Here is a 72,089-nt window from a genome sequence, read left to right as displayed (position 1 = left end):
GGCGAGAGAGCTTGAAGACTGGAGAGAAGCGCTACGGATCGGAGGACTAAAGATCAGCAGAACAGAGACTGAGTACCTGTGTATGAATAAGCAAGTAGAAAGCGCAGGATTGACCTTAGGAGGAGGAGATGTCTCAGAAGTTAACGTATTCAAGTACTTAGGCTTGACAATACAGACAGAAGGCGGTGGAAAGAAGGAAGTCGAGAAAAGGACACAATCTGGGTGGAATTCACGGAGAAATGTAGCTGGAGTGCTTTGTGACAAAAGAATGCCATTGAGGGTAAAGGGTGAAGTATGCAAATCAATGGTCAGGCCTGCCATGCTCTATGGTATGGAAGCAGTGACAACAACAGAGAGGCTAGAATCTATTACAGGTAGCAGAAATGAACATGCTGCGTTGGTCCTTGGGAGTGACTAGAAAAGACCGGAAGAGAAATGAAGAAGCGAGAGCTACGTTCAAGATCAGAGGAATGGATGAGAAGGTGAAAGAGACAAGACTGAGATGGTTTGGACATGTACAGAGAGGAGGCATAGACTATATAGCAAAGAAGGCATTGGACCTGGAAATACCAGGCAAAAGAAAAAGAGGAAGACCAAGGAAAAGATGGAGAGACCAGATAGAGGAGGACACGAGGAGGGTTGGACTGCAGGTGAGGGATGCGTCAGACAGAAAGCTATGGAGCCAAAATCCACTGTGGCGACCCCTGAGAAACAGGGAACAAGCCGAAAGAATAATAATAATAGAACCAACATGATTTCAATATGGCTCTGTCTTTCTCTTCAGCGTTGTTCTATATATCTAAAATTGAGTGATTATTATTCAGAATTGTTGAATGATAACTTTGTATGCGGCACGGTGGCGCAGTGGTTAGCACAATTGCCTCACAGCAAGAAGGTCCTGGGTTTGAGCCCCGGGGTAGTCCAACCTTGGGGGTCGTCCCAGGTCGTCCTCTGTGTGGAGTTGGCATGTTCTCCCCGTGTCTGCATGGTGGGTTTCTTCTCACAGTCCAAAGACATGTAGGTCAGGTGAATCGGCCATACCAAATTTCCCCTAGGTATGAATGTGTGTGTGTGTGTGTGTGAGCCCTGTGTGATGGCCTGGCGGCCTGTCCAGGGTGTCTCCCCACCTGCTGCCCAATGACTGCTAGGATAGGTTCCAGCATCCCCATGACCCCGAGAGCAGGATAAGCGGTTCGGATAATGGAAGGATGGATAACTTTGTATTGGTTATCGTAGCCCATAAATGTATGTAGAAATGCAGGAAATAGGATTCAAATTGCAATTTCTTTCCGGAGGGGAACCCCCAGACCCCCTGTTTTAGTGTGCCCCCCATTCCACACTTCTCGAACCAGATTTATGCCCTTGGCTGTACACCTGTGGAATATTGATGAAGTAAATATTAATTTACTTGTTTACTTTTAGCATCATTTTAGGGTGTTGCTCATTGGCGGCGCTATTAACAGGCTCAATTATCACTAAAAAAGTTAACATAAATCCTAAAAATCCTATCTATCAATCTAGCTAGCTAGCTAGCTAGCTATCCATCTGTGATTAAAAGAATCATCCAACACATGAATGGACCACTGACGTGCTCATGCAGTCAGTTATCTTTTTATGTCTATTTTTATTTGGATTTCTTTTGTAGTGATCGTGACAGTCATTTAACTTCCTTAACATTCCAGTTCAGTTTAACTAACATTTTACACTGAGCAATATAAAGGAATGAAGTATGTAAGAGTGATGCCATGGAATTTTTTTTATATATATATACAAATCAAATAAATCGGGGTCAAAGGAGTAAAAAGTCAATCGAGCTGAAGTTGTACACTGACCTAAATTGACTTTGGCTGTAGTAGGTGTATTGTTGTTCCTGACTCCCCAAATTACATTAATCAGGCATCAAATATTATCAGAGGCAAATCTATTAGAAATGAACCCGACTTGGTCAGGGTTTATTAGAGTGGCTATAACTCTATTGAGGCGATATGCAAGGATTTTGGGAAGTATTTTATTATCTAATGATATCAGAGAGATTGGACGATAACTTTTGCATTCAATGGGTTCTTTAGCTCTTTTTTCTTTCAGGATTAGAGCCTGGGATAAAGGGGGAGGGCAACTTTCCTATTTTGAATGACTCATTATACATTTGCAGCAGAAGAGGAGTGAATTCATCTGAAAAACACTTGAAAAATTCAGCCATAAGTCTGTCAGGCCCAGTGCTTTGTTAGACCGCAAAGTTCTAATTACCTCTATTATTTCTTTGGCCGCGATTGGGGCATCAAGGGTCTCGCACTTGATCTACATTCAAAGTAGGGAGGTCTAACCCTTCCAGAAATGAAAGAATTTCATCCTTTGTGAGACTTTAAGCAAAGTCTTGCACAAAGTCGAAGACATAGTACACAGCTCTATATAAAATCTTCTAAATGTATCATTTATGTCTATTGACTTTGTCACGGGAACCCACCCCTGAGACTCAAGGCTGAATTCGTACCCCCAGGGGCCCCTGGGCACTGAAGGTCATACCCCCCACCCACCCCACACACACACGCCCACACCATGCCCCAGCCATTAAACCCCACCTTAATTATTTTGAGCTTCCAGTCAAGCTGGCATGTCAGATCCACCAGACCATGATCACACACCTATTGGTCAAGGGCTCAACCAGTCCAGCTGAGCAGGTATGCCTATGGCAGTACTTGGTTCAATGGACCCAAGTACTGCCATTTCACTCACAAATCACAAGACAAGGCAACAATGGATTAAATCATCCCAAGGCAGTGTATCACTCTGGGCTGTGGCGATATTTGTGTTTGTGGAAAACCATCCAAGCAGACAGCACACCAGTTACCACTGATACATAATAATGTGACGGAGTAGGAACAGGCTTACAACAATGCCATCCTAAGGTGATCACACAGCACAGCTGAATGCGGGTTTCAAAATAAGGCTCACTGAGTGAGCTAGGCAACTTCACACAGAACTGCAAAAAAACAACTTAAAATGAACTTGACAAACTGACTCCTATACAATATAGCAGCATCACACCACAGCGATGCAATACACTTTATGCAAACAGCATATCAAATAAACTCATCCACAAAATATACAGCAACACACAATCACAACAGATAATCCTGCTCAATGCACAGACAACATAATCAAATGGCTCTTACCTTTAGAAGTTCTTCTTTCTTGACTTTTTCTTTGCAAACTCTGTGATCAAGTCCTCAAAATCCGGCTCCCTCGCAAGCTCAGACGCAATGGCCATCAAAGAGAGCGCTGAAAGCCTTTTCTGGCCCATGGTTGTTCTGAGTTCATTTTTTATCCGTTTCAGTTGTGAAAATGTTCTTTCTCCCTCACAGTTGGATACAGGCAGTGTGAGAAAAAGCCTGAGCGCAACAAAAATGTTGGGGAAGGCTGTCTGGAGTCGATTCCTCAGCACAACTTGCAATAGGTTTGCAGGAGTCTTATCTTGCTCGGTGCCGACAAAAGACCTAAATTGGCTCAGCTCATCAGCTAAGGCCTTGTCCAAGTCATCACAGTCCATGTCAAATAGGATACCAAAGCGAAATTTATGTCTCTGTATGCATCCAGCCGTTTGTTCAGCAGACTGTCAGCAATCACACTGAATGTCTCAACTGGGAACTTTTTACTCCCACCGAGAACAACTTCTTTGTCGACTGCCTCATCATGGGAGGCTCTTCTTTTACTCACACGGTGAGTCTCCTACTGGCAGGTCTGTGTCACACCCGTGACAGCCCCGGCAGAGGCCTCGAAGTCAGCAAATTGCCCTCGTAGTGATGCAACTTAAGTGCGCAGCTATTCCAAAAGGCACACAAGCGGTCACTAGGTCCGTATACATATCTGTGATTAGGTCCGTGTCCCTCTCCTGCAACCTGTTGCTTGTAAGCTTGAGTCGGTGCAGCACAGTGTCCCTAAATATAATCATCAGCTCGGTCTCCAGCTTCGCACAGCGGCCTTGCGCCATGTGTGCTGTCGCTCCTTGTTGTCAGACGCCAACAGCTGTTAAGGCCCCTCTTATTTCGCCGTGATTTTGACAGAGCTCTTGTGGCGTCCCCTCTACAGCTCCATCTCATGCTGGAGAGGGATTTTAGCGTCAGTGTGATGTTGGTAGTGAACACTTCATTCCTCTGACGCGTAAAAAGAAAAAAAAAGTTTATTAATTAACGAGATTGTATAGATTGAGCATCAGAGAGGGGGCAGGATATTATAAGTAGAAACTTCCTCCTGCTCCTTTCTGAACGTGTCATTTTTGTTTGTTTGCTGTGTTTAAAATAATTACATTTTGCTTTCTATGTTTGAAATAAAGACCTACCTACCTACCTACCTACCTACATAGTGCTTGTATAAATATTTCGTCATTCTCCCTATCTTGTACCCCTAGCAGAGGCAGTGTGTCGCTGCAGGAGCTGAAGACTTCCAGGCTAACGTTTTCGTTGCTAGCTAGCTGAGGCTGTGCACCTCCTGGCCTAGAGGTCGTGGTTTTCAAAGACCCTTTTTCTCAGTCTTGAGAAAACCCTACTGGCACAACTGAGGCGGTGGTGTAGTTCCTCATCAATGTTACCTTTGGAGGATAGGAGGCTTCCGAGGTATGTAAAGTGGTCCACATTTTCCAGTCTGGTTTTGTCAGCAGAGATAGTTGGGGGTGGGGCAGGGTTATTTGTGTTGGGTGGTGGCTGGTAGAGGATCTGGGTCTTTTTTATGTTAAGGGCCAAACCAAGCTGCTTGTATGGCTTGGCAAAAGCATCCAGAATGCACTGTAGGTCCTCTTCTGAATGGGCCACGAGGGCATTGTTGTCAGCATACTGCAGCTCCATGATGGATATGGTGGTGGTTCTGCTTTTAGCCCTGAATCTGTTGATGTTCAGGAGTTGTCCGTCGGTTCTGTACATAATTCTGACTCCTTGTGGCAGGTGTTTACCCGTAAGATGGAGGATAGCAGAAATGAAAATGGAGAACAGGGTAGGAGTAATGACACAGCCCTGCTTGACTCCAGTGTGAACCCTGAAGGGTTCTGTTTAATCTCCACTGCCACTGCACACACACACACACACACACACACACACACACACACACAAACACACACACACACCTAGGGACAATTTAGTATGGCTGAGTCACCTGACCTACGTGTCTTTGGACTGTGGGAGGAAACCGGAGCACCCGGGGGAAACCCACATGGACACGGGGAGAACATGCAACCTCCACACAGAGGACGACCCCCAAGGTTGGACAACCCGGGGCTCGAACCCAGGACCTTCTTGCTGTGAGGTGACCACACGAACCACTTATCCCCTGATTCAAAATACGTTTGCCTGACTCTGAACAATCCAAATTTGACTCTCCGTGAAAGTATATGATTATACTACTCATATTTTAGTTGCGTGACTAGCGTCAAATTATATGGGGAGAAATGTTGTTTTGTTTTCCTTCAGCCTCTTCCACCTGTTTCTCTAAATCTGCAAGCTTCCTCGGGTTATTTTTTGTTTTTCTTATGAGATGAAAACTGAATTACATGTCCCCTTATGAAAACTTTGTTTCCAAAGTTGTGCCTACTGATGGGGCAGAAGCAACATTTGTTTCAATGAAAATATCAATCTGGGGTTTCAACATGGCCTTAAAGGTGTCATTTTGCAAGAAATGAGCAAGGAAATGTTCACTGCAATTATCGGGGGGGGGGTTTAAGCAACTGAAATTGTAAACTGTTGTGAACATACTTTATACTCTATGTAGCACTGAGATGATCCTTGGTTTGAAATTAATTGCTGTATTGCTGGAATGGTCATTGCAGGTGAAATCCTGGGTTCGGTCAGAAAGACCTGCTAGTTCAAGTTGCAGTTTCGGCATGTCAAGTTTGTGCCCCTGTTCTTGTTAAAATAATGTTGATGCAGCGAAGAGGTGTGCCTACCCATGTAGGCTGCGGGGAGTATCCCACCGCTGCGCAGTACCCTGTAATACTCGTATAAAATGACATACTGAATTATATTTAATTAGCTACCGGTATTTAGATCAGGCATCTGTATGGACACCTATTGCCTATATATTGGAGCGCCCAGGGGGCCTTGCTGGGAGTTGTCGCCTGCGTTGCGTGAGGTGAACCGAAGCCGTGGCGGTTTGTCTCCGGCAAGCCTGCCATTTTTATTATCTAACACAAGTGTGTGACCGAGACACTTGATATATATGTGCTCCAGGACTGTGAACGGGTTTGCAAGATCTTCCGCAGCGCTTCCTGGCGGACTTCCTTCGGCCCCCCTTCTGGCGCGTGAGCGCCTTCGGTAGCGCACGCAGAACTCTCAGCGGCGTCACGTGACTCCCCCGAAGTCCGGCGTTGTTGCACCAAGGCGAGGCCATTCATCGATAAGGCTTCAAATCACAGAGTACTGCATCTTAACGAGGACCGGATCCAGGGTGTACCTGTGATTCTAAGGGACTTCATCACCAGTAAGGAGTCTTAAGTTATGTTAAATTGAGTTTCCTTTGTTAAATTCGTTTACTGCAAATGAACCCATCCTAGCTGTGATCTGTGCAGCGCGGAGCAGCGGGCCGCCATGCTGCATCCGGGGGCCGCCATGCTGCACCCGGGGGCCGCCATGCTGCACCCGGGGGCCGCCATGCTGCACCCGGGGGCCGCCATGCTGCACCCGGGGGCCGCCATGCTGCACCCGGGGGCCGCCATGCTGCATCCGGGGGCCGCCATGCTGCATCCGGGGGCCGCCATGCTGCATCCGGGGACCAGCTCCTGTTCTTTTATTCCCGTTGCCTTGCTCAAGGGCACATACAACCCTAACATGCGTGTTTCTTCTGATAGTGGGGGGAAACCCACCGCAGACCCGGGGAGAACATGCAGACTCCACACAGAGGACGACCCGGGAGGACCCCCCCCCCCCCAAGGCTGGACTACCCCAGGGTTCGAACCCAGGACCTTCTTGCTGTGAGGCCACCGTGCCCATTTAAAGGTACAATCTACAACTGACGCACATGGCAACTGGCCGCCCCACTTCTGCTACTGTTCTGGTCAGACGTCGTAAACGTTTTGATTTATTACCTGCGAATGAGACACCCAACCGATGACGCCCCCCCTTCCCCTTCCTTCCCAGGCTTTCAGTTTTGTCCAGTTCCTCAAACAAAAACCCAACGCTGCGCCCATGTTGAGACGTGCCATGTCACTTGTCAGTAAAGGGCTCGTGCTGTCGCAGTACTCCACATAGCCATCATGGGTGGTACCCTTAAGGCAGAAAAAACAAAAACAAAACACCGGCTTTCGTCAAAATATTTGCACTCGGGTGAAACGTTTCATTTTAAAATGTGCATCGGCACCGACATCTGCTTATGAACAGACAGCAGATTTAGTTGATCGGCCACCCTTTGGTTGAGGGTCATTCTTCTATTTAATGAACCAAACATTATTTGTACAGCACATTCAAGAACAGATTAAAAATACATGAAATATTTGTAGAATAGGGTAAGGTTAGGATAAGGGCTAAGTGCATGTAACTATGCATGTAAATGAGTGTGATGTACAGTGTTGAGGCAGGTTAGGTAACAGGAGAGGGATTAGGTTTGGATTTACTCCATCTGGATATGAAGCCTGGTTAAATTTGTGTGTGTGTGTGTGTGTATTTATGTTAATAATCAGTTGAGCTATGGGGCCAATGCAAATGAACAACAGAATTCTGTACAGGTGTGAGGAGTCAAACAAAGAATAGGAAGCCTACTTGGAATAAACATTTACACTCAACAAAACAACCTCGGGTTATGGTAAACGCAGACTGAATGTACGTCAGCCAGTATGCAAATTTGCTGACAGGCAGCTGCAGTGAAACTTGTTTTTTTTTGTTTCTTGCCTTTTTTTTTTCCATAAGTAGTTTTCCCTATTTACAGCAATCAGTAAAGCAAAGTTGAGAGAAGCGAAAGACAAGCACACACATGGGCGTGCCGCAAATGAAAATGATGTATAGAGATGAAATCAGGAATCGGGAGCATTTGTCATTTAGTTCCACGCACCTGCACACAAGAAATGAAACAAAATGTCGTCTCCCCCTGCCCACAACAGTGCAACACAAATGACAAAAACACATATCCAAACTATATATATATATAAATATATATATATATAACTGCAAAAACATATCCAACATATCAAAAAAAAATTCACTGTCCAAGAGAGCGAATGCCAGGATGACTGTCGGAACTGCCGGTCTGCATGGGCTAGCAGTTAGCTCAGCCTGCCCCACTTCCGCGTCCTGTCAGACCGCCCTCGGTGTTTCCTCCTCGGGTGCAGCTCCAGGCAGGGCTGTGGTCCCTGGGCCCACTGAACACAGCAAACCAGGCTCCCCCAGCCGATCCAACACCAGCTCTTCCAGCCAGACACCTTTGACACACCTCCCCGCACTCCACACGACGACACCAAAAACACAGTCAACACTAGGCGAGGCCGCCGCCAGACCGCCCTCGGTGTTATCGGAACTGCCGGTCTGCATGGGCTAGCAGTTAGCTTAGCCTGCTCTATTTCCGCGTCCTGTCAGACCGCCCTCAGTCTTTCCTCTTTGGGTGCAGCTCCAGGCAGGGCTGTGGTTCCTGGGCCCACGGGACGCAGCAGACCAAGCTCTCCCAGCCGATCCAGCGCCAGCTCTCCCACTGCATGGACAGTACTGGGTGAGGCCGCCGCAAACGTAAATTCGCGCCGCCATCTTCCCACACCGGCACTGGGTGAGGCCGCTGCAAATGTGAATTCACGCCGCTGTCTTCCCACACCGGAAGTCAAATGTCAAATTACATGTCAAATGACAATAAATGTCAGAGAAACTATAGTATAGTCATCAAAGACGGTTGAATCAGTTCATCTGGATACGTTTATGAAACGTATCCAGATGAACTGATTCTACCTTCTGTGATCTTCTTACCTGGATTATTAAGCATGCATCAGTACAGTATAGTCACATTTCCAGTTGAGTGTAATGCCAACTTGTAGTGCAAAACAAGTGTGATCCTATGAGTATCAACAGATAGATTTTTTTTTCCCCAGAATCTGATTTTAGGATTTTACTACCTAATAAATTTCAGTTTGTCAACTTTGAGAGGGCTGAGCCTGATTACATTACACGGGAAGGTCCATTACTCGGGTTATGAAGTGTTTCATTGCGTACCCAGTATAACTTTTTATTATATGCTCTCTCATATCAGATTTCAAACGAGATCCTGTTAATTTGCAAACGAAGCAGGTTAAATGAAACCTTGAAAGCATGAATTAAAGAGGTGGAGAACAAAAGATATTTTATTTAATTTGGCGAGTCAGTGGCCTGTCTGTGAAATGAATTGTGGCACTGCATTCAAAATAGCGGTGCACTACGTTGATAATTTGCCAATCAATAAACTGAAATATGATCAGCTGATTAGTTTTTAATCATAATAAATCATCCTCAGGATTGCTCTTATTAAAAGACTTGATTGTTATTCTCATAAGTAAGGCAGCAGACTCTCCACTGTCGCTCCTTAATGTTATACTGAGGTTTAATCTTTAATAATGAATGCTGCTAACTTAAAATGCTGGATTTTATGATGGCAATTAAATACATGCATTTTGCATAATTAAGAAGGCACATAATGGTTGTGAATTTCACAAGATTTTTAACATTGTAATAATTTTGTCGCCAATCAATAACCACCTTGTTAAATGGAGGTCGCCCCTGTAATGGAGATGGTGGCATTTCCGTGACACGCAATGAAACCTCGCACAACATGTGCAACATTTCGCTGCGGGGATTATTTCATATGCATATATTAACATCCTCTCGCCTCTTCAGCCGGCTTCAAGTGGCGCTGCCATTTCCTATTTGTGCAAAGTCGATGCGATGCAGGAAAAAGAAGAGCGCGGATCCACTGGGGGGAAATCAGCTGGCGAAGGCCCGTTACACCGTCTGTCATTCGCCAAAGGTGACTCAAGGGTGAACGTGTTTTTATTTATTTATTTGTTTGTCTTTTTATAGAAGTTGAAATTTAATGTGGACAACATAACATGACAAGATGTCACTTAATCTCTTGACAACGTCCCGGTTTATCCCGAAGGGGCCCACCAGACACAATCTGATTCAGAATCTTTTTTTTTTTTTTACTAACTGGGTTTGCAGAGACAAGGAGTTTGACATGATGGTTTGCTCACATGCAACATGTAACACATAACAGAGGCTATGAGATGGAGAGAGTCGCAGACAGACACGTTATCTGGTTAGTGTTTTCCATAATAAGATATGTAGGCCTGCATAAATGTTAGACAGGCGCTGTTACTGTCAGATAAGTGGAGAGCTGAAATCGTCGCACGCAAGCAATCCGCCAGGAATCGGCGACGTGTCAATAAGGTGGGAGAAAAAAAGAAAAGGATGGATAGTTTTAAGGGACCGTTTAGGGGACAGTCTCACGAGAGTATAAAGATAACAAATGGCCTGTCTGTTATTGGGACTTGATTTACTCTCTCTCTCTCTCTCGCTGTGTGTGTTACACACACACATATATATAATATATATATATAATTTATAGCACTCTGAAAATGTGTTACATTTGTTGAATGTCACGGGAAAATGTACCTATTCATTTGATTCGCCCATACTTTTAGAGGGAGCATAGTAACAGAAGTGAATAAACGAACAAAACTTGTTCAGATGTGAGCTGTGTAATGACAGGGTTTGTCCAGCTGCTGTGTGCAACTGCATGCGTGCACGAATGCGTGCACGCGCGCATGTGTGTGTGTTTGTGTGCGTGTGTGTGTCCCTCGACCGGCAAGCAGATGCCCCATTCTCCGGCGTGCTCGGTAAACATCAGCAGCACTATCAAAGGCCTCAGCTTGCCCCGCTCTCCATCAAGTCTCCCCTCAGCTAATGCCTGCATCTGTAATGTCCCAGCGGTTGCCTTATCTCCCTCGGCCACTTGGAGTCATTGCCAACCTCCAGTTCATAGCAAAGCTCTGATGTGAAGACAAGCTAGTTGTGTGCCAAGGTGGGCAGCAGAAAAAAGTGACCTCCCACCACCAACACTCATCTCTCCCACTCACGCCATGCATGCCAACTGCTCTCCGGCACACTCCGACTGCGGGAGAGAATGCAAGGCTCTTTTAGTAGATTACCCTGTGCTGTCCCTGCTTGTTGTCTCTCCATTTTGACTGTCCTGCCGAGAGCGCTGAGCTTGTTAGCCCCGAGAGACATCTCCATCTGATTCAGAGTACACATGCGCATCGGCGATTTTAGACTCTTTAAATTTCCTCTTAGTACTCCTAAAAATGATGATAATAATTATAATTGTTGTTATTGATTATTATTTTCTGAAATCACCTTTAGCCCTCCAACGTTAGATCATGCAAACTTGTCTGAGGGCTTAAATTGTCACTGTCGTGCGGAAACCTCATATCCATATTTCGTCTTTTTTTCTCACAAATCAATGCTATTGGTCACCCTAACAGCATAGCATTGATTTATGAAAAACAAAAAATGGTATTGGTCACCATATGGTGACGGGCATGGGCGCAAATCCATGAATACTGGGATGGCATCCAGCACTTTACCTTTGCCCCCGTCCATAGGATTAGTGGATGTGTCCGGAAGGGCATCCGATATAAACATTTGCCAAATCATTATGCGGTTTGACAAGACCATACCGAATCGGTTGAGGCCGCCATTGGTGCTTTGTCCTCACAGGGTACTGATGGAAATTATAAAATCCGCTGTCTGGCGACCCCTGAAAAACGGGTCACGAGCCAAAAGAAGAAGAAGAATGCTATTGGTCACCCCCTACTCTGTCTATGGGTTCAACCAATAAAAAGTATTAAAAAGAGCTTGTGACTAAATCTCGTAGTTCCATTCGATTCTCAAACCCTCCTTCTTGATGTGCCATAGTAGGCAGTTCTTTGGAGACGATCTCTGGTTGCTTGCAATACAAGAGCTGCATTGCAAGGCTAAATAAAGAACTGGTTGTTTGAATAAGAACAGCTTTTTCTTTACTCTAGAAACACTAAGTCTATACAGGCTAATGTTTTATGTATTTGAGCCCTGAGACATGTGGGAGCGGAGGAGAGTGCAGGCAAACCACAGTAGGTTGGAGTGCAGTAGCATTTGCCGACTAGTCATAGCCAATCATTAACTGACTTCGGGTCCTCTCTAAAACAGGCCTACTACTACTACTTTCAGCTGCTCCTGTTAGGGGTCGCCATCTCTTTCTGTCCTCTGCATCTTCCTCTGTCACACCAGCCACCTGCCTGTCCTCCCTCACCATATCCATAAACCTCCTCTTTTCCTCTTCCCTGGCAGCTCCATATTCAGCATCCTTCTCCTAATATACCCAGCATCTCTCCTCCACACATGTCCAAGCCATCTCAATCTTGCCTCTCTTGCTTTGTCTCCAAACTGTCCAACCTGAGCTGTCCCTCTAATATAGTTGTTCCTAATCCTGTCCTTCTTCCTCACTCCCAGTGAAAATCTTAGCATCTTCAACTCTGCCACCTCCTGTCATTTCATCTGTTCCACCGTCTCCAAACCATATAACATAGCTGGTCTCACTACCATCTTGTAAACCATCCCTTTAACTCTTGCTGGTACCCTTCTGTCACAAATCACTCCTGACACTCTTCTCCACCCACTCCACCCTTCCTGCACTCTCTTCTTCACCTCTCTTCTGCACTCCCCGTTACTTTGGACAGTTGACCCCAAGTCACGAAAAACAGGTGTATTATATTGAAATCTGTCAGTGTTCATTCTGAACCGTTATTATTACACTACAATAGACCACCCAATTCATTAGGCTGCTTCTAAAATTAACATTTGTGTACCTAATTGGATTGAGGTTTGCCGAAGTGAAAGGGTTTGAATACTTTTGCAACAGCATATTCAATTTTTCATTTTCCTAAAAAAAATTTCATGGTATAAAACTCATGTTACATAATAGGTATTCATTAAAAGTATTGTAAATTAGAATATATATATATATATATATATATATATATATATATATATATATATATGTAGAAAATATATCAATTGTTATCCAATGAAATGAGTGATTTCGTAGGGGGGTTGAACACTTTTGCAAGGCACTGTCTGCATGTCACATTCTAATTAGGGGCTGAACCCCCCTAAAGGTCTGATCCTAGACTCGCCCCTGCACACGCCGGTCCACCATGCTTGTAATGTTTGTTTTCAACTGAATATTAAAATGGCCCTGACATTCACACCCTTCACATGAATGTGCTTTAAGGATGTCGGCAACATGCTGTTATAAAAACTTAATCCGTTTTTTTTTTTTTTCTTCCCCAACTACAAATTGTGCTTGTAATCCAGCGCTTTGTACGTTGGGCTCATAAGATATCGGTAACTCTTTTTATAGGATTTGTTTCATCATTACGTTTGTTAAATTGGAGATGCATTTGTATCTGCAGTGTATTAATTCATCCCTAAATCGTATTGTTATGTATTTTTAATGAAAGGGAAGAATAAAAGGCAAAATTCAAAAAGGAAAAATCCTTTTCATGGACCCTATTCAGCAGTATGGTCCATCAGTAGCATTACAAATGTATTTCTCTGTAGCACATTCAGTACAACTTGTTTGAGTTCTAAAAGCCATTTAGTTCACTCTAGTTTATCCATATGACTATGATGTACACTGTATTTTAATTCTAGAATAGATGCAAATGTAAATACAACTGATTAACAATATTAACTGCCGAAGGAGATATTTGTTATTGTTGTTATTATTAATTAGGGGTCCAAGCTGAGGGGGCTGGTGGCAAAGTGTTGCAAAGCAGCATGGCTCCCAGTACCACTGGTGTCAAGAACCCTATTATAATTGCTCAGAATTTATTATTATTAATATTATCGGTAATTGTGGTACTGCAACATACACTATAAAAGTTATGTACGTGAAATTTTCATGGAAGGTATGAAATGTTGCACACGTCAGATACCAAAAATGACACATATCCACCATCATGTGGCGCTACAATCAAGCACGTTTTGGCCAGTTACTCCCACGTTGTACAAGGATCCTGTTTGTGGCCTTCAGCATCATCATTCGAGAAATCCTCCCCTCCAATCTCCCAGCTACTGTATCCCCTGCCATCTGTCAGTGGATCGATCACCAGCTTCCTGACAGGCAGGAAACAGCAGATGAGGCTGCGGGAAGTCACTTCTGGTATATGGACAGTCAGCACTGGAGCTCCTCAGGGCTGTGTCTTCTCCCCACTGCTCTTGTCCCTCTACACCGACTGCACCTCCAAGGACCCAGCTGAAGTTTGCAGACAACACTACAGTCATCAGACTCATCCATGATGATGACGAGTCTGCATACTGCATATCGGCGGGAGGCTGAGTGGCTGCTGCTCTGTTGCAGTCAAAACAACATGAAGCTGAACACGCTCAAGACTGTGGAGATGACAGTGGACTTTAGGATTCACCCATCAGCACTGCTCTCCCTCACAATATCCTACAGCCCCGTGTTAACCATGGAGACCTTCAAGTCTCTGGGAACTACCATTTCCAAAGACCTGAAGTGGGATACTAACATCAACTCCATCTGCAGAAAGGACTAGCAGAGGATGTTCTTTCTGTGGCAATTCAGGAAAGTGGTCTGCTACAGGAGGTGTTTAGTCAGTTTACACCGCAGTCATTGAATCCGTCCTGTGCACATCCATCACGGTCTGGTTCGGCTCATACACCTCTAGAGCCCGGAAACGGGCAGGCAGAATCAGCACAGGACCCCCCCCCCACACACACACACACACCCAGGGTACAGTCTGTTTGAACTCATACCCTCTGGCAAGCGCTACAGAGCAGTGTGCACCAAAACCACCAGACATAGGAACAGTTTTCTCCCACAGGCCACTTCTCGCATGGAAACTTAACAATTATTATCATGTAAATATCACACCTTGCACGTAGCCCCCCTTGATGAGATGTCTCACCTACATATCTACAATGTCCACTACCTCTTTTTAAACCAGATGTGCAATACAAATTTACCATTGTAAATACAGATCCAACTCCTGTATACAGGTTACAAATTATTAGTTATTGTTATAAGTATAACATAAGTTCACTATATAGTATATAATTGTATAATAGATGAATGTATAGTATATATTTTAGTATATACGTAAGCATAATAGGTTATAAAGTATATAATGTAAAATATAAGCAATGTAATATGATATATAAAAATAAGTTATTATTCAACCATAACAAAATTCTGTATAGTAGTGACTAGTGACATAACTGTTTTGCATGCATACTTACCTCCAGTATTCTGTTTATTATTCCTTTTACTTTCTTTTTGTTTTGTTTTTTGTTTTTGTGTGAGTAATATATGCAAGTACTAGAGACTGCTGCTAAGTGGAGTCAGATTCCTCGTATGCATAAGCACACTTAGCCAATGAAGTTGATTCTGATTCTGATGTCTCCCTGAAGCTCTGTGAAGATTTATTTGCTGCCAATAAGCCACTAGTGGCAATTTTCACAGAATTGCGAAATATGCAAAACTTACTTTTTCTAACTCCTCTTAGGTTGTAAGTCCAGTCAGCATAAAACTGGCCCTCAAAAAAATGCACAAGTTATAAAGGAACAACTTCCTCTAGGTTGCAGTCAAAAAAGGAAGTGCTGAATATCTCGGCAACAATTGACGCTATTAACAAGAAACTCGTCTCAGTCGTTTTGCTCGTCCCGCCGAGGCTCAGTACAAAATTTGGCGCCAATTGGCCACTAGGTGGGAATGTTTCACAAAATTGTGAAATATGCAAAACCTACTTCCGCGATGAAAGTTGCAGGCCCTAGTTATCAAGAAATCCATAGAAATACATTCACACATGGTAAGTGTAGTATGTAGTACTTATTTGCACATTAACAATTTTAGGATCAATGCCCGCTGGGATAGGCTCCAGCATCCCGCGACCCCGGTTGGGATAAGTGGCTTGGATAATGGATGGATGGATGTCTTGTGTAAATGTGATCAGTTACTGCCCTATTTTCTGTTGTTGGTGTGGTTACAATTTGACTGTAACCTTGTTGCATGAGGTTTTCTATTGATTTCGAAACAAGTGCGTTGTCATTAAAATCACCCATTACTATTTTGCCTCCTGAAAGTTGATTAAAATGACAAACTGCAGGAGTCAGTTTGTTTTTGTTTTTTTTAACAGGCCAATTTTGTGCGATGGTGGTCTATACAGCACTTTGAAATTGTGGTTCATAGGCTGAACATTAACCATTAAGGCTTCTGAGTAACTACATAGCACATCTAAAATGATACAGATGATGTGGTTTTTGTATAGAAGCTAATACCACCATGTTATTTTTTCTGTAAACCAGAGAAAATTGCCATGTTGCCGTATGATTGAGACCTGACTTAGTAATGAAATGTTCATCCTGGCATTGCAATATTCTGATGTGGTTCACTGCATGGCAGCCATGTTACCGTAATACAAATGCTGTCAGCGTCCAATATCCTGTGATCACGTTTTAGGTCTGTTATGTGTACACCCAGACCGCGACTGTCGCGTAAACAGACCTTCAGAGAATTTTTTTTTCTTGTTAATGGAGCCTCAATCTATTTTCCATTTGTTTTGTACGTAAAGATCAATATAATTTTTTAAATGTGTGGCAGTGGCTTTAAAATCTTAAATAATAAGGTTTTCAAAAGATGTCACTCGACTTCAGGGTACATGCTCGGCCAGCTGAGAATTTGTTTTCCTAAATGACATCACTGCTTTATCTAAAGTTGAGCCTTGTAATTTATGTATTGTGCAAGCCCAGGCTACAAATAATGGAAATTACATTAACCACTTACTTATTTACCAAACGTGTTTTATTTTTGGATTCCACTGATCCAATTAACCTTTTATAACAAACTTAAACCAAATGAATACAGCACAGCCGCTAAACATAATTTCCATAAATTAACAATTACTTTTTTAGATCAAATCACTTTTGTTTAGTATAAATAATTTTAACTTGCCTATCTACATTAAATATTTGTTGTTAGGTGTCCACACATTTCGAATACTTTATTAGCCATATATAAATTTTTGCTAAATTAGAACAATAAAAAAAATGCAATGACAGCTTCTCCTTCAAACACCTGACAATTCAATTATTATTGAGACTTATCCTATGTGACACTGTGCTGCACTTCCACCCTATCCTTGTACCAATACAAATGAGATATGACACTTGTACTGGAGCTGCTTAACCTCACCCCTCAACCCCTTTAAGCCCCCCTCTGTGCTGCTCGCAGCTTGCATCAGGCCCGTGGGGCTGCAGGTCCGACTTGCATGGACTGCGGGCTGTCAGGGGCAAGTTGCACAAGGGGCTTGGACCCTGTTCATACCTGCCTACGGGTCTAGTTATTATCATCATTATTATCATCATCATTATTATTGTTGTTATTTTTAAAGGATGCATTAGCACAGCAGCGAAAGAGATGCATCTGTAAAGCATCAGACAAATCCTACCTCCAGACATTATGAGCAAAACATTAAGGATCTCCAAAATGACTCTTGAATGGGTGATATGGTTCTACTTTCAGACATGATCACAGTCAGCCATTTCATCTCCGCACATCAAAAGAATATTGAATGATATTTTGAATGCTTTCTTTTAAATTTCATTTTAATTTTACCCCCAGTGATTTGCAATTACCCCGATGAGCCATACCATTGTTTAAGAGGCTTCATAATCACCAGTCCTTGGATTAAAAAGAAAAAAGATTAATTAATAAATAAAATAGGGCTGATGATTAGTTCATCACACCATCATGTGAAGAAAATTTGCCTTTATGAGCCTCAGAAGATAATGAGCTCAAACCCAGAGCAGAACAGCCATTAATCAGACTATCAATCAATACATACGCGGGCACTTGCAAAATGGAAGACTTCTGAAGTTCAAGTTCAAACAGTCAACAGAAATTCACAACTGCTCTCATCAAAGCTCGAGGAAAGCATTGCTGTGCACAATACAAAACACACTTTAAATATATAAAAACATATACATGTATAGATCATATATATATATATATATATATATAATAAACAAGGGCACATGTCAAGGTCTGGCTAGATTAGATGGTAAGCGAACAATCGGTTCTTGTAGTCAACGTGTTGGATGCAGGAGAAATGGGCAGGAGTAAAGACCTGGGCGACTTTGACAAGGGCCAAATTGTTATAGCCAGATGACCGGATCAGAGCATCTCTGAAACGGCAAGGCTTGTGGGGTGCTCCCGGTCAGCAGCGGTGAGTGCCTACTGACAGTGGTCCGAGGTGGGACGAATCACAAACCGGTGAATGGGTGTTGGGCGCCCAAGGCACATGGATGTGCGAGGGCTACGAAGGCTATCCCATCTGGTCCGAACCGACAGAAGGTTTACTGTGGTACAAGTCACAGAAAATTTTAATGATGGTTACAGGATGAATTTGTCACAAAGCACAATGCATTGCACCCTGCTGCATATGGGGCTGTGTAGCCGCAGACCGGTCAGAGTGCCCATTATGACTCCTGTCCAATATTGAAAGCGCCTACAGTGGGCATGTGAGTGTCAGAACTGGACCACGAAGCAGTGAAAGAAGGTTGCCTGGTGAGCCACATTTTCTTTTATATCACATGGGTGGCCATGTGTGCTGTTTACCTGGGGAAGTGATGGCACCAGGATGCACTGTGGGAAGACGACACGCCGGTGGAGGGGGTGTGACGCTCTGAGCAATGTTCTGCTGGGAAACCCTGGGTCCGGCCATTCATGTGGATGCCAATTTGACACGTGCCACCTACCTAAACATCATTGCAGACCAGGTACACGCCTTCATGGCAGTGGTATTCCCTGATGGCAGTGGGCTCTTTCGGCAGGATAATGCACCTTGCCACACTGCACATGTTCTTCAGGAATGGTTTGACGAACATGATGAAGTGTTCAAGGTGTTGCCCTGGCCTCCAAATTCTCCAGACCTCAATCCAATTGAGCATCTGTGGGATGTGCTGAACTGACAGCTCTGATCCACGGTGGCTCCACCTCACAACCTGCAAGACATGAAGGATCTGCTGCTAATGTTTTGGTGCCAGATACCACAGGACATCTTCACGGGTCTTGTAGAGTCTATGCCTCAGCGGGTCGGCACGGTTTTGGTGGCACTCAGACAACCAACAGCATATTAGGCAGGTAGTCATAATGTTTTGGCTCATCATCAGTATATGTATATATATATATATATATATATATATATTTACAGTTTTGAGTTGGAAAGGGTCTCGGTGGGATCATGTAAGCGAGACATTGTAAAAAAAAAAGGGCCTAAATTGAAATAGTTTCAAGTCAGCTTTTGAAACAAGTATGAATCAAATTAGGCAACACTGACTAAACGGTTCTGTACTTATAAAGCAAAGATATGTGAGATAACAAGCAAGCAGTCGTAATGGGACTCAAAACGCAAGAGAATCAAAGTTGAGTTTCTCTGTATGCCGTGCTGAGAATAATTCTCAATTCTCCCTCAAGGTCAAGCTGAAGAATCCATATTGACGCCAGCAACCATTCTCAGCACTGCAGTCTTTATAGGTTGTGATGATGGAGCACTTAAACTCACATAGAGCGCATAGATTTGACAAATCACACCTGAGTTTGGCGACGAGGGAGAGGGAGAGGTTTTTATGTGTTTGTATGTGTAAAGTACGTGGGTGTGCATGTTTGTGAATGACAAGAGCGGCCCAAGGGCAGCTTCCAGTTTAGGCTACTACTGGGACATTCTTTCCATACACGGCAAGCAAACCAAACACACTATATAAAGGGAGCAAAACATCTCTGTATACACTAAGTGTCCCTCGACGCTCTTGTCCTTCATTCAGAGCGACGTCTTCATAAATGACATGTAGTATAGCACTGTTAGCTGTTTATAATGCAGGCCATGACCTTCCCGTGTTGACCTTAGCTTAAAATAAATTCCTAACCTTTACACCCTCAGTTGAAAATTATATATATATATATATATATATATGTATGTATGTATGTATGTATGTATGTTGCTTTAGGAAACCATCAGTGGTGTTGATACATAGCAGAATTAGCTTGTTTCGTGCGTCACGCACTCATCAGCTGCCAGTGTGGTTAAACAACAAAGAAAGAACATACACGGCCAATAAATACTACATTGCCCTGTGTCACGCCCCTAGTTACGGTGCACAGCAACCAATGGGGGGATGGAAAACATTTGAAAAATGACAACCCGTGGGGTGGGTAGTTATGATGCACAGCAACCAATGGAAGGATAGAAAATATTTGAAAAAATTTGAAAAACAACATCAGAAATGTAACAATCAGTTGTGTGTGTGTATGTATGTGTGTGTATATTGCTTTTTTTTACCCGGAAACCGTCTATGGTGTAGAAAATGTCAAAAGTGCTCAACTAATGAGGAGCAGAATATCAATATAGGTGTAGGGGAAAAAAAACTTGTAATACATAGCAGTACAAGCTTGTTTCGTGCATCGCGCCCTCATCAGCAGCTATGTATTAAAGTTTTTTTTCCCTATATCTATACTGATATATATCCATCCATCCATCTAAATGGGAAAGAACATCTTTCCCATTTAGAAAGGGAAGATGGTCTTTCCCGTGTAGCTTTATTGACAGCTGACGATTGCTTATGGCATGAAACAGGCTTGTACTGTCCTTTAAAGAATTTACTTGAATCACTGGATTATTTTGCTACTTATTTGTTGAGCACTTTCCCTACCGTTGAACGTGTCATTTAACGAGGTTATATATGTATATACAGCTAACCACAGGTCACACACCCAGGACCGATCAACCTGTGGTGGGCCTGCCTCAGCGGAGGGTGTCACCCTGTGATGCTGAGGTGCACAACCGATGACGCGTCCTGGTGGTGGCAATGTCACCTTGGCAGACATCTCCAGTTTAATTCCCACTGAAACGGTTGCAGTGCAAACACTAGGGATTTTAACAATGAGTCCTTTTATTTATATATATATATATATATATATATATATATATATATATATATATATATATATAAAATCCAGGGAGTCAAGTAAATTCTTTATGAGACAGTGCAAGTCTGTTTCATGCCATAAGCAATCATCAGTTGATTATTTGTTGAGCACTTTCCCTACCGTTGAGTGTTTCTTTTAACAAAGTTATATATAAAACCCCCTTTTGTAAACAGAAAACCGGAGAGCCAAGGCTTTAATGCAATCTGTAATCAAATCCATTGTGTCACCAAGATGCTAAAAATGTCAGAATTGTTTTATTTTACAATAAACTGGGGACAGACTTTGAAGACAGACAGAATCGTTTTGAACCTCCATGTTAGAGTGAGCTTTTTTCAGTCCTGTTATCAACAGGAACGCAGAGAAAATCTCCCCAAAACGCTCGGCCTCATATTTAATTTCACAGGAGCAGCTCTTCAGTCTCGTCTGTCACTCTCGTCTCATTGTAGCTCGCTTTGGATCAATTTGTCCTGGTGCACCAATTAAATCTGCACTTTCCTGGACTAAAGTTACCCTTAACATCTAAATATCACATTTGAAGTCTGATTCTGAAGAATGCAAGTTGTTAGCATTAGCGCGGGAAGGGGGTGTACCCCCCCCCCTCCCCAGTAGTGGCAGGTGGCTGTGTAACATCTTAGACCCAACAGTATGCGTAACTTTTCCTAACGTACAAATGCAAAAAAACCAAACAAAAAAACCCTTTATTTTAAACAGTGGGCTAGCGACCAGGGGAGGCTCTGACTGTCGGCGGTTCTGCGCTGGGGGAGCGCATTGGTTGATGGGACTGTTAATAGTAGATTTAAAATTGTGTTTTAAAGATGTGGTGTTCATGTTGTGGTTATTCTTGTGTTGTTGTTTTGGGGGCTCGACTCAGACTTCTAAGTCGGAGACCGTTTACTGACCAACTGACTGTAAGACTGGGACTGATGTTGTCACTTGGGACATGGGGGGGGGGCGGGGGGGGACTCGTTACGTTGTTGTCAGTTCTGGTCCGTTCTGGCTGGTGTGATTTAAAGAGCCCTCCCGGGGTCGTGCGGTGTATGGGGCACGGGAGTTGTGTTTAAAAAGAGATCTGTGCCTCTCGGCTCGTTCTTCCACGCCCGCTCGCCACACTACTTTTCGTTTTAGTTGGCAGCCCCCCTACTTCTACATCTTCCTGCGCCCCTGGTTGTTAGATCACATTGTATGTTCATAGTTGGCCTAAAAATGTCATGTGTAGCTCCTCTGTAGCTGTGTTAAATATTAATTAAATATGCATATTTGGGCAAGACTGAAACCAGCCTACTTTAAATTGTGGTCACGATGTCAGACTGACCACTTCCATTTGGCTTTTAAAGTCGAGCAGCAATGTCGACAAAAGTCACCTTCAATGCATGGTGGTGTAACGCAGTAGTCAGTTTTAACATGATGTATGAACCGAGTGTGCTTTTCCTTCAAAACTGTCCATCTCAAATTAAACCACTGTACTGTTACTAACTGGCAAGTGTCATTTAGCATCTAGTCTGGTGGTCTTCTATAGCCACAGGCTGCCATTATTTATTCATACACCTGCAAGTCAGCTGTGCCGCCTGAATGGTACGGATGGTGCATAACCCGTGAAACGGCTTGCATCATGCAGGAATCTGCTGTTTTTATATGCATTTCAAGAAAGTTCAATTGCAACTATCAGTTCACAGAAAATTCAAAACACTGCATTGTCTCCATAAATATGGATTTCATATATACTATACTCACACTTGCGCGCACACACACACACACACACGTAGGTGTATAAAAGCCCCCCCCCCCCGATATCAAAAGTCAAATTTAATTCTATTCAAATTAACCTTGTCGTACCACGACAATCATTAGACGTTATTGGAACCAGCCTTATTTGCTGCAAAAATGTTTTCAAAACGGGAACGTCGCTGTCCCCTTCATCTTCCATCCTGCTCAATTACAGCCCTCAGCGCTCCAGCAGGTCGGGTCCATCGCACATCAAGATGCGGTGCGGAGGCAGATGAAAAGAAATAAATACATAAATAAATAATTGAAATCTCCTCTGTTAGGTTAGGAGCCAGCAAGGAGTGTGGCCAGACGAGCAGAACAGCACGGGACGTTTGATCAGACGCACTCGGATCAGCATCCATCCTCCGCAACATTTACCTTAGGACCGGGTGACAGATTCTGCTAAGTCAGATCTGTGGCTGCTCCGTCAGAATTAAGCCTGTGTGGGCAGACGGAGAGAGACGATCCAATGTTCCACTTAACGACTAAAGGAGAACACCCATATGAGTTAAATTTAAACTGTAAATTCTGCAAAATTAGTTTGTTGTCAACATCCAGCACACTACAAAATGTAAATTCTGCGAGAAGTCATCCTTGTAACCTCATAAACAGAGTCAAATTGTTGAGACTAAATTATACTTCCGTTTCATGTAGTCACCGTGCACTATATTTTCAATATTTGGTAAATATGGTTCATCTTTTACTGGTTAGGAATTCGTACATACTGTTACTGCCCTTACTTGACTGTCCTCTTCTTGTCATGCCAAGAAAGCCCATTTGAATCGAACTGAATTGAATTTGGAGAGCGAGAGATGGTCAGACGGATTGCATTAGATATTGTGGATGCGAACCCCTTTCTTACAGGACGTCGAAAGCAAATGCAATGTTCTCGTTTGCCTCTCCGCCCCACAGCCCCTTTCTGTATCAAAGCCAGCTTGGCCTTATATTGTAAAAAGGCATTTTAACAGGCTGAACCTCGTGTGCACAGATTCTCCATATTCTGTATGCAAGGAATTGACTTGAGAGCTGTCAATCTCAATGATTTTGGAGATTTACATAATAATGTAGAAGCACTACATACCACAGTGTTTATAACTAAACCCCAGGTACCATAAATTCAACCTATGAAAGGATGTCTTCTAAATAATGAACTGTTTCTGGCAATGCACATACAGGTCCACTGAATATGGGGGAGCAGGCGGGTCGTGAGAGTGCTGAGAAGCTCGCACTCATTTAGGTGAATTGATGGAGTACATGGCTGCCATGCAGGCGAAGGGAGAATTTTTATTACGATAAGGCATTACATTTATTTCTGCCGCTTTCATGTTTTCTTTCTGCGCTGCATTGCTGAGGTGCAGAATTAGAAATACTGAAGGGTAAGACATGATTATACACAGGGGATGTCAGAGAGGTGCATTATTACTTCTCCATGAAAGTAGCATGGGTAATGATTGTGGAAAATTGTCCATTTCTTTCTCGGTCTATTAAGCCAAATATCAATATGGAAATCATGTATTAACCAGGGACAAGATTTCACATTTTTTTCCCATCTGCATCCATGTGCATACAGGCATACACCGATCAGCCAAAACATTAAAACCACTGACAGGTAAGGGAAAAACATTTATAATCTCTTTACAATGGTACCTGTCAAGGGGTGGGATATATTGGGCAGCAAGTGAACAATCAGTTCTTGAAGTTGATGTGTTAGAAGCAGGAAAAATGGGCAAACGTAAGGATCTGAGCGACTTGGACAAGGCGACGACTGGGTCAGAGCATCTCCAAAATGGCAGGTCTTGTGGGATGTTCTCAGTATGCAGTGGTCAGTACCTACCAAAAGTGGTCCAAGGAAGGACAACCAGTGAACTGGCGACAGGGTCATGGCCACCCAAGGCTCATTGATGCGTGTGGGGAGCGAAGAGCCCGTGTGGTCTGATTCCAGAGAAGAACTATTGTAGCTCAAATGGCTGAAAAAGTTAATGCTGGCTATCATAGACAGGTGTCAGGACACACAGTGCATCACAGGCTGCTGTGTATGGGGCTGTGTAGCTGCAGATCGGTCAGAGTGCCCATGATGACCCCTGTCCACTGTTGAAAGTGCCTAAAATGGGCACCTGAGCATCAGAACTGGACCATGGAGCAGTGGAAGAAGGTGGCCTGGTCTGATGGATCATGTTTTCTTTTACATCATGTGAATGGCCGGGTGCATGTGCATCGTTTACCTGGGGAAGTGATGGCACCAGGACGCACTATGGGAAGAAGGCAAGTCGGCGGAGGCAGTGTGATGCTCTGGGCAATGTCCTGCTGGGAAAACGTGGGTCCTGGCATTCATGTGGATGTTACTTCGGCACATACCACCTACCTAAACTTTGTTGCAGACCAGGTACTCCCCTTCATGGCAACAGTATTCCCTGATGGCAGTGGCCTCTTTCAGCAGGATAGTGCACCCTGCCACACTGCACACATGGTTCAGGAATGGTTTGAGGAACATGACAGAGTTCAAGGTTGATAACAATATGTACCCTGGTTCTGCTGAATGGCAGAAGCTAAGCAGGTATGGACTTGGCTACTACTTGGATGGGAGACCTCCTGGGAAAACTGAGTTGCCGCTGGAAGTGGTGTTGGTGGGCTGGTAGGGGGCAGTCTTTCCTCTAGTCCTAATTAAGCTAAAAAAAAAAATACCAGTGCCCCAGTGCAGTGATGGAGACACTGTGCTGTAGGAGATGCCATCGCCGGATGAGGCGTTAAAACCGAGGTCCTGACTCACTCTGGTCATTAAAGATGCCATGGCAGGGCGTCCCGAGTAGCGTAGTGGTCTGTTCTGCTGCCTACCAACACAGGGACCGCCGGTTTGAATGTTTGGTGTTACCTCCGGCTTGGTCAGGTGTCCCTACAAACACAATTGGCCGTGTCTTCGGGTGGAAAGCCGGATGTGGGTATGTGTCCTGGTCGCTACACTAGCGCCTCCTCTGGTCAGTCGGGGCGCCTGTTCGGGGGGGAGAAGACCTGGTGGGAATAGCGTGATCCTGGTAAAACTCCTCACTGTCAGGTGAAAAGAAGCGGCTTGTGACTCCACGTGTGTTGGAGGAGACGTGGTAGTCTGCAGCCCTCCCCAGATCGACAGAGGGGGGGGGTGGAGCAGCGCCTGGGACAGCTTGGAAACATGGGGTAATTGGCTGGATACAACTGGGGAGAAAAAGGGGAGAGAAAAAAAAAAAGATCGCATGGCGCTTATCGCAAAAAGTAGGGGGTCCCCCGGTGTCCTGGCAAAGTTCCCAGCCTGGCTCTCTCCATCTGGCCACCTAATCATCCCCCGTGTAATTGGCTCAATGATTCCTCCTTCTCCACCTCAAGCTGATGTGTGGTGAGAGTTCTGGTGCAAAATGGCTGCTGTGCATTACTCAGTTGGTGACACACATTGGTGGTGGTTGAGGTGAGATTCCCCCCCTTGACTCTGAAGCGTTTTGGGTGTTAAGAGAAAGAGCGATATAAATATAATCCATCATCATTATAAAGGTGTTGCCTTGGCCTCCAAATTCCCCAGATCTCAATCCGATCGAGCATCTGTGGGACGTGCTGGTAAAACAAGTCTGAGCCACGGCAGCGCCACCTTGCAGGATCTGCTGCAGGATCGCAAGGATCTGCTGCTATCGTCTTGGTGCCAGATACCACAGGACACCTTCAGACGTCTTTTGGAGTCCACGCCTCAATGGGTCAGAGCCGTTTTGGCGGCACGAGGGGGACCTACACAATACTAGGCAGGTGGTTTTAATGTTTTGGCTGTTCGTGTGTGAGGGTGTGCAGGATTCTGCGTTGTTACCTGCTGCAGAGCAATTTGCATACTGACATTTAGGCTTACGTATCGTGTGTACTGTTGAGGAAAAAAATCACCATAAACATCAAGCCCTCATCTGCAAACTCAAAAATCACTTGATTATCTCATATTAGGAAAATAAAAAAGTCGACATTTCACTTCCCAATACCTCCCACAGCACAGCTAGTAAATACATCATTCCCGGGCACACCAAGTCATAAAAGATATCAATAATGCATCGGTCTGGATTTGAACTGCTTGATGTAGCAGAAATACATCAAAGTCAGCAAACAGGGAGAGGACACGGACTTTTCTGTCCTCCCCCCCCCCCCCCCCCCCCCCCCCCAAAACCGCCAAGGATCTGTTGTTCAATGAGCCGTGATCATGAGTGATTTATTCTCTCATTTCCCAGGCAACTGTATAGTTTAGAAATGCTTCAGTGTGTTTGGTCAAACAGTTACACCGGGTGAGGCATATAAATAAAGACCACGCTGAACTGCGCACTGAACAGCTTCTTGTGCTGGGTCCTCGTTAGGTTTTTTCACCGCGTGCAAAAAGATTTTGGCAACGGCTAAATGATGCTGAGCGCTCTGATCAGCCGCCCCCAAACTTCAGCATGCTTTTGTTTGCCTGAAGAATGCCTGCAGATTTTACACAGCATCCTTACAATGACAGTCTAATAGCAACAGTGAGTTATGTGTTATGTATTATGAGCATGTAGTCTTTGGCTTTTGGGAAATAGCTGTCCAATGAAGGACCTCTACACCTTATGACATATTTTAATAATATTGTTTTTTTATTCTTAATGGAAATGTTTTTTATTTTCATGTAATACTATATATATATACACACACACATATAGTATTAGATGATCCGCTGTGGCGGATTATCCACTGTGGCGACCCCTAACGGGAGCAGCCGAAAGTAGTAGACTATATATATATATATATATATATATATACACATACACACACACACATACTATCTATATATATATATACACACACACGCATACTATCTATGTATATAAAGGCTAAGCAGTTTGGATGATGGATGGATGGCTATATATATAGTTAGGTCCGTAAGTATTTGGACAGTTACACAATATTTGCAATTTTGCCCCTGTACACCACCACAGTGGATTTGACATGAAGTATTTGAGATGTGATTGAAGAGTAGACTTTATCAGCTTTAATTTAAGGGGTTGGATAAAAATATGGCATTAACTGTTCAGGAATTACAGCCATGGATATACAGGGTCACCCCATTTTCAGAGGCTCAAAAGTAATTGGACAAACAAACATAACTGGCATTATAACAATTATATTTAACGTTTGCAGGAAAATCCTTTGCAGTCAATGACTGTGTGAAGTCTGGAACCCATCGACGTCTTCAAACTCTGAGTTCCCTCCATTGAAATGCTCTACCAAGACTTAACGGCAGCTGCCTTCAGTTGCTGGTTGTTTGTGGGTCTTTTGGCCATTAGTTTGGTCTTCAGGAAGTGAAAAGCATGCTCACTTGGGTTGAGGTCAGGCGACTGACTTGGTCACTGATGAATATTCCACTTTTCTGCTTTGAGAGACTCTTGGGTTGCTTTCTCGGCTTGTTTTGTGTCATTATCCATCTGCAGTGTGAAGCGCTGTCCTCTCAGTTTTGTGACATTTGGCTAAACCTGAGCAAATGGTATATCCTTATAAACATCCCAATCCATCCTGCTACTTCTGTCAGTAGTCACATCATCAATAAACACCAATGACCAAGTTCCACTGGCAACCATACATGCCCATTTCATAACACCACCTCCACCATGTCTGACAGATGATGTGGTGTGCCGAGAATCATGAGCTGTTCCTTTTGTTCTCTACACTTTTCCTCTTCCCATCCTTCTGGTACAACTTAATCATTGCTTCATCTGTCCAAAGAACCTTGTTCCAGAACTGGGTAGGTTTTTAGATGTTTTTAAACACAGTCTAATCTGGCCTTCCTGTTCTTAAGTGACACCAGTGGTTTTCACCTTGTCGTAAACCCTCTGTATTTATTTTCATGCAGGCGTCTCTTGATTGTAGACTTGGACAATGATACCCCTACCTCTCAAGAGTGTTTCTGACTTCACTAGATGTTGTGAATGTGTTTGTCTTCGCTAGGGAAAGAATTCTGCGATCATCCACTGTAGATGGGCTCCATGGTCTTCCAAGCCTTTTGGTGTTGCTGAGCTTGCCAGTGCATTCTTTCTTTTTAAGAATGTACCAAAATGTTGATTTGGCCCCTCCTGAAGTGTTTACTATCCATCTGATAGATTTCCTTTGCTTTTTCAACCTAATGATGGCCTCCATCACTTGTATTGACACCTCTATGGACTTCATGTTGAGAGTTCCCATGAACAGCTACCAAATGCAAATGTAAATACTTGGAATGAGCTCCGGACCTTTTATCTGCTTGATTTGTCATGGAGTGATGATGGAAAAGGTCTCACTTGCCCATAAAACCGCCTGTTAGTCAAGTGTCCAATTACTTTTGATCCTCTGAAAATGGGGTGGACCATTTATAAAACTGGCTGTACTTCCTGAACGGTTAATGCAATATTTTTGTCCAACTCCTTAAATTAAAGCCGAAAGTCCACACTTCAATCACATATTAGTTACTTCATTTCAAATCCACTGTGGTGGTGTACAGGGGCAAAATTACAAATATTGTGTCACTGTCCAAATACTTATGGACCTAACTGTATATATATATCCATATCAATACAGATGCAGGAAAAAAACTTTTAATACATAGCAGTACAAGCTTGTTTCATCAGCTGCTAATGTGATTCAACAAAGAAAACACACAGTTTACGTTGCCCAGCGTCACGCCCCTGATTTCAGTGGACAGCAACCAGTCAGAGAGGAAAACATTTAATCTATAACAACCAATGGGGTAGGTAGTTACGATGCACGGCAACCAATGGTGGGGTAGAAAACATAACAACCAATGTCTTTATTATCCCCCCCATTAGATGATACACATGACATTTATTAGATGGTTTTTAAAAAAATATTTGTATAGTTTAACTTGCTGTCCTTCCAACTGTGCCCCAACACCAACCCACTATATGATTTACATAAATTACCTTGTTATATTCTAATTGTACGCTATTTCAATAATGCTTTCTCAAAACAAGCCCCAGTCCCTTAACCCAGTGGTTGTAATGTTTTCTACCACCCCATTGGTTGCTGTGCATCCTAAATACCTACCCCATTGGTTGTTGTAGTTTAAAAGTTTTCCTCTCTGATTGGTTGCTATGTATATATAAATTATCGGCCATTAATAATCAGCCATGCTAGATTTCCCCTAGGTGTGTGTGTGTGTGGGCCCTGTGTGATGGCCTGGCGGCCTGTCCAGGGTGTCTCCCTGCCTGCCGCCCAATGACTGCTGGGATAGACTCCAGCAGCAGGATAAGCGGTTCAGATAATGGATGGATGGATATATTATTAATTATAATTTCTTATATATACATATGTGTGTGTGTGTGTGTGTGTGTGTGTGTATATATATATATATATATATATATATAATGTATTTAATTTTTATTGGAGATGTCTTTATTAACTGGATTTCCATGTGCTTGTCATGACAGGCAAATATGAATCCATGCTGCACCCAATATTTAATTGTACACATAATATACACAATATATCACTGTACACACATACACAATATATCACTGTACACACGTAAAAGCAGATCAGTTATGTGTGAGAAGCGGTCTCAGAATAGAAACATTCATGCATTATGACCGTGATGGAGGTAGAAAGTGCAATGCCAAAGAAATCAAATTACTGTGTGGTTTAAAGTGATTTCGTAGGCCACTGAAACAACCCAGACGCACGCATGGAGCTGAGTATCTTGTAAGATTCATGGCACAGTAAAACTCTTTAGTTTTCAGGACAATGGGTTATTATTTAGACAAACCAGGCCCCTAAATGTGAAGCAAACATCCGTTGATGTTGTACTGTCCCATGTTTTTTGCTACGGCATGTCTTCCTGAATTGCAATAATGATGTCACTACCTAATACCCTACAACCCTTACTGTACTGTGTGTGTGTGTGTGTTTGTGTGTATTGAGGGCACTGCTTTTAATCAGCGTTATGGATAGTTTTAATTTGGGAATGCTTAATATCCCTGTCCCCATTACACTCAGATAGTGTTTAAGCTGCAAAATTGAATTTTTAAAATGAATAATTGCAACTGCACCATGCATCAGTAGCACAGATAATTCAGGTTGAAAAATAACACAGACCTTTTTCCTACCCTCGTTCCCTGGCCAGGGAGGATGGATATACTGCAGCAGAAAATAGTCTAGGCGTCACACACAACACAATAACTTAACACTTTCCTCCTCGCGTGTAGGAAGGTAGTTTAATGAATTCCATGGAGAATAAATACCGCATTGTGCGGCCGTAGTACCAACGAGCAAAGCAAAAGGTTTGATATCTTGTTCAGATAAGCATTATACACCCATAATAATAAACCTGCGCTTTAAAATGGTGGACTGTATTAGGCGCTATTAAATCGTTTGTGCGGTTGAATTTTGCTTGTCCTATCAAACCGAATAAGACCTTAAAGGAATAGTTCTTCACCCGCCATGCCGCTACACAACATTTTAAGAATACAGTGGTCTTATCATTTCCTCTGAACAGAGCACTGATCACGATCAGAACCAGAATCATATTTATTGCTAAGTACTTCAAGAACATATCATCATCATCATCATCATGAACATAAGAACATAATCAACCACATCGCATATCAACCACAGCCACATAGCCCATCTCTTATAAATCAATGGGAATACGCAATGACATGTTCCACAGCGCCATACTTTTCATCTCACAACCCCGTCAGTAGCCCTCCGTGTGCCGTTCTTGACTGACAGAACGCCATGGAAGCGATGGAGGAATTTGCCAGCGTGCACACCATATGATCATAGTGGGCTTGATTACCAAGAGCGTGTGTGTGTGTGTGTGTGTGTGTGTGTGTGTGTGTGTGTGTGTGTGTCGGCCTCGGTCTGCTTAGCGTTGTGTAATTAATTCTTTGTTTGTCATCAGGGTCTCGGTACATACGCGGGGTCTCTGGCATGCTGATGTTGTGTGGAACTTGTGCTAATTTTTTGCACACCAGTGTTCACTTATGCATACAGTATAACACCAACCTCATATAATATTTATATCATATTAGCTTTTCTTTTTTTTTTTCTCCAACTTGTATAACGTCGTCACTGGAGTGACGAGAGGTTGTGTAAGTGCTCATCTCGACTTCCTGGTCTTTGAAGAGTTAAAACCAAGCTAGAAGTCTTGATGTAATCCTGGACTTGAAACTACATTTTGGTATCCACTTCAAGTCGAGAATAAAATTAGTCTTATCATCCAAAAAAATATAACAAAAATGAGAAGATTCCTGTCAAAAGTTCTCCATGCATTTATCTGCAGTAGCTGCATGATTCTGGCTAAAATGATGATAATTGATTGATTTGCGTCATATTTACCACGATTATTTATCATGATTATTCATCCATATTGGAGACAGTACTGTTGTATTGCACTTGATCATTTTGAATTAACAGGTTTATAAAATATATGAGGGATATGTAGGCAGTTTTCTGTCAATATCTTAACATTCGCCAACCAACATGGGGCTCGCCGGTTCGAATCCCTGTGTTACCTCTGGCTTGGTCGGGCGTCCCTACAGGCACAATTGATTGTGTTTGCGGGTGGGAAGCCGGATTATGTGTCCTGTCACTGCACTAGCGCCTCCTCTGGTCGGTCGGAGTGCCTTTCGGGGGGCAGGGGGAACTGGGGGAGCATAGCGTGATCCTCCCACACGCTACGTCCCCCTGGTGAAACACCTCGCTGTCCGGTGAAAAGCAGCGGTTGGCGACTCCGCATGTATCGGAAGAGGCATGTGGTAGTCTGCAGCCCTCCCCGGATCAGGAGAGGGGGGTGGAGCAGCGACCGGGACGGCTCGGAAGAGCGGGGTACTTGGCCGGATACAACTGGGGAGAAAAAAAAAAGAAAATATATATACAGATATATAGATATACTCACAGATGTACAAATCTTCAAATCAAAATAATACTTTCTTCACAGTAGAGCGCAAGCTAAACCCGTTGGGAATATTCGACCCCGCTACAATCAATTAATTGTGGTTTATTTTCCGTTCTACGACCCACTGTCTACCAGTCGGCCATAGAATGGACTTTAAAATACCAGACCAAAATACATCCCCGACTTGCTTTTACCATATGAACCTTCTCGACCTCTCAGGTCATCTGAGAACGCTCTGCTAACTGTTCCCGCAGTCAAAACAAAACATGGTGGAGCAGCGTTTAGGTTTTGAGCTGCATCCATTTCCAACAAATTCCAACAAAAACCCGAGACTCACCCTGTGACCACTTTGAGCTCGACATAAAATGTGCATGTTCTGCAGGACTCGATCCTTGTGCTTTGATCTTTTTATTCTCTTTATATTATTCTGTTTCTGTGTATCTGTATCTCTTTATTTCATTTTTTAATGTCTTTTAATCCGCATTTCTTATTTTATGTCTTTTTATCCATCATGCAAAGCACTTTCAAACTGTTTCCCGATGGTCGCCATGTTTGAAAACCAGAGGCGAAAACCAAGGACAGCCTTTGTGTATGAATTGTGTTACATAAATAAACGTCCGTTGCATAACCTTTTACCTTTTATATTATGGGGCTGTCATAACTGCAGAAAAGTGTGCAAAGTTTCCCTTCAGTGTTTGCTTTCTGTGGCGATAAAGGATATGATGTCACACAGTTAATGGTGGGGGTGGTGCCATTGAGCTACGACACGCTTGTTGGCTAGCAGAAGAGAGCCTTTATTCGTCCTACCGCTACACACTAGAACACAGAGACACATGCGGGGAGTGATGGCTGAAGAAATGTTCCTTCTGCATTTTCCCGTCGTGCTGTCCTCCCTTCAAGGGCAGCCAGGATCAGTGCCATTTTTTTCCTTCGATACCCGGGGACCAATTCCAGGTGGACATCCATGTCATGGTCAGGGACAGGGCAGGAGTGTTCTGCATGCTTTTAATGGGGTTATTTTTTCTATCTCGGAGTAAACCCATGTACTCTCACATTAGGTTGCATGGTGGCCCAGCGGTTAGTACTGCTGCCTCACAGCAAGAAGGTCCTGGGTTCGAACCCCAGGCCGTCCCAGGTCCTTTTTCTGCGGAGTTTGCATGTTTTCCCCGTGTCTGCGTGTGTTTCCTCCGGGTGCTCCAGTTTCCTCCCACCATCAAAAAGACATGCATGTTAGGGTCAATACTCCTGTCTGTGCCCCTTGGGCAAGGCAATGGAAAGAAGAACTGGCGTTGGTCCCCGGGTGCTGCAAGGTGACTGCTCCTAGCTACACAGCTAGGATGGGTTAAATGCAGAGTGAATTTCATTGTATGTATGTACAAATGACAAAGTGTATTTTATTCTGTTATGAAGTCATACAGAAATGTCACCATCAAGTCCTGTCACGCATCATTTTTTATTTTGTTTCTATATTCAAAACCATATTGTAGAGCTTTGGGTAGAGGGACAAAGTCATGTATGAAACTCTGGAAGACCAAAAACACCAGCCCATTCATCCAGTAAGATTTGCTAAGCCAAGACGAGGGACTCTTCCACTGTGGATTTTGTCATATTCTTTCAAAAATATTTCTATTGGTTCTTAGTGCACATTTTAGGGCCAGACTTCAAGATAGTTGAGCGTTGTTCACAGGTGAAAAGACAAAACTGCTTCAAAACCAGGACTGGTAGTGTTACTTCACGCTCATGTGATCTTGAGTGGAAGGAGAAGCCCGTCTTTGCACTTTCCTGTCACATTACTCTTAAACCTTGTGTTGTGTCTAATGGCACGTTCAAAAAGAAGCATCATTTCTACACTTCCCATTCATTTTCTATGCAGCCTCATGCATTGCATGCTGGGTAGCGTTATGTAGTTTCCAGAGTTGGCGCACCACGTTGGCATTGCATTGTAGACTAGAGCTCAACAAAATATAATTTAAGGACCTCCAACACCTCATGCAATTTCCAAACATCATGAATGAATGTTTCAACCAGGTGTTCCATCCATCCTTTATCCAAGCCGCTTATCCTGCTTAGGGTCACAGGATGCTGGAGCCTATCCCAGCAGTAATTGGGCGGCAGGTGGGGAGACACCCTGGACAGGCCACCAGGCTATCACAGGGCCGACACATTCACACCTAGGGGAAATTTAGTAAGGCCAATTCACCTGACCTACATATCTTTGGACTGTGGGAAGAAACCGGAGCACCCGGGGGAAACCCACGCAGACATGGGGAGAACATGCAAACTCCACATGGAGGACAACCCGGGACGACCCCCAAGGTTGGACTACCCTGGGGTTCGAACCCAGGACCTTCTTGCTGTGAGGCGACCGTGCTAACCGCTGTGCCACCGTGCCGCCCCTCAACCGGACATTGTAGATTTAAAATGAAGCATAATTCAGCAACTCCGTGTCCTATTTCACTCTTCCAGTTTATTTGAAAACTGACTTTGGTGTTTAGGTGAAATTTGACTGTGTTTCCAAATGGTCAGCAGAGGCAAAAGCTAAAGACAGCCCAGAGAGTGGCACATCTGATCTTATCAGGCGCAGGAAGTATTTGCCTGGGAGGGGAGTGCACCTGTCGATCCTTTGTCGCAATATAGCCTTGTTTATTTCACAGGTATACGCATCAAGTGGCCAATATTGTGGAGCATCATGTACCCAAGCAAGCGCTTAAGATGACACCCATGTGTGACTGTGCCATTACAGTGTCCAGGAGTCACGAGGTAGTAATAATACTTGGTAATATGGGAAGTTAATTGGAAAATAAAACTAATTCTGCACGGGGGCTGTAATTGCTAAATCAAGAGTTGGGCCATGATGCCCTTACAAGCGATGATGAAGGGCGACGTCAGCTCTAACAAGAAAGGTAGAAAGCTTTGACGTTTGCAGCCGATGATTTCACGCCAGATGGAAATAACATCTATGCATCGGAGCCTTTCATTTGGCGGCCTGTCAGCTGAGGCCCTTGTTCCTGTAATCTGTGCAGATAGCTCGCACATAATGTTCCTGGTTGTGTGTCACCTTTGAAAAATTAAAGTGTTTCTCTCATCTCGTTGTTTCCCCCATCATTCAATTAGAAGAGAGGCAACACATGTACCCCCGACTCCTTCAGGCCTTCGTCCAAAATAGCTTTAATTTATTTTGGCAAAACATCATTACTTTGAGGCACAGATGCGAGGCAAACATTTGGGAACAGGTGTGCCTAAGATGAGACGACACACTGTATAATATGAAAAATAAACTCAATCTAGATATAATTTTTTTCTATTATTAGAGAATTGGTTAATTATTTTGCAGCGGGTAAAAGTATAAATTAGATATGCTTGGAGCTGTACAATGGAAAGGGGTTTGTCACCATGCTAAATGATTAATCGGACCCCGAGCCCCTCGTTCTCTGGATATTTATCTGCCCCGGCCGGCTGATGGATCCTCGGAGAACAGTTGATTTTAATGGTTTCACTGACTTAACTCAAAAAGATGTGGCACTACAGTAATCTGCAATTTTACTCGCAGCGTTTTCCAAGGTACATCAATCAGAAGGTGCCCTTGAGAGTAAGGTCGTGACATAACGTTGCATTATTTCCTCAAACATCTCCAGCCGGCGTGTGAAAAAAGGGCTTTATGACAATATACCCCTTCTTCGGGGAGGCCCGGGAGATAAGATCAGGTGCGGGTGTTACTCAGTTTCCCCCCAATAATCTAAACTGATCCAGTGAAAGGCTAATAGATGGCATCCGATTTGCATATAAATTATTGTGAAATCTCTGGTGATCTATGACTCTCGGACTGATCTACCTGGGATGGAGGGGAGAAGTCGAAGCTATAAAGCACAGGGATAGTCGGAGAGGCGCGGCGGCTTTAAGAAGCAGATTGCTCTACTTTCCTGGTTAAGATAAGAATTCTGACTGTGTGTTTGATTTCCTGGTTTCTCGCCTCCTTGATAGATGGAGCATGACACTTACACTATAAGAGTTCCCCTGCTGAGGGCAGCCAATATAAAAGTGTATGAGCTTACATTAAGGGACTATACTTTGGATGGAAATGTCCAAAATGACATATTAATTATCCGTACAGTGTAATATAAAATAGGTAGTCACCCTAGGATGGCCTTTAAAGGAAATGTTCAGATGGCTGATATATGTAACTGCTGACCGGTTGCATTTAGAGAGACCAACAATAGGGATCTTTGTATTTATATAAGAAGATTAAGGGCGGCACAGTGGCGCAGTAGTTAGCGCAGTCACCTCCCTCACAGCAAGAAGGTCCTGGGTTTGAGCCCTAGGGTAGTCCAACCTTGGGGGTGGTCATGGGTCCGTCCTCCATGTGGAGTTTGCATGTTCTCCCCATGTCTGCATGGGTTTTCTCCAGGAGCGCCGGCTTCCTCCCGCAGTCCAAAGACATGTAGGTCAGGTGAATCAGCCGTACTAAATTGTCCCTAGGTGTGAATGTGTGTGTGTGTCGGCCCCGTGATGGCCTGGCGGCCTGTCCAGGGTGTCTCCCCGCCTGCTGTCCAATGACTGCTGGGATAGGCTCCAGCATCCCCGCGACCCTGAGAGCAGGATCAGCGGTTTGGATAATGGATGGAAGAAGTATAAGAATATTAAGGTGTTACTACTAATAACACAACTTCCACTAATACGCCCCCCCCCCATTTTTCTGCCAATTGTATCTGGCCAATTACCCCACTTTTCCGAGCCGTCCCGGTCGCTGCTCCACCCTCTCTGCAGATCCGGGGAGGGCTGCAGACTACCACATGCCTCCTCTGATACATGTGGAGTCACCAGCCGCTTCTTTTCACCTGACAGTGAGGAGTTTCACCAGGGGGACGTAGCGTGTGGGAGGTTCACGCTATTCCCCCCAGTTCCCCCTCCCCCCTGAACAGGCACCCCGGGCGACCAGAGGAGGCGCTAGTGCAGCGACCAGGACACATACCCACATCCGGCTTCCCACCCGCAGACACGGCCAATTGTGTCTGTAGGGACGCCCAACCAAGCTGGAGGTAACACGGGGATTCGAACCGGCGATCCCCGTGTTGGGTAGGCAAGAGAATAGACCGCCACGCCACCCAGACGCCCACATTCTGCTAATACTTTTATCACTGCAAATAATATTTTCTCCTGAGATTGTGGATTTTTATATTTAATCTCCATATCAGCGTATGTTGTGAAATCCATGAAACCACATTGTATATATTTCATTTCTTGCGCCTCGTGTGCAGTAGAGCGTGATGGACCCGGGCAGCTTCAGATAGGTAATTACCAAGAATACTGAGGCACCTTGTTTTGAACGTAGCTTTCCAAAGGTGCTGACCCACCTTTATTGGAAGTGATGAACTGTTAATGCATGCCCACGCAACGCCCCCCGTCAGGCTTCCCTCAGGCTGCCCACCCAACTTACCGACCGGCTAAATAAGTCAGCGCAGTTTTAGATGCACTTTGTTGATTTCCTGTTCGCTGCACCATCATTTATGTTTATCTAAGTATGGAGGATCTTTCAGTCAACCTGGCAAAGAGTGACGACGTTTGGATGATTTGAGCGCATTGCCAATGATTCGACTGGGCCTCATTAACAGGGAGTCTATAAGTGAGTCAATATCATAATGTGCATTTTGTTAGACAGAAACACACACACACACATATATATATATATATTTATATATTTATTTATTTGTCCTCGTTCTCTTCAGATCATTAAGTTATGCAATTTATTTTCTAATGAGTCCAATTAGATGTGAATTACAAAAGGGCTAGCAAATTCAATTAATACGTGATGGATAATTGCCCATGAACATTGGAATTTTTTCCAACGCGTTGAATCCATTCCCCTAAAAATCAGCATGTTCATACTTAAGTTGTTCAAATCAAGCTACCTGCAGATTCTCGCGCCAAGCCACCGGTGCGACCACGGTCGGTACAATCCGGCTCAGTCGTTTCACGCGGAGGGCGGGAGCTTAGCAGGATGCTTCGAATATCATTTGCAGTACGATCGTATTTGCCGGACATGTGGGACGAGTACACGGGCCATTTAATAAGCTGTTGGTTGATAATGTCAGTCTCCAGCAAACCGGGCTTATAAGGGAAGTCATTAAGGGAATGGGTCTCATGTTGTCGGGCTGTTGCTCCAACCACACATCTCCATCTTTAGTGCAACTTTTGCTGCAGGCAGTAGCTTAACAAATCAAATAATGTCATACCGTAGTAATGCCGTCCTTCCTCGGCCTCGTCCACAAAAGGTTGAACAGCCATGTGAGGTAATTTTTGAAAATGTAGCACTGATAGTTAAGGCCGTCCGTCACGATATAAAGGCTTTCATGCAATGGTTATGTATACATGTGTCCTCTCTCTGAAAGGTTTTCAGAAGAAATCTGTAGTTGTTATCTCCCTGGTTAGCTCATGGTCTGTAATAACAACCCGAAGGCTACTCTATATGAGAATTTATCTTGAGCTTGAAAAGTTTTTCAGTTTTTAAAAATTAATGATAAACTTTTCCTCCGCGCTTGTGAATGTATGAGCTGAGCCATAGCATAAAACATAACATCGAGGCTCTCTGGCTCCTAAAGAGAAAAATCATCATTAGTCGCTATTACTGTTTTTATAGCACTTGTAAGGATTAAGAGCTACCTATATTGGGAAACAGATTATAGATGTTTATCCCGCGGCAGCCGTTGCCTGGAGGAGATATTGCGTTTGGTTGTGTGTGTGCACGTGTGCTTGTGTGTGTGTATCTGTCCTTAGCTAGTCTCATATACTATTGGGCCTCTCAGCCTAATTATTTGGGGGGGGGGATTTTTCTCCCCCTCCCCCCAATTGTATCTGGCCAGTGACCCCACTCTTCCAAGCTGTCCCGATTTCTGCTACACCCCCTCTGCCGATCGGGGGAGGGCTGCAGACTACACCATGCCTCCTCCCATACATGTGGAGTCGCCAGCCGCTTCTTTTCACCTGACAGTGAGGAGTTTCACCAGGGGGATGTAGCACATGGGAGGATCACGCTATTCCCCCCAGTTCCCCCTGAATAGGCACCCTGATTGACCAGAGGAGGCGCTAGTGCAGCGAGCAGGACACATACCCCCCATCTGTGCCCCACCCACAGACACGGCCAATTGTTGTCTGTAGGGATGCCTGACCAAGCTGGAGGAAACGCGGGGATTCGAACTGACGATCCCTGTGCTGGCAGGCAATGGAATAGACCCCCACGCCACCCGGATGCCTCCTCTCAGCCTAATGTTTTTTGTGTGCACAGTTATGACTGTATGATCAAGAGCCTCACATGGTTGTGGTGATTCAAAACCTTTGAAAAATCTTTGTTCTCGCTACCGCCGCTCCCTCTCCTCATTCACTCTCTAGCTCACTCGACAAATGCTGCTCTCTGTCGCGTCCCGATGGTTGACTTAGATCGAGCAGCGACAGTGTCAAAATGTATATATTCGGGTTAAGAGTCTTGAAAGTAAACAAGAAGTCAATCGTATTTTGTAAGTCAGCAAATCATCCGGTGCTGATCTTAGCACAGGAGAACTGGAGGAACACTGGATGAACCAAAAATAACGTCTGTCTATATTTTCATAATAAAGCTGGGTAAACCGTTTACGCTTGCATATGTGCAACTCACATCTAAGGTTGACTCAGATTGGGCAGCAACATGATCAAGAGCTATTAAATGAGTTTTGACAATCCAAAAAATGCATGGTTATGAAGGAACAACTTCCTCTGAGTTGCAGCCAAAACTAAGTGTTGCGTATTCTTGTCGCTGCCCAATGCTCGTACCTACACAGTTACCCTACATTTGTGAAGCTCTCGCTCACTCTCGCACATGCACACTTAATTCAGCACTTGGCAAGCGTTAAGTTAAGGTTAGGTTGGGGTTTAGGATAGGTGAGGTTTACGTTAAATATCCTGCAAGAGTTTCACAAATCTAGGGTTACTGTCTGGACATGACCCTGCCTGATCTGAGTCAGCCGTAGATGTGTCATGCATGCGCAGGTGTAAATGGTTTAGCCAGCTTTTATTATATTATGAAAATAAAAACAGGGTTAGGGTTAGACCAAAATGGTCAAACAGCAAATCTTTTCTTTTTGGAAAGCTCAAGTTCACGTTAGACTTGGTCGCATTCGTGTGAGGGTCCGCCTCAGGAGCTGCACATCCGCAGACTGACAGGCAAAACGTTTTTATGAGGTAGATTTTTTTAGCTTGAGGGCCCCCATATTTCCCGTTCAATTGATTGGGCACTGCAAGAAAGTCTTATAATGGCAGGAAAAACAATTTTTTTCTGTATGTGTGTGTGTGTGTATTTCCCTTCTCCTGGTAGGCAAAAAAGGGGGTGGTTTGTCGCCAAATCCATACACCGGAGAAGTGGAGATATGCCTGGTGGGCATCTGCACTCTTCTAGTTAAACACATTTTACCTATTAATCCCCGATAACTGGTTTAAATTTACGACTTAACATTTCACAGAGGTGCTTTGGAAAGCGTAGCTACATGTGGCGTCCATCTCTCAAGCCAGTTGATAATTAGTATGTTTGATCACTTTTGGATTTGTAATTTCAAATTAATCAGGAGTCATAGTGTTCGCTATCTGCCAGCTTCCCTCAGAGCTCCCCAGACAGACACATTATGTTGCTCACAAATGGAAATGGACAGCTCTTGCTGACAGCATTGTTTTTTTTGACAGATACTCTTTAGGTTATTGAAGTATTCCATGACAGAAGGCATCTGGGCCGGTCAGCAGTCACTGCCTCATTCTGAGTCCAGTTTTCAATCTGAATTCAATAGCATGATTGAATGTGGATAAATGTCTGTGGAGATGGTCCAAGCGGAGATCAGCTTTATAGAACGCTGTTGTTTATCAATAAGCAAAATAAAATGTGAAAATTATTTGTATAGATGCTCTAAAATATCAGCTCTGTGGAACTGAAATTGTGATGTGCGTGTCACCTTGGGTTTGAATATGATCTTTCACTCATGTGACTCCCATTTAATCTCTTCCACTGGTTGATACAGGCTGAAAATATTTATAAAATCTGATTTACTGTGTGAATGAACATGTTCAGCACGGGCTGAGCGATACGAAAATGAAAAAAGTATGAAACAAAGAAAAATGTTTAATTTCATAATGCATATGTCTATCAATAGACATCAAACTTGTATTTTTGGCTGAAACAGACCAGCGGGCCGTCTCTACAAACATGAATGTCGCTAACTGACTGACTGATTTACTGACTGAGTGATCAGTTTGACATGATTGGGTCGCTGGATCAGGTGACCAACATCCTCCCTGAAGTTACACGATTGGTCGGCTGTGCGCAGAGAGGCATGAGGGGGAGGGCACAATTAAAGCACCCCAAATAACAATCGCTCTGGCAAATGCATGAAAGGATTGTGTAGCTTTTGCAGCTGCTAAAGCTGCACAAATAAGGCAAAAAAGAAACTGTGTAATTCTCAAAACACTTGCAAAAGGTGAAATGCACCCACAACTGTGCTGCCCATAAAGAGTGTCTCGGTGCTCCGATGCTATTTGCATGTATTTAAATGAGGTAATATGCATACACTTGGTGCAAAATTGGCCCCTTTCTACGCAAATGGGTCTCATTGTACAACAACAGTGCTAATAGCCACATGCAGTTATCGTCAAAAGTATTAGCGTCTTCAGAAAGTTGGTGGTGTGATGCCCAGAATTTCCGGTGATCATGGCAGCAGTGACAGTAGCCAGGCGAAGGCCTCGTCATGCCAGGTGTGACCGTGAGCGAGTATTTCACTTTTTGATTTAACGGAGGCTGAAATAATTCGCAAATACAAGTCGCCAGGTCAAACAAGTCTTGCTATACTCGACGACATCAAGGATGACATTGAGCCTGCCTACCGTGTTCTTGGCACAAAGCCACCATTTATACTTTGCCACACGGATAATTAAAATTGGACGCAAAATAAGGGCAGATTACACTTGGCTGCAAAGCTTTGTGGGCGTGTTTGCGTTGTAATATGGTTCGTGAATCGGACCTTGAGATGGGGCAGATAGCAGTTGATGTGGAATTCATGGTGCTATCAGTGGCCGCAATCCCTTCTGTGTGAGTTTGCCTGTCAATTCAGAGTGAGTCTTAGAAAAATGAGAGACATCTGCAGATGGAAACAAATTAAAGAAGAGGGGGCGTTAACAGACATTTAGAATAGTTATAATGAGATCAAAATTAACTTCTCTTTCAAATCAAACATTCCAAGACGTGAGTGGAAAGTACTGTTCTCGAAACGTAGCTTAACCATGTCATGTGATATGCTACTTCAGTACACTTTAACAGCAAATATCACTGGGACCACTACAGAAAATTGCAGAAGAACATTTAATATTCCCATTATAGACACTACCACTGACTCCCTGTAACAAATTGGCCACAATTTCAAAGATTGACCATACACGGGTTTTGACCTCGTCTTGCTGCTCAAGGCAATGGAACACTTATCACCTAAGTATTTTTGGTTTATTTTTTCTATTCCAATATCCATCCATTATCCAAGCCGCATATCCTGCTCTCAGAGTCGCGGGGACGCTGGAGCCTATCCCAGCAGTCATTGGGTGGCAGGCGGGGAGGCGCCCTGGACAGGCCGCCAGCCCATCACAGGGCCGACACATTCATACCTAGGGACAATTTAGAACGGCTGATTCACCTGACCTACATGTCTTTGGACTGTGGGAGGCAGGTGCACGAGAAGATGTTTTAAGTAGGGGGCTGCCAACTACAAGTCAAGTCAAGTTTATTTATATAGCACATTTAAAACAACCACAGTTGAACCAAAGTGCTGCACAAGCTTAAAATACAATATAAAATAAGTAACACATATGAATATAAAAGTAAAAAAGATGTAGTAAAATAAAGAAATTAAAATGTAAACAATTAAACACGAGTAAAAGTATATTTCCACAATAAAATCACGGTGTCTAGCTCAACTTGAATTGAATGCCAGCGAGAAGAGGTAGGTCTTTAACCAAGATTTAAAAGTCTCGAGGGTCTGAATTGTATTGTTGCGAACTGGCAATGAAGAATGAGTTGAGAGGCACAGATCTCTTTTTAAACACAACTCCCGTGCCCCCATACACCGCACAACCCCGGGAGTGCTCTTTTAATCACACCGGCCAGAACGGACCAGAACTGACAACAGCGTGACGAGTCCCCCCCCCCCCCCCCCCAGTGTCCCAAGTGGCGACATCAGTCCAAGTCACGGTTCTACAGTCAGTTACGCAGTAAACGGTCTCCTACTTGGTCTGAGTCTTACCCCCAAAACAGCAACACAAGAATAAACACAACATGAACACCACACCATTTAAACACAATTTTAAATCTAACATTAACAGTCCAATCAGCCATTCCAATTTCTATTCCAATATCACATATATATGATACGAAACCAGGTTTAATCCATAGATATCAGGTTTAATTCATGCTATCGGTATGGTGTGTTTATTTGTATTGGGCTAATGCATTTCAAGTGATGCTGAGCTTAGTATTGTGGCAAGAAAATCTCATTTATGACCTACAAATATTTAAGTTGTATTAGTGAAAACCACCCAAAAACTCGACATGTTCCCTCAACTCTGAGGATAAAGGAAACGGTAAAGGGGCCATCTCATGGAGGTAAATGGAGAGGAATTGCCATTTGAAAAACACTGGGCAGATTTGCATGATGGTTGGTTTCTAAAGCCTCTGAAGCATCAGGACCAGATGATCGGCCTAGCCCACATCTACCATGGTGACACCAGATGACTGGCAAGGGCAACGGGACATATAACTCCTTCTGCTCATTAAAATACGTTGTTTTTTAATTATGCATACACCTTGATAAGATGTTTTATTTTCGGATCCTCCTCAAAATCTCCCCAGTGTGACCTTTCTTTATGGCATGAAGCAAACGGTACACCTTCCATCATACTCATTAAACTCTGATTTCATGGGGATGTGGAAAATGTGAAGTCACTTGCCCATGGGTCTACTTTTAGCACAAAGTGAATTAACATGACTGTAACTGTATTGTAATCGCAATAAGAAAAACTCATACTGTAGATCAGCGGTGGCTAACCGTGTGCCATTGAGAGCCATGTGTAGGCAGGTTTTCATTCCAGCCCGACTCCACGCCAGCTGATTTCACGGATACATTCTTCCTCTTCGGTTGAAGAGTTGCTGATCAGTGAAATCACCTGGTGTGGAGTCTGGCTGGAATGAAAACCTGCATGCACATGGCTCTCCATGGCACATGGTTAGCCACCCCTGCTAAAGATCATTCATTTTGAATGGATTGTCAGTGTGGTGTGTGCACGCTCGAGCTTCCTCTAGGGGGTGCACAAGAGGAAAAATGTAATGGTGGCGTAATGGTGCTGTTCTTCACGTGGCGGATGGTTTGTAATTCTGTTGTAATTTGATTCAAATGACTGGTGTTCTAATTTCTGTAACCGCCGTGTTACATATGGTTAATTGTAATTTAAACTGGATGCAATTCTTCTTGTATGCGACTGAAAATATGACAGCGCTTTCCCATCTTCTCTTGTGACGGCCTATCTGCCTCTGAGCCGGTATGTGTCCTTGCCTTCACCCATTCTCTTTGTTCCTTAAATCGACAGCTTGTGCGTAACTTCGTTGCAGTTTCAATTTCACTGGAATGCGAGAGTGCATTGTTGCGATCTCTTGAATATGTTGTTACGTGTATTCTGATTATTTGTACATGTATTTGTAACTTGATGCCTTTAATGCGGCTATAAATGGGTTATGCTGCTTTTTTTTTTGAAGGTGTGGGGGATCGGGGGGTGCGTTGCCTAAAAAGTTTGGGAACCACTATTTTAGTATATCATAAGAAAAAGTTTTGAATCTAAGTTATGAGAGCAAAGTGCAATATGAGTCAGCAACAATTGTACTTTATTTGTAGAAAGTTTGGTATGCTCCATTAAGAGCATTAATGTTTGTCTGAAGTGGGCACATCATGCTACCAGCTTTTTTTTGTTGTCTGGGGCTTCACTAGAGTAGCTTTGCATGATTCATAGTTAGAAAAAAAATCTTATTTATCTTTTACTGGCACTTTGGCATCCTCTGTCTGAAAGGGGTTGTTTGGGATACTTTCTCTTTATGAGCATCCTCCCTAAAAGCCTGCTTTCTTCTCTCGCCCACTTCAGGAAGCCTGCCGAGGGGCAGCGCCCAGTGCTTGTTGTCTCAAACTGTTTCCTGTCAGTCTGTGTCCCCCTAGCCAGAGTTCAGTACAACACCGGGACGACTGATTTACCTTAACCTAACCTCAACAGTAGGTTTATGGTTTCCTTAAGCAAACCATAAACCTACTAAGTAACATAACTTCTCGTTCTTGTTGACTGGAAACGGTAACTTCTCAAATCCATCCATGCATGTTCGAGCCCGAATACGATCCGGAATATGAGAGTGGACAGCATGAACGTCCACGGCAACAGAGAGTACAGCCGGACATCTCTGGTAAATATCACGGGACTGGAAGACGTGGTCAGAAGAACGAACTGATTCGGTTCGTTGGTTCTTTGGTAAATATACGTGGTGTGTGTGTGAGGTATTCAGTCACATCCCTCCAGCTGATGTTTGACAACTTCGTGACGCCACTAGCCAACTGAGCTTCAGCAGCATAAACGGGTCGGGAAGTTTCTCTCCGGTGCTTAGCGTTATGCTTTCCGTCTTGCTTGCTTAGACCTTCAGCATCTTCTGAGATTTCCATTTTTCTCAAATTTCTAACTTTTCTCCATTTAAGGTTACATTTTATTCGCTTCCCTGAGTTTCGTAGGAAAGCACGTTGTTTCTTGGCCATGTTTTTGCCACAAGTTCTGTGCGGGCATCTTGTTTATGCAGCTTTTACGTCAGGCGATAGGGGGGTCTATTAATGCCCCTGTTGACTGGTGTATGTGTGGGAAATGCGCTAAAACGCTGACTGAAGTGTAAAATGTCTGCTATCAGGAAATAGAAAAGGTTATGTAGCTATAGAGTTAAGGAAGCTATTGGTCACCATGATAGTTTACTGACAATGGTTAAAAAAAAAAAGAAAAGGCAAATTAAACTGGTTTGGGCACGTTTGCCGAACGGAAAGGACACTTGCAAAGGCCGTCCCGCAAGGCCTGGTAGGAGGGACTAGGACGAGAGGGAGACCGAGAAAAACCCGGGTAAACAACACCGGAGAATGACTACAGATGAGCATAGTGGAGGCAGGGAGAGCTGTGATGAATAGGGAACAGTGGAAGAGACTTGTTGAGGCATCAGCTGTGCTCCTACGACCTCCATAGGTTACAGAACTGATGATGATGATGATGGTATGTAGCTATTTGGTCTTATTATCAATACAAGAGAAACATTTCAGCGATATATTACAGCTAACACTTTTTTTCCCCTGGATTTTCCCCTATTTTCTCGCCAATTATATCCAGCCAATTACTCCACTCTTCCAAGCCATCCCAGTCTCTGCTCCACCCGCTCTGCTGATCCGGGGAGGGCTGCAGACTACCACATGCCTCCTCCAATACATGTGGAGTCGCCAGCCGCTTCTTTTCAGCTGACAGTGAGGAGTTTCACCAGGGGGACGTAGCGCATGGGAGGATCACGCTATCCCCCCTAGTTCCCCCTCCCCCCCGAACAGGCGTCCCGAGCGACCAGAGGAGGCGCTAGTGCAGCGACCAGAACACATACCCACATCTGGCTTCCCACCCGCAGACATGGCCAATTGTTTCTGTAGGGATGCCCGACTAAGCCGGAGGGAACACAGGGATTCGAACTGACGATCCCCATGTTGGTAGGCAACGGAATAGACCGCTACGCTACCCGGACGCCCCCTCAGCTAGCGCTTCTGACTCCTCAGCACGGCCCTTTACAGATGGAACAGTCTTTTAGCACCAGCCTAGCTGAAAATCCAGCTTCATATGGGTTGTGTTGAGGAAAGAGTCCTCTATGAAGTGGCGTGAACAAACAACCACGTGAGCATACGGCTGTAGTTGGCCTGACAAAAGAAACTGTCTGGCGCTTTCCTCTACAGGAAAGGCAAACAAATCGAAAATCCAGCCTTGAACTGTAATTCAGAGGAAGCTGTCCTCTGTAAAATGAAGGGACAAAATAAAAAGATTGGGGTTGCACTGCTGAGTAATAGTGGTAAAAATGAATTTTAACCACAGGTTCTTCATTTTGTCCTCCTTTGGAAGTCCATACAAAGGGAGTTTGCCTTTACACCAAAGAAAATAGCGTCTTATCGACATTGCGATACAAACTCTTCCCAGCATCCGCTCAACTTTGAGTCCTCCCACCTCCACTGTACCTAACTTTGTTTGAGGGCATAACCGTGGGAAGTAGGGGTGCTGCAGCACCCCCTGTTTGCACTTCAGCCCCCAAAAATGTATTTACCCAAACAATAAATATATTAAATGAAATTAAATCTAATTAATGAAAATTCATTAACATTCATTGAGAACACTGACTGTAACAGTAAGCCATTAAATGACAGCAACAGTTTGTGTCATGCTAGTCACATGACCTTACTGATGTAGCTAGCTGACCACCTGTTGAAATGGTGTAAAAACATATTTTGATATTTTTGGGAAGCCTGAAAAAAAAAAAAGATTGAGCGAGTTGGCGGAGGCGGAATTGCAGCCCAGTCTGAGCACCTCCGAAATGACCAATGCACCCTCCCCAGAGTTTAAACACCAGGAGCGCACTGACAGGAGCCACGTCCCGGCAAGTCAAGCGGACATCACAGGTCAAAATGCTGACATTTGCAAGGCACCGCACCAACCACCCAGCTTCGGTTTTCATGGAAGGCTGTTTGGAAAAGAAACGTTTTGTCATTCGTTTGTCGTCTGAACACTGATGCCCTAATGTAGGGCGCCAATGCGGGAAGAAAGGCCACATTTGGAGTTGTGTGCTGCAGGCAGTAAGACAACGTCCTTCCTTTTTAATGTTGCTGTCGTGCAGCATGCGTTTGTCTTTGGAGACTGGGCTTTGGGTATATGTGATCTGTTCTTGTACTTTTTCGAGTCTGGCCATGTACCTTTTTGGATATTAAATTTTTTGAATCTAGGTTGGCAACTTGCTCATTGCCAACCTAGAAAGTTGCGTGTTTAGTCTTTTCGGCCTCTCTGTAAAACACTGCTTCTGGGAAAGTGTGTATTCGTTTACACATATTTTATGAAAAATCTTCACAGAGGGGCCGAAAAGATTAAATGTGCAACTTCCGGTTCGCCCAACAATTTTTTGTACTATTTTATTATCCTAGGATGCCTAACAACATCAGGCAAAGGGACCGCCGATGGAAACTAGCCTCTTAGCCAACTAGGGTACATTTACATTTATTTCAAATGTTGATATATGTACATTGTCCCTTCCCAAATTAACGTTTAAATCAATAAATACATAAAAGCAAAAACAAATTCGGGCTGAGGTTTATTTGCTCATCGCCAACCTAGAAAGGAAAAAGAAATATCCAAAAGGTATACGGCCACTGTGGCCCCGATGTTCAGCACCACAGGCGGGGTACAAGCACTCCTCCTAGTCAAACCTCGCCAGCATATTTGATCGCTGATCAATGTTGCTATATGAGCGTCTATATGCGCGTTCATAAAGTCATCTATGCCCAGTTAGGTCGTGCCCCTCCCCTTTTTTCCCCAAGCACCCCTTGTTCGGAATACCTTCCCGTGGCTACGTTTGAGGGAGGGCCAAACTAGCCACTAGGCAAGCATTATGAAAACGGGCTATATAATGACGTAGATATGAAACGGAAGAACATGCTGGACTACAAATGAGGTGTTTCAGGCAGTTTGTTCTGTCGGAGGGAACAGCTCCCTCTGGTGTGGGCTTTGGGCTTTGTAGCTCTGCTACAAACACACTAAAGGAAAGGGAAACCCCAAAAAGCATGATGTGGCCTCTTTACAGAGTGCCCGTTGCTCTGTATTCTCGAAACCGGCAGTGTCTCCGGAGATATTTCTCCCTTCTTCGGTCACCTGAAAATTGCGGTGATGATTTGTTGATTTAAAAAAAAAAAAATCACCGTGGGGGGCGTCCGGGTAGAGTGGCAGTCTGTTCCGTTGCCTACCGACTCGCGGATCACCGGTTCGAATCCCCGTGTTACCTCCGGCTTGGTCGGGCGTCCCTACAGACACAGTTGGCTGTGTCTGCGGGTGGGAAGCCGGATGTGGGTGTGTCCTGGTCGCTGCACTAGCGCCTCCTGTGGTCGGTCAGGGCACCTGTTCAGGAGGGAGGGGGGAATAGCGTGATCCCCCCCGGTGGAAACTACTCACTGCGGCTGTTGACTCCACATGCATTGGAGGAGGCATGTGGTAGGAGAGGGGGTGGAGCAGCGATCAGGACGGCTTGGAAGAGTGCAGTAATTGGCCAAGTACAATTGGGGAGAAAAGGGGGAACCCCCCCCCCCAAACAAAAGTTACCCCTGCACTTGCCACTTTCCTTAGCAAGGTATTTGCCTGATTATGAGGTGCTGGTAAGAAAAACAGTCCAGACACTTCTTTGAGACTTATTTTTAGCGAACAATAAATGCTCTTAATGCAGCATATGAAACTTTCTACAAATCAGGTAAAACTGTTGTTGATTCATATTGCACTTTGGGGTGTAATTCTTTATTGCCGCGTCGTAATGAGATTTCAGCGTTTCACTGGCGGCGTGTGTGAAGTACATTAAGGTGCATATAAATTCATGGCGGCGCTTCTTTAGTCAGGTAATTTGAAAGACATCAAACCTTTGCAAATGCGGTTATAAAATATGTTCCTCTGGAAGCCGATCTCATCGCCGCGCATTTTGTTTGAAGATCCTCCTTTTCAACACAACACATAATCATGTTACTTTCTTCGGGCACTTTTAGTACATAACTGTTGCATCCCAACTCCGATGACTTTCTATCTTTCTTTTTTCTTTACTGTGAAAGATGGCAGACGGGAAGAGAAAAAAACCATGAAAGAATAAAAGAAAAGACTTTGCGTCCACAGTGTGAAATTTCAAAGCGTTCAATCACTGAGAGGCGTCCTGCCTTTGTCTGCGCTGACCTGTCCTCAGCCGCCGAGGTACATCTCAGCTGAAGAAAGCGAGAGCCTCGTGGACCGACCCACTGCCAAGTCCCCACACACACACACACTGCAGAACGACAAACCCAACCAACAGCCACCGTGTGTGTAGTGCACGCGCTTCTGTGTGTACGCGTGGGTGTGACGCAGACAAACGAGGTTGGTATATACTTAAATATGCTATTGGCTTTGCTGTCTGCTGTCACCAATTCGCCTGATAGCAATCCCACTCAGATAATTGTAGGGCACCGGGGAATTGGGCTTTTCTATTTTTTCTTTTCTTTCAGTCAGTTACAATTTTATCTTTCGTAACACTATTCTGCATTTGGAATTCACCATTCTTCAAATGGCAAGCGTATCTGGTATATATACACTATATATATATATACACTATATATATATATATATAGTGTGTATATATATATAGTGTGTGTATATATATAGTGTATGTATATAGTGTATGTATATATATAGTGTGTGTGTGTACACTACCGTTCCAAAGTTTGGGATCACATTGAAATGTCCATATTTTTGAAGGAAAAGCACTGTACTGTTCAATGAAGATAACTTTAAACTAGTCTTAACTTTAAAGAAATACACTCTATACATTGCTAATGTGGTAAATGACTATTCTAGCTGCAAATGTCTGGTTTTTGGTGCAATATCTACATAGGTGTATAGAGGCCCATTTCAAGCAACTATCACTCCAGTGTTCTAATGGTACAATGTGTTTGCTCATTGGCTCAGAAGGCTAATTGATGATTAGAAAACCCTTGTGCAATCATGTTCACACATCCGAAAACAGTTTAGCTCGTTACAGAAGCTACAAAACTGACCTTCCTTTGAGCAGATTGAGTTTCTGGAGCATCACATTTGTGGGGTCAATTAAACGCTCAAAATGGCCAGAAAAAGAGAACTTTCATCTGAAACTCGACAGTCTATTCTTGTTCTTAGAAATGAAGGCTATTCCATGCGAGAAATTGCTAAGAAATTGAAGATTTCCTACACCGGTGTGTACTACTCCCTTCAGAGGACAGCACAAACAGGCTCTAACCAGAGTAGAAAAAGAAGTGGGAGGCCGCGTTGCACAACTGAGCAAGAAGATAAGTACATTAGAGTCTCTAGTTTGAGAAACAGACGCCTCACAGGTCCCCAACTGGCATCTTCATTAAATAGTACCCGCAAAACACCAGTGTCAACATCTACAGTGAAGAGGCGGCTGCGGGATTCTGGGCTTCAGGGCAGAGTGGCAAAGAAAAAGCCATATCTGAGACTGACCAATAAAAGAAAAAGATTAAGATGGGCAAAAGAACACAGACATTGGACAGAGGAAGACTGGAAAAAAGTGTTGTGGACGGATGAATCCAAGTTTGAGGTGTTTGGATCACAAAGAAGAACGTTTGTGAGACGCAGAACAAATGAAAAGATGCTGGAAGAATGCCTGACGCCATCTGTTAAGCATGGTGGAGGTAATGTGATGGTCTGGGGTTGCTTTGGTGCTGGTAAGGTGGGAGATTTGTACAGGGTAAAAGGGATTCTGAATAAGGAAGGCTATCACTCCATTTTGCAACGCCATGCCATACCCAGTGGACAGCGCTTGATTGGAGCCAATTTCATCCTACAACAGGACAATGACCCTAAACACACCTCCAAATTGTGCAAGAACTATTTAGAGCAGAAGCAGGCAGCTGGTATTCTATCGGTAATGGAGTGGCCAGCGCAGTCACCAGATCTGAACCCCATTGAGCTGTTGTGGGAGCAGCTTGACCGTATGGTACGCAAGAAGTGCCCATCCAACCAATCCAACTTGTGGGAGCTGCTTCTGGAAGCGTGGGGTGCAATTTCTCCAGATTACCTCAACAAATTAACAGCTAGAATGCCAAAGGTCTGCAATGCTGTAATTGCTGCAAATGGAGGATTCTTTGACGAAAAAAACATCTTATTTCAAATACAAATCATTATTTCTAACCTTGTCAATGTCTTGACTCTATTTTCTATTCATTTCACAACATATGGTGGTGAATAAGTGTGACTTTTCATGGAAAACACAAAATTGTTTGGGTGATCCCAAACTTTTGAACGGTAGTGTATATATATGTATATATTGTATATATATATATATATATATATATATATATATATAGTGTACACACACACACACTATATCCATCCATCCATTATCCAAGCCACTTGTCCGTATTCGGGTTGCAGGATGCTGGAGCCTATCCCAGCAGTTGTTGGGCGGCAGGCGGGGAGACACCCTGGACAGGCCGCCGGGCCATCACAGGGCCGACGCACACACGCACACCTAGGGAAAATTTAGTACGGCTGATTCACCAGTCTTTGGACTGTGGGAGGAAACCAGAGCACCCGGAGGAAACCCACACAGACACGGGGAGAACATGCAAACTCCACACAGGACGACCCCAAGGTTGGACTACCCTGGGGTTCGAACCCAGGACCTTCTTGCTGTGAGGCGACCATACTAACCACTGTGCGGCATATATATATAGAGAGAGAGTCAAGTAAATTCTCTATTCTCTAATTAAAAAATTACTTGAATCACTGGCTTTATATATATGCTATATATATATATATATATATATGTGTGTGTGTGGGGGGGGGGGTTTTAACCACATTGGCAGTTGATGAGTGCGTGACCTACGAAACAAGCTTGTTCTGCTATGTATTTTTTCCTACATCTATATTGATATTCCGCTCATTTGTTGAGCACTTTTATCAACACCATTGATGGTTTCTGAAAAAAACAAAATGCTATATATATATATATATATATATATACACACACACACACACACACACACACATATATATATATATATCAATATAGATATAGGAAATAAAACTTTTCATACATAGCAGTTCAAGTTTATATTTAAAGGTCCAATTTAAAACAGAGAGCCTAATTCCAAAGCAACCAGAACAACCACATATGAGTGCCTCAGTACAAGGTTCAGCCACTCCATTCGAAGGACACACATAGAAGCTTTTTGGTACACTGGATTGTACCAATATTGGAAAAAAAAAAAAAACAACAACAAAACAAAACACATTTTAAACTGAAATTATTGGACTACATGTTCTCAGCCTTTATTTTCTTATGCTCAGCGTGGTTAAAAACTACTTAATGGTTTTATGTGATTAGACTCCATTATAAGAGCATTACTTTAGTAATTCTATACTTGCCTGTGTTGAGAATGTATGACTGTATTCATTCACGACAGTGTCACTGTAACATTGTACACCACATGTTTCATGAACATCAAGCCACAAACTGGAGATGATTTAGTTGTGTGTAAAGGAAGCAACGGGTTCATTGACGTGCTCTTATCAATCCATCACAACAATAACAGTCTGCCACTGAAGAAGTGATTATCTACCACAGCAAGACGTCTCCTCACTATCTTGTGGATGGGGTGATGGGAGGGTGGCAGCCAACGGGAAGGCTACCGGTGTGCACGTCTCCGATATGGATATAACTTAGATATCGATAACAGATTTCTTTAAATGTGCTAATGTTCCTTGATTAACATGCATACATAGTGCCATTAATCAATGCAAAGGGATGGACATTTGTTCTTTCATCATTTTGCTTAACAGGGAGATGGCACCTACTTGAATCTCCCCCTCAAATTGACCCCAGAATGTTCCCCACTGCCCAGATGTGCCTAAATGACCCTGCCTCTCAACCGGGATGCACTCCTTGTACGCCATTTAAACCAAGGAGTTAACGCTTCACTTAAAGTTTAAGCTAAGAGTCAGGGTTAAATTAAGATTAGGGTCAGAGTTGAGGGTTAGGGGTAAGGCTAGGGCCAGGGTTGGGGTGGGGGTTAAGGTTGAAAACGATAATAGAATTGGAAATCGCTAAGTAGGCATCATCCGGGTGAAATGAGATTTAAATAGGGAGCTCAACCAGCAGTAATTCAACCATGCCCATCGGTCACACCACAGACTGAATAGAATAATGGACGTAGGCACCATGATGTCTCCCACTGGTTTGTGGATTGCTGTCAAAGAACTTACATTGATAAGAAGTGAAAGATTATTGGTGGTTCCACTGCAACATCAGCGCTCGGCAGTAAAGCGGCGCCTCTGCAATTTTGGACTGAAAGCAACTATTGTGTTATCAAAGAACGTAACGATGCCAGTAAAACATCCTGCCAACAAAAAGTCGTACAAAAATTAAAAAAATAATCTTGCTATTCTGTTGTCCAGTAGCGAACTGTGGGGTCTGGCAGCGGGCCTTCAACGGCGCAGTGATATTGTAATCAGCCAAATTTTTGTATACGTGAACAGCTCCGACGCACAGCTCTAACACACACAAAATGCACCCATCGCAGCACCACGGGTGAAAACCTCCGACACAAACAGTTCACCTACACACACACACACACACATCCCGCCAGCAACTCGGTGCCTCAAGATCCACCAAAATCAAATCCACTGGATATCAAATAGCCTTTGCCTCTCTCCATACTTGGAAAACAATGAAAAGTCACATGACATGGCCTCCGCCACCACCCTGGACAGCGCTGGCATGCAGCATCACAAAACCTCTTCTTTACAAACTGACCAGACCAAGTCAAAGCAATTCATGAGCAAAGAATAGAAATAACGATAAAATCAACCTTCACATGCAGACTATGCCATGAGCAAAGTCACAACACAATCGTATGCAGAATATGCTAAACCTTATGCCATAATACTGAGTATAGTAGGCCTAACATTACATGAGCAAAGTGTGGTATTAACCAGCTGTAAAGTGCCATCACAATATGTAAAATGAATACGCCAGCTTTGATTTGGAGTAAAATAAAATTAGACAGCTTACCTTATTAGGCTGACAGCATCATGCAGTTTGTCCTTGGATTTCACTTGCATCAGAAAGCCTTTTTCTGTGGACATCAGTGCCAAAGCTCCCAGTCGATCCTGTCCTGTTGTGTTTCTGGTGTTAGTCTTGATGCGCTTCAGGGCCGAGAAGGACCGCTCAACTGAAGAGGCGGATACGGGGCTGGTCAACACCAGACAGGTGAGGCGATGAAGCTGCTGCATGCTCTCGCTCAGCTCCTCCTGTGTAAGGAAATGAAGCAGGTCCGCTGGGCTCCTTCCCTCGAAGTTAGACATGTTATACGTGACTGTCAGCTCAGTCTTGAGCCTAAGGAGACCAAAGTGCCGCTCATAGTTTCCCCCAAGACTTTCAGACTCAGAGTTGGGGAAGTTTTCTCTCTATGCTGAAAACTTGTTTGGGTCCAGGAGGGCAAGGAACAGGAACTTTTCGTGGTCCTTGAACCTGTTCCTTAGTTGAGTGGGAATGTTGTCCAGGAACTCACTGTGCAGCTGTTGGTATAGCACGCACACATCCCCTTGACCTCGTCTCCATGCCCTGCGCCTACTAGGAGCCCTGATGTCACACACATGATGTCCTCATAGATGGTGTCAAAATTCCCCCTTTCTCTCTCTGTGGTGCTGCACAAGTCATGAGTGCTGGACAAACAAAACTGCATATCAAACTCCTTATTGTGCAAGATCCCAAACAGCCCATCAGCATATGCAAAAATCAGATTGAATGTGGAGAGTAGAAAGCAGAACTCAAAAGCTTGTCAGCAGTCTTATGTATCCATCTGCGCTATGAACTGTTGCGTCTTCCACAAAGTCATCGTGGTGGCCCACTATGAATTCAAAGCGCTCCAGGAGTTCCTCTCTCAGCTTGTACACAGTGCAAACCAAACGCGATGGAAAGTTCCACCATGTTGGAGCCACTTTCAGGAGTCTTCACTGGCATATCTCATTCAGCAGTTTTGTACTTTTCGCTGATTTTGTGAAAAAGGCTGTCAGGCCACTGAGATGAGAGAAAAAAACCTTGCACTCTTTAATTTTAGCAGTGCCTTGCAACATGACAAGGTTCAGAGAGTGTGTATAACTGAATGAAAAGAGCTTGTGGTGGTTTTTCTTTAATTTTGGCTTGTACTCTATTCAGACCAGAGGCCAAGACTGCGGCTCCGTCGTGACACTGGGCCACTACTGGGTCACTCTAAGAACTCAAGAACCCGGCCTGCCACTGCCTCTGCACATTTGTCCTCACTGACGTCATCATACTTGAAGAACCTCTCCTTCACACCACCATCACAAGCATAACGCAGGACACAAGACATCTGAGCAGTATTACTGATGTCAGCTGTCTCGTCGACCATAATGGAAACAAAAGGCGTTTTCTTCGCTTCATCTTTCATTGCTTCCGTCATCACATCTGCAACTGACTGTATCAGATCGTTCTGAATTTTGCTGGACGTGCCCATGAATACTGTGGCAGTATTAAGATGACAGCGGAGGGGGGGGGGTGTCATATTCAGACAAAAACTCCTGCATCTCCACTTAGTTCCCTTTATTGTCAGAGTCTTTGCCCTCGTCATGTCCTCTAAATGCAAGCTCGTGCTTCCCCAGAAACACAACGAGGTTGAGTAGACGCTTCAATATTTCTCTGTTCTGCCTGGCTGTGTCGTTGTGAGCCAGAGTTTGGTTGCAACGCTGCTCATCTAGTTGAAGATCTACCCCGACGTCCCCCGAAAGTTTTTAAATTCACCGACCGTAGCTTGCAGGTGTGCAGCAGATTCCTGGTGATGGTGGGCTGACGACGTTAGATTACCAAGGCTAATAAATCCACTGGATGTCCAGGCGGAGGATTTATCAGTTGAAAATAGCAGACAACTCCAGCAATACAGCCTGTTTGTTTTTTTTTGCATCCAGTCATCCAAAGGTAACATTGGTAGTTAACTGTCTTAAAATGCCTCTCAAAACTTTTCCCATTTTCGGTTAGTTCAAGAGCGGGAGCTGGCCTTCCATTTCCAATCCCTTGTTGCCTTTCCCCGAAGGGTAATGCTAACAAGCTAGCTACAGCAACACTCTCGTCTCCTCCTGTAGCCATGCTTCGTCTTTAACTTCTTTCTCTAACTAAACTAAGCTTCATCACACTCGTCTGATACACAGACTAATATTAGTTTGACTGGTTTAAGTGAACCGGTAGATTTGGATCGCCAATGTGAAAGAGACGGTCAGTGATTGGCTCATTCACCTGACATTTTCTAAATAAACACACAAGCACAGGACTTCTAGCAGTCCTAACCAATGAGGGACCCAGCCAGCTAACCCTTTCTCTGCCAAGAGACAACAACAACAAAATCTGATTGGGTAACTCGATTTTCATGGTTTCAGGACAGTGACCTTTTCATTACTGAAGAAAACTTGATAGCAACTAGGGCTAAAATTAGAATTAGAAGAGATAATTATTATTAAATGAAAGATTTTATATATAGCATTTAAAATGCTGATATGTTGGGCCTTCTCTGAAGTCCCTAAGGGTACCCCTCTGCTATTGTTATATATTTAATGCCTCTGCCGAAATGGCCTGTGTTGAACAATGAAAAAAATAATATAAATAGGCATACTATTATAAATATTTTATTACTTATTAAATTTATGAAAGAGTCAAAGCAGAAATTTGTAAAATATTCATTCAGAATTTCATTTATTAAACAACAAAAACGTTCAAATTATGGGTTCAGATTTACAAACTCTTCAGTGTTCCAAATAGAAAGACGTGACATGACAAGACATAACATATGATACGACATGGCAAAATTAAAGGTAAATCAGCTGAAATTACATTATAAGAATCATAATTTTCTCATATTTCAACAAATGGGTCATTAAAGATACTGAGGAGGTTTGCTGAAATTTTCAGTTGAGTTCTGTTCATAGTAGGGGTCATCCTGAACAGCAGTCCATTTAAAAGTTCAGCGAACCTCTTTAAGAATTTTTCTTTATGACAGCTGACATATGAGAAAATTATGATTCTTATAAAGTAATTTCAGCTGACTCTAAACTTTCATTTTCTCAAAAACTATGGTAGAATAACTCCAACTTCAAAATGTCAATGTGTTGCAACGTCCTTTGAGGTGACTTTCCCCGTACAGTAATGTACGGTGAAACGACTGACATTTGCATGTGGTCATAGTTAGGAACATTTTGGGCACAAATTCCATTGCACTTCTCAGCAAACCTATTATGGAAATGGTTTTATCAAATTAGGACTTATGTCACATATTCAACAAAACATATTTGATGTACGATGTGTATTATAATATCGTTTTAATTTGGTATACAAAATGTGAGAAAGGATTGCTGATTTGCGACACTCTCGCCCAGGGGCGTCTCTAGGATTTGAGGAAATTCGGGGCTTACCCGGGGATCATCCCCTGGAAAACATTTTTTTTTTATGTAAACGAGCTTTAGTTTGATGCTTTTTTTATGCACTCTGGCATCTTGTCTATATTCAAAGTACATGTCTTAATCATTGAAAAATTGAAATGTGTCCCTCAAAAACTGTTATTTAATTATGAATTGTGATGTTGAAAATATTAGCTGTTAGTAATGAGGAGAGAAGAGTCCTCTTCTCACCTAATTACTAACAACTTTCATTCCTGAATGAAAGTCAGTAGGAGCAAGACAGAATACATGCGTGAATGAGAGGAAGGACAGTGGAATGGTGAGGATGCAAGGAGTAGGTGACAGAGGCGTATGAGTTTAAATACTTGGGGTCAACTGTCCAAAGTAACGGGGAGTGCAGGCAGGGTGGAGTGGGTGGAGAAGAGTGCCAGGAGTGATTTGTGACAGAAGGGTACCAGCAAGAGTTGAAGGGAAGGTTTACAAGATGGTTGTGAGACCAGCTATGTTGTATGGTTTGGCAACAGTGGCACTGATGAAAAGACAGGAGGCGGAGCTGGAGGTGTCAGAGTTGAAGATGATAAGATTTTCATTGGGAGTGATGAAGAAGGACAGGATTAGGAACGAGTATATTAAAGGGACAGCTCAGGTTGGATGGTTTGAAGACCGAGCAAGAGAAGACAAGATTGAGATGGTTTGGACATGTGTGGAGGAGAGATGCTGGGTATATTGGGAGAAGGATGCTGAATATGGAGCTGCCAGGGAAGAGGAGAAGAGGAAGGCCAAAGAGGAGGGTTATGGATGTGGTGAGGGAAGACATGCAGGTGGCTGGCGTGACAGGAAGATGCAGAAGACAGGAAGAGATGGAAATGGATGATTCGCTGTGGCGACCCCTAACGGGAACAGCCAGAAAAAGAGGAAGAAGAAGAGTAATGAGTATTAGTATTAAGTAGAAGCAGAGTACTTTACAACTAGCATTAGATATTTGACATGCTATAGTACTAGACTAGAGAAAAAGTTAAATATAAAAGTTAAACGCATTTATGTTAATATTAGTTTATTTGAATATTCAATTTTCTTTCACTCAGGGAAACCTGATCGCTGGTTCGAATCCTCGTGTTGCCTCCGGCTTGGCCAGGGTCCCTACAGACACAATTAGCCATGTCTGTGAGTGGATATGTGTCGTGGTCACTGTACTAGCACCTCCTCTGGTCGGTTGGGGGGTGCCTGTTTGGGGTGGAGGGGGAATAATGTGATCCCCCCACACACTACGTCCCCCTGGCGAAACTCCTCACTGTCAGGTGAAAAGAAGTGGCTGGTGATTCCACATGTATCAGAGGAAACATGTGGTAGTCTGCAGCCCTCCCCGGCTCGGCAGAGGGGGTGGAGCAACGATCGGGACGGCTCGGAAAATAGGGTAATTGGCCAAGTATAATTGGGGAGAAAAAGCCAAAAAGATGGTTTTTTTTCTTCTTTCACTCACACTACTACTACTACTACTACTCTTGGCTGCTGCTGTTACAGCAGATCATCCGTTTCCATCTCTTCCTGTCTTATGCATCTTCTTCTGTCACACCAGCCACCTGCATGTCCTCCCTCACCACATCCATAAACCTCCTCGTTGGCCCTCCTCTTCTCCTCTTCCCTGGCAGCTCCATATTCAGCATCCTTCTCCCAGTATACCCAGCATCTCTCCTCCACACATGTCCAAACCATCTCAATCTTGCCTCTCTTGCTTTGTCTCCAAACCGTCCAACCTGAGCTGTCCCTCTAATATACTCGTTCCTAATCCTGTCCTTCTTCATCACTCCCAGTGAAAATCTTATCATCTTCATCTCTGCCACCTCCAGCTCCACCTCCTGTCTTTTCATCAGTGTCACTGTCTCCAAACCATGTAACATAGCTGGTCTCACTACCATCTTGTAAACCTTCCCTTTAACTCTTGCTGGTACCCTTCTGTCACAAATCTCTCCTGACACTCTTCTCCACCCTGCCTGCACTCTCTTCTTCACCTCTCTTCTGCACTCCCCGTTACTTTGGACAGTTGACCCCAAGTATTTAAACTCATACGCCTTCATCACCTCTACTCCTTGCATCTTCACCATTCCGCTGTCCTCCCTCTCATTCATGCATAGGTATTCCATCTTGCTCCTACTGACTTTCATTCCTCTTCTCTCCAGTGCATACCTCCACCTCTCCCGGCTCTCCTCAACCTGCACCCTACTCTCGCCACAGATCACAATGTCTTTCACTCACACACACACTATATATATATATATATATATATATATATATATATATATATATATCTATATCTATATATATCCGCTCATTAGTTGAGCACTCAACACCATTGATGGTTTCGGAATAAAATGCTGTATATATGTATAGTGGGTTTTTTTTCCGGAAACCATCAATGGTGTTGATAAAAGTGCACAATAAATGAGGAGCAGAATATTAAGACAGACGTATATAATATAATATATATATATGTATAATATTTGCAGTTGCATTTGTTCTGACAGAATACTCCTTGGTCAGTTTCAGTATTCAGAGGAGCCCCGAGGCTCCTGCCACATGCCTTGACAGAGGTTGATTGGCAAATAAGTCCTGACAGCCTGGATGAGGATGGATATGCCACTCAACACTCACGATGATTGATGGCTGTCATTCTGCCAGTTTTACTCCGCAGGTCCTCCATGTATTCGGGGACAACAGAGAGCCCTTTAATCTTAATATTTGACATAATGGATTAAAGATAATATCTGCATTTTTTTTTTTAGACGTGAAACAACTCATGAACCTGGAAAGGAGGTGGTTGGTGGACCGATTTTAAAAAAAAAACAAAACAAAAAAAACCCCAGTATAGCCAGCCTCTGAAGTTAGAATGTGTTCAGGGAGGTTTGGAAGGCTTGAAAATGAAAGAGAAGCTTGAAAGAGACGAGGGCCAAAAAAAAAAAAAAAATCTGCAAGTGGGGCTTTAAGCACAGGCTCCATGCACCAACTTTACAAAGCACTGTTACAAGCCGTGTATATTTTTACTTAATGAGGGAGTAGTCTGGGACCTATATATCGCGGACAGCACTGGTTTCTGCCATGGTTTCTTCTCACCTACAGTCACTATACAGCCCACGCTTTCATCGAAGACCCACTGAATGAGAATAGAATAAATTCATTTTTACTTTTAAATTTGTGTAAATTTTTTTTATTTATTTTTTTTCTAATAGGATGCCAGAGACTGCTGGGAAAGCGGCATACCTGAATCCTGTTATTTTATGACTCACCAACCGTCACGTGAATCCTGCACCCGTGAGTGTTTTTTCTATCCAGCTGCCTTGGCTGCCGAAGTTAACTAGCAAGTGAAAAAATACTGTAAACTTTGCAAGTGACTGGGCGTCCGGCTGGCGTGGCGGTCTATTCCGTTGCCCACCAACACGGGGAACGCTGGTTCGAATCCCCATATTACCTCCGGCTTGGTCGGGCATCCCTACAGACACAATTGGGAATCACTAGCGCCTTCTCTGGTCGGTAGGGGCGCCTGTTCAGGGTGTGATCCTCCCACGCACTACGTCCCCCCTGGTGAAACTCCTCACTGTCAGGTGAAAAGACGTGGCTGGCGACTCCACATGTATCAGAGGAGGCATGTGGTAGTCTGCAGCCCTCCCCTCCCTGCATCGGCAGAGGGGGTGGAGCAGAGACCGGGACGGCTGGGAAGATTGGGGTAATTGGCCAAGTACTATTTGGATAAAAGGGGGTGGGGGGGTTCCACAAAAAAAAAATGTGCAAGTGAGGAGCAGCAGGATGTCTTCCAGATAAGCACAAAATGGTGCACAGAAAAGAAAACAAGAGCGCATGGATGAAAGCGAGAGATAAGCTTCCAAAATTGGATTTGTTTTTCAGTTGACGGAGGGCTGGGATCCCGGGATCAGATCAAACTTTCAGCCAGTTAGTCAAATAAGTGAGTGATTCAATTTGCATTAATATTTGATCAAATCAGTTCCACGACAACACAAAAATACAGGAAGTGCTTTTTTTGTTTTTGTTGCAGCTCTTTGATGGACACTGGCCTACATCTACTGTATGCAAATTTACCGAGTCCTTACCCCCTTGGACTAAGCATGAGTAGTGCTTCATCTGTGACACCGCGTGTCCTTGTTTTCCCTTCACGGGAACCCGACAAACATATTGATGAGAACTGTCGTCTGGATGAGACTCGCCCTCATACAAAAGGTGTAGCAGAGAATCATAAAATCCTCCATCAGAATTAATCCAGTGATGAAACATTTCATATATTATTCATGTATGATGTAGCATGGTGGGACTTTGGATTAATGTCGGGCATTACTGTGAGCAGCTGTTCACTCCTTGCCCTTGTGTGTGTGTGGTGGCGTTTGCGTGTTCTTCACATGTGCGAGCGGGTTTTCGCTCAGAGAACACTGGTTTGCTCCCACAGCCCGAGGACAAACACGTTAGGTGAAATGGAGATTTCATGTACACATATGGGCGGGTAGGTGATCGTGTCTGTGTGTGTGTGTGTGAGCCCTTGGATGGACTGGTGTCCTACAGTGTTTCAGCGCCTGCTGGGCCAAAGCCCCCTTGTGACGCTTAATTGGATCAAGCAAGTCCTCAGAATGACTGACTAGAGGACTATTGTTGCATGCACATTATTAACATTTTAGACACTTCACTGATGCTCACATCCAAAGCTAGTTCAAGTATCCTCTGTAATAGTGCTTATCTGTACACAGTAATGGTGTTTCTTCATTTACAGTATTCCCTAATCCCTGCCAGCGCTCATTAATAATATTTAACCTCCCGAGCATAAACCCTTTTGCTGTTGCTGCTGTTGTGTATTGTCCAATGTTGATCCATGTCAGCCGAACCGCGACACAGTCCTCATATGTGGAAACAAGACTTGGCCAATAAATCTGATTCCAGTTCTGAATCTGTTCCCAGCTGATGAAGAGCCAAGTAAATTACTAGTATTTTGAATTGGTAGAAAAGGCAGCAGGAATCGGCTGCACTGCCATTTCATCTCATGCAATTGTGCACACGAAATCAAACGAAGCATCGTTTCCCCCAGCCCACAGCAGTGCAAAAAAGACAAAACACACATCCAAAAACTACACCAACATGTGTATCCAAACTGAACAAAAAAAAAAATCACTGTCCAGGAGGACGAACGCCAGCCAGGACGACTGTCGGGAACTTCCAGTCTGCATGGGCTAGCAATTAGCTTAGCCTGCCCCGCTTCCGTGTCCTGTCAGACCGCCCTCAGTGTTTCCTCTTCGGGTGCAGCTCAAGGCAGGACCGTCGTCCTTGGGCCCACCGGACGCAGCAGACCAAGCTCCCTCAGCTGATCCAACACCAGCTCTCCCAGCCAGACTCCTTCGATTCCCCTCCCTGCGCTCCATCCGACAACACCTCAGCTGATCCAACACCAGCTCTCCCAGCCAGACTCCTTCGATACACCTCCCTGCGCTCCACCCAACGACACCTCAGCTGATCTAACACCAGCTCTCCCAGCCAGACTCCTTCGATACACCTCCCTGCACGCCACCCGACGAAACCATAAACACAGTCAAGGCAAGGCGAGGGCTGCTGCCAGACCACCTGTGATGTTATCGGAACTGCCGGTGTGCATGGGCTAGCAGTTGGCTTAGCCTGCCCCGCTTGTGCATCCTGTCGGACCGCCCTCGGTGTTTCCTCTTCAGGCGTAGCTCCGGGCAGGACCGTCGTCTCTGGGCCCACCGGACGCAGCAGACCAAGCTCCCTCAGCTGATCCAACACCAGCTCTCCCAGTCAGACACCTTCAATACACTTCCCTGCACTCCACCCGATGACACCAAAAACACAGTCAAGGCAAGGCGAGGGCTGCTGCCAGACCACCCGTGGTGTTATCGGAACTGCTGGTCTGCATGGGCTAGCAGTTAGCTTAGCCTGCCCCGCTTGTGCGTCCTGTCGGACCGCCCTCGGTATTTCCTCTTCAGGCGTAGCTCCGGGCAGGGCCGTGGTCCGTGGGCCCACAGGATGCAGCAGACCAAGCTCTCCCAGCCATCAAACGAGGACACAAACTTAGACACAGATGCATAATACAAAAGAGCATAGGCAAAAAATCCAACAATACAAGCAGGAAAATATGTACGTAACAAAAAAAATTTTTTTTTTAAAATTTGGTAGGCAGGCACAACATGCCTTCGACTACAGCGCTATCTTGTATTCAGAGTAAGCAGACAATGGCAGGGTTTGACCTCTTGCTCAACGACACATAAACACAAGACACCAGTGACCGACATATCTGTTGATGCCCACATTTAAATTGTATATTATAGCGTGAATGATCCGCCGGGCTGCCCGGCTTCCTGAAGGATTTATCTCGCAGGGCTCCGCCACATTGGCTTTGTGCGGCCGGTTAGAGGAAAACATTCTCCTCAATGCAGTTTTCATCAGAAGGCCACTTCAGAATCTATACGTCGCTGTGAGGCTTGGCTTATGGGATTACAGTCAGAGCTCAGTGGCCACTAATCAGAAACAACCACCGGATACGTTTAATATCCCGCTGTGCTTGTTAGCGTATTGTTAGGAACTGCCTCTGCAAATGAGGATTATGCAGTGAGTGGGGCTTAATTTCTGAAACAATAACTTTTGAAAAAATGTAAACAGTCCTCACCTTTATCGACTTTTTCATGCAATAAAATGGACATGGGTTTTGGAAAATCCACCATTTAATAAAACCGCAGGATTTGAGACTCCATTTGCACTATTGGTGAATAAGACCTCATACCAACGCCTTCGAAGAATAACCTTGACACGTAGAGCAAGCAGTCATTCTGTCAAACAAGCCAGGGTCTCATTCACCGCAAGCACGAGAACGAACAAAATGTATTTTGCGTGCAGAAAATTGCGAGAGTAAAATCCCTATTTACAATGGCAGCTCGTGAAGGGTATGTTAGTGTGTCAATACAATGAACACAAGGTCCACAAAAGCTTTGCAAGGGCAACCTTGACCAGTGGGAGTCAAACCTATTTAGAGTTTCAGCAATACGAATTTTTGATAACCTGGAAAATTGAAAAGCACTACTTCAAAACTTCAGTATAGCCTTATCTGTGTGTGTGTGTGTGTGGGGGGGGGGGCATCCTCACAAAAGATCTCGTTGATAGGGCCTTTCTGATTTTCTCTGCAAGTGTACTGCAGCACTGCTATTCCCTTCTAGATAATAAATACTTTTAAACCCTATCTATCCATCCATTCATCTATCCATCCATCTATTCATCCATCTATCTATTCATCTATTCATCCCATCCATCTATCTATACATCTCATCTACAGTGGCTTGCAAAAGTATTCATACCCCTTGAACTTTTCCACATTTTGTCACGTTTCGACCACAAACATAAATATATTTTATTGGAATTTTATGTGAAAGACCAACACAAAGTGGCACACAATTGTGAAGTAAAAAGAAAATTATACATGATTTTAAATGTTTTTTAAAAATAAAAAACTGAAAAGTGCGGTGTGCAAAAGTATTCAGCCCCCCTGAGTCAATACTTTGTGGAACCACCTTTTGCTGCAGTTACAGCTGCAAGTCTTTTGGGGTATGTCTCTACCAGCTTTGCACACCTAGAGACTGAAATTTTTGCCCATTCTTCTTTGCAAAACAGCTCAAGCTCAGTCAGATTAGATGGAGAGCGTTTGTGAACGGCAGTTTTCAGATCTTGCCACAGATTCTCAATTGGATTTAGTTCTGGACTTTGACTGGGCCATTCTAACACATGAATATGTTTTGTTTTAAACCAGTCCATTGTAGCCCGGGCTTTATGTTTAGGGTCGTTGTCCTGCTGGAAGGTGAACCTCCGCCCCAGTCTCAAGTCTTTTGCAGACTCCAACAGGTTTTCTTCCAAGATTGCCCTGTATTTGGCTCCATCCATCTTCCCATCAACTCTGACCATCTTCCCTGTCCCTGCTGAAGAGAAGCACCCCCAGAGCATGATGCTGCCTCCACCATGTTTGACAGTGGGGATGGTGGTGTGTTCAGAGTGATGTGTAGTGTTAGTTTTCCGCCACACATAGCGTTTTGCATTTAGGCCAAAAAGTTCAATTTTGGTCTCATCTGACCAGAGCACCTTCTTCCACATGTTTGCTGTGTCCCCCACGTGGCTTCTGGCAAACTGCAAACGGGACTTCTTGTGGTTTTCTTTTAACAATGGCTTTCTTCTTGCCACTCTTCCATAAAGGCCAGATTTGTGCAGTGCACGACCAATAGTTGTCCTGTGGACAGATTCCCCCACCTGAGCTGTGGATCTCTGCAGTTCGTCCAGAGTCACCACGGGCCTCTTGGCTGCATCTCTGATCAGTGCTCTCCTTGTTCGGCCTGTAAGTTTAGGTGGACGGCCGTGTCTTGGTAGGTTTGCAGTTGTGCCATACTCTTTCCATTTCCGGATGATGGATTGAACAGTGCTCCATGAGATGTTCAAAGCTTGGGAAATCTTTGTATAGCCTAACCCTGCTTTAAACTTCTCCACAACTTTATCCCTGACCTGTCTGGTGTGTTCCTTGGACTTCATGATGCTGTTTGCTCCCCAATATTCTCTTAACAAACCTCCGAGGCCGTCACAGAACAGCTGTATTTGTACTGAGATTAGATTACACACAGGTCGACTCTATTTAGTCATTAGGTCAACATTCGATCATTCAGCAATCATCAGGCAACTTCTGAAGGCAATTGGCTGCACTCAGAGAAAAGGGGGCTGAATACTTTTGCACACCGCACTTTTCAGTTTTTTATTTGTAAGAATTTTTTAAATCATGTATAATTTTCTTTGTACTTCACAATTGTGTGCCACTTTGTGTTGGTCTTTCACATAAAATTCCAATAAAATATATTTATGTTTGTGGTCGTAACGTGACAAAATGTGGAAAAGTTCAAGGGGTATGAATTCTTTTGCAAGCCACTGTATCTATGTCTCTGTCTATTTATCTATCCATCCATCAATAATCGATTCATCCATCCATCTATTGAATCATTCATCTATCTGTATCTATCATCGATTCATCCATCCCTCTATCTATCTATCCATTTAGATATGCATATCTCTCTACACATCCATGAGTTGAAGATTTTTTTTGGATTCCTCCCCTCCCCTTTTTCTTCCCAATTATATCCGGCCAATTAGCCCACCCTTCCGAGCGGGTGGGCTGCAGACTACCACATGCCTCCTCCGATACATGTGGAGTCACCAGCCGCTTCTTTTCACCGGACAGTGAGGAGTTTCACCAGGGGGATGTAGCACATTGGAGGATCACGCTGTTCCCCCCAGTTCCCCCTCCCCCCTGAACAGGCGCCCCGACCGACCACAGGAGGCGCTAGTGCAGCGACCAGGACACATACCCACATCCGGCTTCCCTCCCGCAGACACGGCCAATTGTGTCTGTAGGGACGCCCGACCAAGCCAGAGGCAACACGGGGATTCGAACCGGCGATCCCCGTGTTGGTAGACCGCCACATCACCCGGACGCCCACACGAAGTTGAAGTTTTGAACATTTTTTTAATAATCACAACACAAAATGTAATTCTGTTTAGCTTCAGGGGAACAGCATAAAGACTAGTGGGAAACCAATCTCTGGCCACATGCTTTAACTCTGTGAGCTTTTCTTCACTGGTTTCACCGTACACCACTACAGTCACTGTACTTGCCCTCTGAAACACTATATTGGTGCTTTAAATGTAATGTAGTGCCCCAATAAACCAACAAATAAAACTGCAACACATTGGGATATTCATAGTCTCTCAGCAGTGGCTTCATGCTAATCATCCACAGTGAGCAGTGTGTGTGGGGGTGTGGGGGGGGGGTCTGCAGAGGGAACGAGAGCTGCAGCAAAACACAACATGTTTTGTTCAGCCCACGTTAATCCAAAACCTGCCGAGTAATCATTTCACATAACTATGAGAGACGAAGCCACAGTAAATACCAATTGTTTATTCATGAATGCGTCATGAATAATTTTATTAGCTTTTTATGAGTGGTGTGAGAAAATCCCTCACCAAGACAGCGTTACAGGTTCGAGACAAACAGTCAGCATAAGTCCAGAGATGCAGAGATATACTGGGTGTGTGTGTTCCCCCTTTGAAAAATATGGTCTGACTTGTCTTCCATTTGCATAATATTACTGCTGTTATGAGTGGCGTTTTTATATATTAATAAATGAACACACACACACACACCATGTCACCCTATACTTGTGGGGACCCCCTCATTGACTACATTCATCCACTAGCCCTTAACTCTACCGTTAACCATCATAACTACATGCCTAACCTTAACCTAATCCTAATCCTAACCTTAACCCTAAACCCAAGTCCTAACCCTAAAATAGATGACCCATAAAATGTCCCCACAAGGTCAGTGGTTTCAGGTTTTTCTGTCCTGATGTCCCCATTAGGATACACACACACACACACAAAAGTGAGCTCCTCATACTACACACAGATGTGGTGAGTCTGTTTCCAACTCATCTGCCCCTCTGCAGTCATAAACACACACACAAACATTCAAATAAACACACAATAAAAAAACTCAGAAAGATGTGGTACAAGCCATTTCCACCGTCAGCCCGGCCGCCCCTTCTGCTCCACATCTGCGGACTCTTAAAGACAAACCTCAAATTGAATAAAACACATGGAAACATGGCGGTGATATACGGCGCTCTTTCTCGGACACTTCTGCTGCCATCTCCTATTGTGATAAATTTCCGCTCTGCAATCTCTAAAATTTAGCCTTGCAGCCGGCGCAGTGAAGATGGATATACAAAAATAAAACCAACATTATGCAGGCGGGGGGTGGAGGGGGGAGAGGCGGCCTGTGGCTGTTTCAGGGGAGATGTTGTGTTCAAAGAGTAAATCTCTTGTATGCTTTTGAGCCTGTCTCACCCCAGGCCTGCGCTCAAACATCTCCCACAATGCATTTTTGGATATCGGGTTAGTGAATTTAACAGGGTTAGCAGCTTAAGTTGAGTAAACTGATCATTTTTCTGTATGTATACAGTACAATGAACAGGGTTAGTCATGTAAGGTTAGAGACAGGAAGCACAGTTTCACAGGTTAGGAACCGAGTAGGATCTGGTTCTGTACGATGGCCAAACTGAAAAGGATCAATGTAAATGATTAGTAAATGGAACAGTGTTTTTTTCCTCCCCGGTTGTACCCGGCCAATTACCCCACTCTTCTGAGTCGACCCGGTCGCTGCTCCACCCCCTTTGCCGATCCGGGGAGGGCTGCAGACTACCACATGCCTCCATCGATACATGTGGAGTCGCCAGCCGCTCCTTATCACCTGACAGTGAGGAGTTTCACCAGGGGGGGCGTAGCATGTGGGAGGATCACGCTAATCCCCCCCCCCCCCGAACAGGCGCCCCCGGCCGACCAGAGGAGGCGCTAGTGCAGCAACCAGGACACATATCCACATCCGGCTTCCCACCCGCTGTTGGGAGGCAACGGAATAGGCTGCTATGCTACCCGGATGCCCCCGGAACACAGTTTTACACGGTACACAAACCGAACTAAGACTGGTGGACAAGGTCAGCCTTGAAAAGCTTTTAAGTGACGTGATGAGGGCGAGTTGTACAAGAATAATAAACTGAACTTTGTCTTGTGTTGAATGCTGAATACCTGATTTGCACATCTTGTAAGATTGTGGCCATTAAACAGAAGCATTAATTTTAGCGTCATTATAAGGAGCACCACTTTTCATTTTTCGTTTTAATTGGTAGCGTAAGGATGCTTATTGTCTTGTTGACCACATATTTCTGAAAGTACAAATGGCTTAAGGGGAATTCAAAAGCATGAAACACCTTGAGCAACTAAATAATGGCTTCCATGTTCACTGCAAGCGAAACATGTACCAAAAAAACAAACAAAAATAAAACAAAAAATAAAAGTATGACTGGTGGGGGTGTCCAGGTAGTGGCGGTCTATTCCGTTGCCTACCAACACAGGAATCGGCGGTGCGAATCCCCGTGTAACCTCTGGTTTGGTCGGGCGTCCCTACAGACACAGCTGGCCGTGTCTGTGGGTGGGAAGCCGGATGTGGGTATGTGACCTGGTCGCTGCACTAGCGCCCCCTCTGGTCGGTCGGGGCGCCTGTTCAGGGGGAAGGGGGAACTGGGGGGAATAGCGTGATCCTTCCACGGACTACGCCCCCCTGGTGAAACTCCTCACTGTCAGGTGAAACGAAGCGGCTGGTGACTCCACATGTATGGGAGGAGGCATGTGGTAGTCTGCAGCCCTCCCCGGATCGGCAGAGGGGGTGGAGCAGTGACTGGGACAGCTCGGAAGGGTGGGGTAATTGGCCGGATACAATTGGGGTGAAAAATCCAAGAAAAAAAAAGTATGTCTGTCTCTTGACATGTATAAAATTATATATGATGTATAAAGGATATAAATGGGTGTAGATGTAGAGGACAGTGATGGTGGTGGCCATGTATATAGGATATGAAGGGGTGTAGGTATAGAGGACAGTGATGGTGGTGTCTATGTATAAAGGATATAAAGGGGTGTAGATGTACAGGACCGTGATGGAGGTGTCCATGTATAAAGGATATAAGGGGGTGTAGATGTAGAGGACAGTGATGGAAGTGTGAGTAAGACTCAAGGTGACAGTGTTGTAGTTGGAACATCTCATGCCAGCCTCTCACAAGTCTACCCAGACAGTGTGATGGGGGGTGGGGTGGGGTGGGGGGGGTGATGGTAATATGCTTTTCCCCCCAGATGCAAGAAAAGGAAAGCATACAGCTTCTCCTTCAAAGTGACTGTACGATGCGTCTCATAGTTTGCTGAATTTATCACGAGGACAATCAGCTCTACCGTCCCTGACCCGGACCACCTTGTTCTCAGCTCAAGCCAAGCAAAACAACCACGGTCCCTTTAATCACTCCAGTCAATAAAATACAAGGTCACGGCCCTGTGAAGCTGGTGAATAACTCGCTGGTACTGAGCGGCATGTTTGAATATTTGGACCGCCGGTGTAATTGATAAGTTTACGCTTCCCCTTGGTCGTTTATTCTACGCTGATATT

Source organism: Lampris incognitus, chromosome 19 (assembly GCF_029633865.1).
Source record: "Lampris incognitus isolate fLamInc1 chromosome 19, fLamInc1.hap2, whole genome shotgun sequence".
Lineage (NCBI taxonomy): Eukaryota > Metazoa > Chordata > Actinopteri > Lampriformes > Lampridae > Lampris > Lampris incognitus.
This window is presented reverse-complemented; position numbering follows the sequence as displayed.